Source organism: Gallinula chloropus (assembly GCF_964237585.1).
Source record: "Gallinula chloropus genome assembly, chromosome: 1".
Lineage (NCBI taxonomy): Eukaryota > Metazoa > Chordata > Aves > Gruiformes > Rallidae > Gallinula > Gallinula chloropus.
The window spans coordinates 20,936,122-21,006,708 of record NC_140085.1 but is presented as its reverse complement, the minus strand read 5'-3'; the positions used below and the strand labels follow the sequence as shown (position 1 = coordinate 21,006,708).

Genomic DNA, 70,587 nt, shown 5'->3' with positions numbered 1-70,587 from the left:
ACACCCTGCTGTTGCTGCAGTTTGTACAGGCAAAGCACCAGCACAGAGCAGCATGAGAGTAACCCTTTCAGAGGGGACTACTATAGGTGCATCCTCCAAAGAGGTGGGGTTTTCCCTTGCAGGAGCTCTCTGCACAGGAACACAGCTACAGATGGTCGAGTTCCACTTCTGGTACTGGCAGTAATTGAAAGCCCAGATTCCACGGTGTGTTTAAGGAGGGAAAGCTTTCTGGAGCCATTAAGTTACTAACGTCCATGTACGCAGACCTGAAAGAAAGGTGCCAAATTGATGGATGTACTTGTCATATTTATGGTTTGTAGCAGAGTGATGAATGTGCTTTGTGGTTTATAATGCGATGCTCATTTAACTCTCCTTCTTAACATCAGGTTGATTTATAGAAGCCAGCATTACTATTGCGTATCAGTGGGGTGACACGGATAATAACAGCTCAGAGGTTTGTTAATTAGTCTTGTATGACAAAGCCAGGTTCCAAACAGGGGTCTCTGGGTGGGAAGATTTAACCCTGGCAAAAATGGATTCCTTATAAATACATCTCTGGTGCTGGACTGGCACACTGATTTCGTGGGAGCCCTAATTTGAGGGGCTAAAACTTCAGTAGCCTCAGTGAGTCAAACCACAAAGGTATGCTCCAGCAAACAGTGCATCTCCAGCTGCTGCCCACCGGTGTAGCAGGTGTCAGGCACCAAGACCTAGCTGTAAGGTCAACTTTTCCAATTATGGTTAATGGTTTGAAGTACATTTGCCTTTATTATCTATGGAGAAGCACTTGGTTTTCTGAAGTCAGGGTTCAGCATGCACCAGAAAGGGAGGGATACAAAACCTCTAATCATGTAAATCAGATGAGAACTCTGATTTCCCAGACCTAGGACACATCAGCATCTGTTATTTCGAACTCTGCTTAGCCATGGACCCTCTTCTGACATTTTTAGTAAGTTTCCTCCTCCATCAGCTCCATCTTTCCCCTCTTTTTAAAGCTAACAGAGTACGTATCTTACACAAGTAATTAGCAATTGCACAGCACTGTAAAACCACCAGGAATGTATGTCTTTTAAGCTTTTTCACGCCAGTAGGGAAAATGCCAGAAAAAGAAGCCTACCTGTAGCCCAGAATAACATCATGATATTCCTGATAGGATCTTCTATATTTGTTTCACTCAAAATGCTTTGCAAGGTTACTTTAGTTACTTATCAAACCAAATATCACAAAACATCAGAGGTGAGGGCAAGAAATTTGGAAAAGTGAAAGTGCATGCAGACAGAGAAGCCCCGATGGCCCATTTCAATCAGCTGATACACCTAGTTACCTTTCGTTGGCTTTCTCAGGCTCTTTGGACTATGTTTACTACTGTCACTTTTACAATGACTGCCCCTTGGGACTCCATTACACACTCGATTTAGTCCCCGGGACAGAGATTTTTAGTGGCTGGGCAGCATGAGAAACAAAAAGCCGGGTGCACAGCTGCCTGGTACTGGACAGGTGCCCGGAGCTCAGGCTGCAGGAGAGCACAGTGGGAGGGCAGGGAGCAGAGCTGCCCAGAGATGCTGTCAGGCATGGGGGTGGAGAGGCACCCACCGATGGAGGGGCCCCAGAGGCACAGCTGGTATGGGACTGGTGGCATAAAGATGAGGTCGGTTGGGGGGAAACCTCATGTGTTGGCTTAAACAAAACCAAACCCTCATTATTTGGGATGTTTTTGAAGGTTGGTGAGAACACTTTGAGACAGACCCAGAAAAATGCCTCCCTATTAGCTGAAAATGCTCACAATAAACCATCTGTTAGCAGTGATGTGGCAGTCAGGCTCTGTCACAAGAAAGGCCACAGACAGCCTATATATTGCTCTGATGTGGGTCTCCTGCTGGTTAGTTCTCACTGCTATTTTTAGGCCAAGGCACTTTATACCTTCAACTTTCCCCTTTTCCAATTTTTTTTCCCCACCATCAAATGTCCATGAACTCTCTCGCAGTAGGCAGGAATTTGTATCCTTCAGCAGTAATAGATCCATCAAGAACAGGCTGAGGTAACTGAATGCAGAAATGCATATTTGAGATGCTGTTCATTTTAATAAACTACACTGCATGAATGGAATAGATATTGAATTTAACACATACTGGCACAAAATAATTCTTACTAAGTGGTGTCTGGAGTCAGTTTTCAATCAAATTTCCTCTTTGTAGATTTTGTTATAAATAGATTTTATAAAGATCAGCAAATTAATTTTTTTTAGCATATAGCGGGTTTTCCCTTTGATGAAGAGGACAAGTCTGGTTAAGCATCCACCCGAACACTTAAGGGACTGAGATTGTTTGCTGGCCCCAGTAAGCTGAAACTCATCTGAATGCACCTCACCAGAGGATAAAAATTTAATTTTTCAGAGGTCCGGCAGGCTTTTGGAAAGCTAAGGCTTGTGTCAAGGTTAATTAGGAGATAGCTTTGGAACAGCACCAAGGTAGCTGGCCTGACAAGGAATACAGAGCCATCAGGCTGGCCCTCACCCAGCCCTGCTGAGGGAGGCTCAGCAGCAGGGAGGCTCCTTCACAGGCCCCAAGGCGAGCTGATGGCAGGGGCGGCTTGGCTTAGGTTTAAAGGCAGCTCTCGCCAGCAACCCCTCACAACGCTTCTGCCCTTTTTCCCCACTGCACTCTTCAAAATGAGGCTCCAGGAGGAAGGTAAGAGCCTCACACAGACGTGTCATATTTCTCTAGATATAAATCTTCTTGTCTTCTTATTCTTCTTCAAGCCTTGAGGTTTACACAAAGCCAAGAGAAACACTGCGATTATCCAGCTTGCCTGTGTCAGGCAGTGAGAACAGAGGTGGTGTTCCTCCTTATCACCAGCCTTTGGAGGGGACAGGAGAGATGCTGCCCTCAGGGACGCAGCCTGTGTGCAGAACAGATGAACATGTTTGGTGGATATTTCCTATTAAAACACCTGAAAAACTCAATCCAGACAAATATTACACTTTAGCCTGTACCCAAACCCAAAAAATTCAGGTTGGGATTGACAGAGGAGAGAGCCAAGCACACTCCAGCTCTGCTCACTTTGCAGATACCTCCACCTGACTCTTCCAATGAAGAATATGGACTCTTTGGGCTGAATCCATGGGTCACGGAACTTGAAACACACTTAACCTTTTAGTCAAGGCATGTGTGGAAAAAGGACTCTCCACTGCTCCACATTCTTGCTTCTCTGAAGCAACCACATATCTGTGGTGAGTAGCAGAGACCAAGCTGCAGGCATGTTATCAAATAACTGCTGGACACACTGTTTACTGTCCACTCGATGCCAGTCCTTGTCAGCATCAATATCCCAATTTCTCTTGCTACAAACAAAGGTTAAGTGAGTCCAATTACTCTAGGAAGGTAATATCAATAATGCTACTAATTACAGCAATTGCATTATGGATCATTAGTTAGCGATTATGACTTTGTCGAGTGCTTGGCAATTTTATGCAAGAATCACTCACAATGTGTCACAGGAAAGAAATATCATTTTGGCATTGCTAGTTTCCAGGCTGTATAAACGATCTTAAAAGTTCGGGTGAAGACTACCAGAAGCTTCTTAGGAAAAAGAGATGTCTGCCTCCTATTTGCAGTTCTACAACAGAAAAGAGCAAGAGGCTGATGACAAGAGATGCGTGGAGGGCTCCTACCGTCTGCAAATAAAAATTCATTATTTTGAATACTGAAGAGCTTAAGAAAACAGGATCCCATACAAATAAAATGTCCCCGGTTTGTGGGAGGTATTGACATGTTTTTCTAATAAGAGGCATTATTATCCTTACAGCCTCCCTGGAGAGTCTTGGCATGTCTTATTTTATTTGAATAAATAATTAATTAAATTTAATTAAGATCATCCAACAGCCTAGAGACAGGTTTTACTAATTCAAGATTCACAGGGGTGTCTAAGTCTGTAGATGATAACCACAGAGACCGATTTTTTTCCTTAAATTAAATTGGAGGTGGTTGAAACCTCTCTTTGTCCTGTAAATTTTCCTCTGCCCATAGCTCTGCTGTCAGAGCAGTGGTGACCAAAGACAGTACAATCCAAAAGAAAAGTGGTAGAGACCCTCCCTGTGACCTCTTCTTTTCTCACAAACAAGTGAGTCTAGGTTACATTGAGGAGTATTTTGCTGATTTCACAGATTTTTCAGGGCTTTTCCCAAGACACTCTCTACCTGGTCATAACCCACATTTTCAATCCCCGAGCTTAGGTGAGTACTAAAATCATTCCAACCCAATTTTCACAAAAAATAAAAAGAAAATTGAATTTAAAGCCAGAGAAGAGGCCATTAAGATCCACTAATCTCACTCACGCACATGATAGGCCATAAATTTCACCCTCCATTTCTTGCATCAATATGCAGTAGGATTAAAATCCTCTTCTAGAAAAGGTCCTTGTCTGGAAGATGATGAGCTTCCTCAGCTCATCATCCCATTAACAACTTCAAGGACTCTTTAGCATTTTGAAGGATCATACAAAGATCTGGAAACTTTACAAAGCTAGAGCAAACAGCTGGAAACTGGATTTGTTCACAGACAGCCCTGGGGTGCTGGAATATCCCTGGAACATGTAAGCATCTTGTCTACAAAAGCTTTGACCTCTATGTTATGCTCTTCACTGGTCTTTTGGACCTGCTGTAGGAGCCAAACTGGAAAATAACCAAGGTGGAAGCCCAACACACAAGAATGCTATAACCTACTGTCACTCATCATATTTTCAGAAAAAGGGCACAAACCCTTCTTGACACTTCCAGCCTTAACAGTGAAATTCATGGCTGAATCTTTGCCAAGCTGCGTGTCTGGGCAAGCGATGCAAAACACAAGTAAAATCAAAGGACCTCAAATAGCATGAGTTGGTAAATCTGAGATGAACCTTACTGTAGAAAAGTGGTACCCAGAAAAAATGACTTCCCAGGCCTATTTCTGTAACCTTCTCCCAAAACAATTCTCAATAGGCACCAGCACACTTTTGACCATAAAGCTGTAATACAAGCATTTATATATTTCCACTGCTTCTGTCAGGGTTAGAGCAAGCCAAAGCAGTAGGAGGGAAATCCAGCTCCTCACACATTGTATATACCACAATGAAAACTGAGAAGTCAAGGGCTTGACTTCATGTGCTGCCACATCACCCCTCAGACTTAGGATGATGGCTCAGGCAGAGCTGAAAGCAACATTTAGTCCACAGTTATGTGATGTATTTAGCAGATGCTTAGTAAGAGACCGAAACCAGGACAGATTTTAAATTACTCATTGGAGGAAACCTTAAGCAAGAGACAACATATACACAAGCACGTTAAACAGGACAGCATCATGTTTTTTCCTATTCCTTTTTTAATGTACAAGTGAGCAACCAAAGAAAAATAAAATCCTTAAACCACTGTAATAATGCAGTTCCTGTCCACATCATAGGAATACGGGCTGGAAAAAGACAGATAATCCACCTCCATTTTCATTTGACAAGATCAGATTAATTGTGATGGTGTGCAGCTTTGGGTCACGAGAGTAAAATCTGCACTGTTTGTTCTCTGCGGTCAGCATTGATTTACCCTCACTTGAACTGAGAGGTTATTTAAGCAGTAATTTCAGCTTCCTGCAACTCCGAAGCAATAAATGGATTCTCTCGTGCATTTGTGATATTTTTACGAAGCACATTCATGGGAGACAACTGTTGATTATACTCCAAAGGCATCTGAAATAATAATTACGATAACAAAATGTCACAAGGAAAGTGTGCCTTCTAATGGCTTTCTAGCATGCCTGCTACTTGTTTCTCTTTTATCTCCCTGACACACTCATAAATATCCACCTTCCTCCTCTTCCTTCTTAGTGCTTCAGGAAGAGAGGTGGCAGGTGGGAAAGGAGTAAGAAACTGGCAGCAAGGCCACTTTGTGACATCCCGGTGACTGGGGCAACCAGCCCTTGTCATTCATTAGTATGTTGGGCAGCTTCATGGCAATGGGAAGTGCTGTTGTAGAAAAGCATTGGGAATTCATTCCTTTGTCCCCATGGGACCATTTTCCCTGTTCTGAAGACCGTGTCCAGTAGTACATTGCTTGGTTATGCTTCAAGTGGCCCAAGAAGCCCAGTCCAGATAGGTACATTCCCAGTCCAAGGGTACAGCAGGGACTACATCCTAGTCCTATGTGTCAAGGTGCCCAAGTCCATGATGGGTGCCTGGAGACCACCCTGTCAGTTGCTTTGTCATTCATGCAAGCTGATTTCTGCCAGTCCCATTGCCAGGGGACATGGGAGGGTTCATCTATATGGCCCACAAGAGCACACCAAGGAGACACCGGCACTGACAATTCCCATCCAAGCAACAGTGATGTGTTTTGGCTTAGTAGTCTTAAGGTAATAGCTGGACTCAATCATTTTAAGGATCTTTTCCAACCTAAGTGATTCTATAATTCAGCCCAAGGTACAAGGAGCAGCCTTTATGCAGGCAGACATAGACCCTTGCTAGCTGGGCTGCACCACTTCCACAACCTAAGCCCCTGGAGACACTTTGTGCTAGGTGGATGTCAAACAAACGCTGGGTCTGATAGAAGAGACTCTTCACTAACACCTGTATGTACACCCCATTACCACTGTCAGGGTGTCTCAGCACTGCACAAGTATAGAATCCCCTTCCACCTGCTCCCCATAGTCCAAAAATTATGTCCTTCATCAGGAAAGTCAAAATGAGCCACGTAGCTGAGATAGGGCTGTGAAAGGTTGCAGAGTTGCCACCTTGTCCTCCGCATTGGGACTATGCACCACACCACTAAAGGAGGAGACGCAGCTGTCTGATTCCTGCTTTCTCAGTGCATCCATCCCAGAGCAAGGCTTCCCTTGCTAATACCATGCTAGGACTAGTTCCCTTGTAGAATAAAACACTGCAGGCTGCAGGGCTGTCATTTTGGCACCGCTCACCAACACTACATTCAATTCTGAAAAGGGAAAAACAAAAGGGAAGAACATATCTGTTGGTTCTTGGCATTAATCAGTGAAAATTGCTTCACTTCAGTGACACCAAATGAGTGTAAAGGTAATTGAAATGCAATGGCCAGCAGGCTGGCCACCTCAAACTCAGTAGCAGTATAGCCTTTGTGCCAAGTCAAGAATTATTTGGATTTTTCTCAGGGGTTTTTCATATGCATAATTACATTTGCATATAGGACCCCCACAATATGCCAAGCTGCCAGCCCTAAAGACCGCAGTCCTCTTTTTTGTACAAAACAGACTCAGTCCAGGGAACAGATGCTGCCCTCTCAGGGAGGCTCATCCTGTCCATCAGAGATGCAGCTCTGCTACACTGCTGTATAGTTACTGACCAGCACTGGTACCAGTGCTAGAGTAGTTCAAGCAAAGATATTCTTCCCCATATCTACATTGTACCACCTCTGACCTTTAATCAGGAACAACCTGCTTGTGGGTGGCAGCCTCTGGGGATTGGAACCCTCACAGCTCACCAGCTCGCGCAAAGCCAGACTGGGCCGCGTCATCTCTCCTCTGAACAGAGCTGGGTGTAGCACGAGTGCTGCGTGTAAAATCAGGATTCAAGAACCCAAACAAAGGCTGACCAGCATGACTACCAAGGCAACAGTACTGTTACATAAAAACTTTCTGAGTGCCACTGGCACTCGGTCACCTCCCGTCACCTCTGAATCTGAGCCATGAGAGTGTTTTGTTTTTCATTCTTAATTCCCCAAATCCAGCCTAACTTGCAGTGACTCTGTTTTTGAGATTTCTTGCTTAGCAGAATGAGAAAACTGACTTGTTAAAATGTCCAGGTAGGGAGAGCTAACTGCACTGAGCATCTCCTGTACCTGTAATGTAGGCACAGAACAAGGGGGTGCAACCACAGGGCACACAGAGCATGCTGATTATTCTGTCAGGAACAACTTAAACTGGCAGATTTTAAGCTCTCACTTCTGATCATGAAATACCTGCAAACACATCAAGATTTTAGCACCTGCACTCATTATTCAGAATTATTTGATGAGCGTTTTGTGCAAACATGTTTAACCGCATGTGGATCAGCCACAAATCATTTGGTGTGACCTTCATTCAAGAGTTCGACATTCACAGGCTGCCAAGAGACCTGTCAACCACACTGCTCTTTTCAGCCTTGATTTCTCCAGGCTGAAAGGGGAACCGTTCCCAGGAAGAAGGATCAGAGGAGAAGACAAGCGTAAAAGATCACGGGACATTTTGCTTTTCCAAAACATAAAGTATGCCCTCAGACTTTAAAGGCGGGGTTCAAATTTAGAAATATATTCATCCCTTCCTGACTAAAGGATCAAGAAGGGCATCAATCTGATCGAAGGGCTCTTTGGAAAACTTTGCCTGCCATTTTCTCCTTATGGTCTCAAAAAGTAATTGCACTTGGGTAAGAGAGTCATCCTCTGCAGTCTAATGTCTTTCTCCTTGCCTTTCACAGCAATTAATTGCTTTACCACTGGGGCTCTGACCAGAGCAATTTAAAGGCCGTCAGCGTTGTGCAGCCTCCTTTGTAACACAGCCCCCACAGATGCACCCATGCTCCTCTTCTCTATTTGCCTGTTTCAATTTTGCTCTTTTTCTCCTGAAGCCAAAAAAGGAGGGAAGGGGAAAGAAACACCTGTGACAGACACCAGTGATATTGCTTGATAAAAGGTACTCCTACACCACAGTGATGGGTGAGAGGAACCTAGAGAAAATCAAATTTGACTGACAGCATCAGTGCTGGATCTCTCACCTGGGGTACTGGCGTTATAGTGCTAAAGGTCCCATCTCTAACACAATAATGTTTCGCATACCTGCCAAGCACGCTGATCTGAATGTATTCATCTCCCACTTTCTGTCACCACCTATCATGGCTCATCACAGTCACTGTTGCATTATTAATATCCTTCCTCTGTGTGTATGCGTATGTTTGTAGCCCAGATGGAAAAGAGCTCCACTTGATCAACAGCAATCTCAGTGGTGGGCACTCTCTGGGGATTCGGGAAAAATTCATAAGAAGTCTGCCCTGCTATGTCACTCTGAGGAACAGTCCATCACTAGTTAAAATATCCTCTCCAGCTGGCCTAGGATGAAGTGACAGATAAAAGAATAAGGGTTTACACATTTAAATGGCACTTACCAGGAAGCTATCCTGGTAAGATCAGTATGTGAAGACTGTGCAGCTGAATGGGGATTTTGCCCATAAACTCTGCAGAAAACCAGACAGGTAACAGCTTTGCCCTGCCAAAGTGGTCATCATGCAGCCCTTTAGTGAGCTGACAGCATTGTCAGTAGGATGATATTATCCCATGATTTCTGATTGGTGAGATGGGAAAACTTAGGTCCAGTGGCAGAGTAGAGTGGTAAAGAATCTCATATATTAGTCACAGCTGCTGGGGGGAAAAAAAAGGACTAGCCAGAAAACCATTGGTGTGAAAAGAAATGTATGGGGCACTGACACGTAATCCCTGCTTCAGAAAATGCTGCAAAAGAGCATTAAGAGCCCTGTGTTTCCCTTAACACTGGAAACGGCTGATGACTTTCTAGGACACTGGGATGTGACCACCGACATTTCCAGTGAAGACTCCAGTGCTAATAAATTTCTCTAATCTGAGTGTTGCTGGAGGAGATGCTCTCTTTCAATCACACATGTCCCATCACCATCTTCTTTTCAAGACAGAATTGCAAACAAAACTGAATCCCAGCCCCCAAAAGTGCCCCCCCAGTCCGCATTTTACTCTGCATGAGGTATCTGCAGCACACTAGAAGGCTGTAATTTTATCTTTAGGGCCCAGCTGTCAAAGTGGTGAGTTCTTCATCCTTGGCAGAATCACCCTGGGACTCACGTCACAGCAGATTTGCAGCTTTACCTGTCCTTTGTTCACAATTTTCCAAAGCAGATGGAGTTTCATGGCCCATGAATAATGAAACTCTCTCTTTCCAAAGAACAAAACATGATGGTTTCTACCTTGCTTAAGAAAAGACAAGGCCAAGATAAATGTGAGAGCTGAGTCCACGCTTCAGCTCTGAGCCCGGATCCCATTTACTCTGGAGAGCACTCAAGAGCCATGTGCTGGGCTTGGCATGTATTTATATCTTTGAAAGTGAGCTCATCTTGTCTGTCTGACAATAACAAGCACTTCACAAGCCAGCAGGTACATCATTAACATCCCTCCCATCCCTGTCTTGCAGTATTCCTATCCTATGCCCACCCTTCTAATTGACCAACTCCTTGGCTGCAGAAATGCTGCTCCAATGCCTCTGCAGCCATCCTCCACTCCAGCAGCACACTGCAGCATGAGGTTGGCAGTGGTGAAACTAAGTGCTGGTGTGTGACCCCCAGTGTCACTGCAATACCTTGTTCCTACTGTATCAGAAAGGCAAGAGAAGAGTTGATGGATAACTAATAGTGTCCAAGCTAACTAGGGACTCTGACAAATAAGGTCTGTGTAGTGGAGTTGTATCAGGTTAAAAGGGCTGTCTCTTGCAGCCCCCTGCACCCTTGTTCTGGAACTGACAACCCCGAGACACAGGGCACGCCAGTTCATGGCTTAGGGCAGCTGTGAAGGTGAGTTTTTGCTAAGATCCCATCACAGCGGTGAAAGAAGCTGAGTTCAGGCTCATGTTGCCTTCTAATCACTTCCACAGCAATGCAGAAACTCCTGGCAGAAGATTGGAGCACCGGGGTGGGCATGTTTGAATTCACTCCAGCCACCCGCCGTGCTCTGACAAGATTCCCATCCTGTCTCAGGTGCAGGATTTCTGAGGTTTTGCCCCAAACCGTGTGACCCAACACCTGGCCTTTTTGCCTTGCCTCAGGTAGCCACAAATGCTGAAAAAGAGGTTGTGAAAGTAGCCTGGCCTCCTTAAAACTCGATCACAGCCTGGGGGAGAGGGATGATAAATTCCACAGATAAACTACATGCAGCATTTTTAAAAGTTAAAAGATTTCTTTTTATCAGGTCTAAAACTGCTGCCCTTTAATTTCAGTGAGTGACCCCTTGTTCCCATGTTGCAGGACAGAGGGGTTTTTAAAAAAAAAAATAAGAAAGGAAGGAGCAATCAATTTCACTTTCCATCTTTAATCATTGTGAATGTCTTAGACAAGTCTCCCTCTAACTAGTCATCATTTCTGGCTAAAGAGTCACTCTGATCTCTCATAATCTATAAATTCAATGACACTTCTATCTTCATTGACCTTCTCTGGACCTTTCAATATCTCCTACATTTTTCTTCACCTGACAAACAACAGTTTCTGAACCACTGTCAGCTCAATCCTTCCTGTCCTCTGGAAGGGACTCTACTGCATTATTCAGCCAGTCCCTGACTATTGTTTCTTTTCTGCTTATTTATAAGTAGACACTGGACTCACTGTCTTCAAAGCAAAGACCTTTATTTTAGGTACATTGTCAGTGTGAGAACAAGTTGGTGAAATCTCTACATACACCCCAGAAGAAAGCCTGCAGACCTCATTACCCTCATTCCTACTACTTGCATACACACAGTGCTGGAACCTGATGCTGCTGTTGATGAGCCTGAAGAGAACAAGGGGAGCAGTTTTCATTGCTATGGCATTAACTTGCTTCGGAAGCTGCTCATAGTTTAGCTTTTTTTGAGCTTATTTGCCCTAAAAGGAGGCTGTAGGTTTTGTGCCAGGCACAATATGGGACATAGAAAACACAGTATCAGTTGCTAGCAGAGACTGAGTGCATTGCTCTGTGTTTTCTCATGCCTCATTGTCCCTCTCTATAAAACAGCCAATGATGCTTTTGATCTGTTTTGAAAAAACATCGATGGCTGCTAATGGAGAGCTTTAGGAAAGAACTGGCTGTTATCACACTGGCTTTCCCTCAGCTTTGGACCAAGGGGCATATGGAAGAGGCACACCTCCAGGAACATTACATCTCCCCATCCACATGAGATATGAAAGCAAGAACATGTTCTCCCCCTGCCCTACCTCCTGCTGTCTTTTAGGATGGAGCCCAAGGCATTGCCCAAGCCACTGGTCTCTCAGAGAAGAGCACACAAACGTTTGTAACCCTAGTCTTCTCCCTCTTCTCCCCAGGCTTTCTTCAGCAGCACAACGTTACATGTTGAAGACACTGTGGAGATGGCACCTACTGAAGCAAATTGGCATCATTCTGATACCACAGCCACTTTTGCCGGCTGTGTGTAAACTTGCTCAGTGCTGTAACACTAGACTTGCTCTTTCTTTTGAAACTTGCTGCAGAGCTCTGGCAGCAAGGCATTTAATTTTTTCCATGAAACCTGAGATGCTGAAAAGCAGCTAGTTTCTGCCAATCCCCCCCTTTCATCTCCTCCCTAAGGTTTCCTGCTTTGCACAATACTACTGCATTCCCACCCAAACTACCCCAGCTTAACTAGTTTCTGCTGCCAGCCCTCCACAGGACAGGTCTCTCATGCTGCAGGGACAGGATGAAAAGAGAAAGTTTCTTTGCTATGCCTGACACTTGGAAAAGTGGCTGAAAGCGATCTTTATCAGGTGGTGTGCTAGCAAAGGCCAGGAAGAGTGACCTCCTTGAAATCCAGTGCCGCATCTTTTCCATGCTGTGAACCACTGACCTTGAGTAGAAAATAATCTGCTATTGAGCATTTTGATGGAGTGCGTGCAACATGGGCACCTCCGCTGGAATTTGCCTGTCTTTGTTTTACTATTTATATCTGTAATCGTCCTGGAGAGAGAAATTAATTACAGCCTGTCTCCCTATCCAGAGATTCTGTTCATATTACAAACCCCTGAAAGCGCAACTCAAGCAGTTTCTGATTATCAGTGAAAGCCTCAAACTGGAATACAAGCTTCTTAATTAATCTCTCCCTCTCTCCCTCTTTTCAAGTGATGATTTCATGATGTTTATGGGGAAAAAAAAGAGGAGAAGATGAAGAAAGCAGCAGTGAGAGATCGAGAGCAGAAAACAATTTTCTTCCATTTAAAAGATAATTGCGGGGGAGAAGCTGGAGGTAGATGCTGGCAGGAGATTTCAGGCATCATGTGTGGCATTTGTCCTTCTCTAGAACAATGGTAGAAGTTGGACAATAAAAACTAAGCATCCCATTTGCATGGTCCTTCATTTCCTCAAGGCTCTCAGGGCATTTTAGTCCATCTTCCACTTGCTGAAAAAACAGACATTTTGATCCAGACTTTCTAAGGAAACAGGATTCACACAGCTGTGCTCTTTGTGCCAAGGTGTTAATGCACATGTGTTTGTCCACTCAGCTGGCTGCCTTTCCTTCTCTCACTCCACTGAGCTCACTGTACACTTCTAGTTTAATTTCACCAGCATGACAGGCATAAATGAAAGCTTTTCATAAAATTTTAAAAAAAGGACAATGTCCAGATGTCCAGATGTAGAACAGAGTCCCTGTATTCCAAACAATGGAAAGTCTGCAGGCTGAACACACAGCTTATTAGACTCAAGACAGTCCACATGGATGAGAAGCCTTATAAAGGACCCAACCACAGCAAAAGTTTCAATTAGACTGACAATCGACCATGAGACAAAAATGAATTGAAACCAGGCCTCATTGGTTCCACTCATCATCGACTGTTCACTTTTTTCCTCCCGTGTCTGTTAGAGACTCCCAGCAGGTTTTCACCACCTCTTAGGCCATCAGCAGTGTTCTCTCTGTGCACGGACACCCCTCTCTTCTCTGCCCTTAACAGGGGATGGAGATGGGGAAGTAGAGAATTGCCCTTTCTGGCCCCTCCACATCCACTCGCTCCTCTAGCTGCTTAGGCAGAGCAGAGGCTCTGCTTTCCCTGTTTCTCTTGTACTGATATAAAAGGAGGAAAATATCCTGTGCTCCCACCTTCCTCTAAATTGCCCTTAAGGAAGAGGATAATTATTTTCTCTCTGACTACTACCTCACAGGTGACTTCCCTCTTAAAAGATTACTACTAATCTGCTAATCCACTGCCACCATTCACAAGGACAAGACCTTGTCAAGGCCCAAGGACAGCAATGGAGACTAACAAGGGCCATTTATGGACTGCACAGCCAGCATGGGGGCAGGGGAGTATCACCACCAAATCTCAAGCACAGGCAGCTGGACATGCTGGCAAAGGCAGCAGTCCTCGAACTCCACCTGACCAGCAAGGCTGTGGATGTGAGGTAACACAGCAAAGACAGAGACTCCCTGTGTCAAAGCAGTGCCAACAGCCAGAGGAACCTGCTAAAGGCTCCTGGGGTGGCTAAGGAGGGTGGTTTAAGCTGTAGCACTGTCTCTTGCTGCAGGGTTCACCACTTGACTGCTTACTTCAGAGGGTAAGCATGCAACGGAGTGCCTCCTAAGGGGTTCCTCTACAAAGCCCCTGCCCAGCACTCAGATAAGCAGCTTGTATCTGAATGCAGTGTTTATTTCTAAGTTAATTCTTCTCCCTTAGAGATTATGGAGGGATTTGAGCAGTTTATTCTTGGAAGAAAGCGAAAAGGATTCTCCTTCCACAGCAATACCATGTGGGAACCTTGAAGGAGGATGGGTGCTTACTATCATGCACCTGTCTGATCTTAACACCAGCCAGAGCTGTAGAGCTGCAGCTAAGGGAAGTTCATCTTTCAGTTTTTGGAAGGGAGGGACAAGCTCACTGTTAATTAAAGCGGGAAGTGTAATTGTTTCTGTTAAGATAGTGTAGATAGGACTTCACATGAGACCATGGCCTCGCTGCAAGGTGTATCAGGAGGAAAGCAAACAAGCATGTTGGGAAGATCACTTGGGAAGGGTAAATATTGCTTACTATAAGCATTTCCCAGCAGACTGTCTACAGAGTAGATCAAGAGACCCACAGGCATACCAGAAGAAACCAGATGCATCAGTATTATAAGCCATCTCCTTAGCTGGTGGAAAACTCATTGGATCTTTACTTGTTACATGGATCTCCCATGGAAACAAGGCTAATATAAAAGGCCAATAAAGCCATCGAGTTTCCATCCCTCTGCCTTCACATGAGTGACTTCTGAACAGACTGATTGTGATACCAGCCAGGTTGGACAAAGGGGGGTCAGAGACTATTGTGTCCCAATAAGTCAGTGAACAAAAGCTGTCTGAGTGGTAGAGAGAGAGTCTTGAATAGCACAGATGAAAAACAGCTTTCATGAATGAGCTCAGCTCTCACAGAGATAAGAGGATCCATAAGGAAGAGGTACCTGAGGACACCCCAACCATAAGACTCCGAGGTATAACTTACCACCCCACAAAACACAAACCCCAAAGACACTGTGCTGTGGTGGAGCTTGCACCTCCTGGAGCCTGTCCTGCCCTGTTCCTCCTGACCTGTCCCTTCTGTCCCCTGCCTCCTGGAGACCCCTCTTTTGCGAACAGAGACAAAGCCTCAGCATGTCTCCATCCCTGCCACCTTGCTGAATCAAGAGGGAAAACTGCATGAAATAAGGAGAAAGAAAGGAGGAGAGGAAGGGTAGGAGGCAGGTGCTTAGGAAAACTAGATAAGACCCAGAAGGCCCAGTCAGCAGCTATTGAAAAGGAACGAGCATCACATCCCACTTCACCGCAGTAAAACTGTACTCAGCCTTTCTCACAGGCATTTTTGACAGATGTGTTCAGTACTCCAGGTCTCCCCTCTCATCTGTTAGCAAGGGATTTTGATTCATGCAGGCACAAGCAGATGCACACCCTTTAGTGTCTGATGGTGTTTTTCACCCAGCCCTGAGGGTCTGAGGCTGGACAGAACTTTGAGAACAGGCATCAAAAGAAGGAGGCCATACCACAGCTTCTTAGCTGTTCAACCGATCTGAGCCATTCCAGGAACAATTGTCTCAACCTAAATGACACCAGGCAGGGAAGGCAAAGTTGGTTTCTATAAAAAGCAAATACTGTGATGAATGATCCTGCAGCAATGTTACTAGGTGAGACAACAAAGGCTGCCCAAGCATAGTGGGGAATGTCATGGGATTAAATCATTCATGTATCACTTCTCCTTGAGTTGACATGGAAGAACAATTCATCTTTCTTCTCTAATCCCACCTTCAGCTGGCAAATAGAAGGAAAGAAGCATCTTCTTTTATGGAGTGTGATCTGATAAGGATTAGAGCAGTGCAATAAACATGGAGCCACACAGTGAGCTTTTTAGAGCCTGCTTTTCAGAGCAGAAAGGCACTTGAAGGCAAACCTCATGAAGTTCCACAGACCTAACAACGCAGCTATTTGAATGCAACATATGATGCTGTCTGTACCTGCAGCAGCTGACTGGTTCGGTATGTGTTGCATTTGAATGCATTATATTGCACTGCTAATGCACTCTTAATTTCTCGCTGGTGGGTGCCCAAGCAAAGCAAAATCCAGTTTTATATATGATTGCTATCCAAAATGCTGTCATGAGCATTATGTTGGGTTGAAGTGGACACAAATCAGCCCTGTGATCAAAGCTTTTGGAGTTCAAAACTTTATGAAACCATGTTTCCTAGCAAGCTCTTCCTTTAACATTATGTTATAGTGAGGCCCTCAAGGAGCAGCAATTAGGCTTAAAATCATAGACAATGATTTTTTTTTTATTCTTGGTGCCTACTGTACACTGAGAAGTCTTCAACTTGTGTGCATGTTGTCCCTTTGCATTTCAACACTCGGTACTCCAGTGTCACTCCTCACCCCTGTATAGTCTTGCTTTTTGTTTCCCATAGCCAAGCTGGTCTCCTGTTTCACTGTGGCTCAGACCTGTCATCTCTTACCATACACAAGGAGAGAGATCTCCCTTCCTTCCCAACACACTGTTACACATGCCAGCATGGTCTGCATGACTGCATGGATTTGAAAAGACTGTCGTAGGGACTGCAGTACACAGAAGCTCAGAAAAATCTGCCTGTGCCCTCTCAGCTTGTTAGGACTTTTTAACCAATGTGCAAGATGGCAGACCCTCAAAGTTAGTAATCCTCTGATTAATAACTGATTAAATACTGCACTGAAGTGGGCAGTATTTAAGCAGTTAAAATCCAATAAGGAAAAGAAACATTATCCTTTTATGCTCCTATAAAGTTTTTTGTATGCTTACTCACGATGGGAGCTACCAGGCTCAGTCCTAGACTCTCCCCTACTATAAATCAATGCCCTGCTGGTTTGCACAACCAAAGACCTGCGCCAATGAATCAACAGCTTGTTTTTCTTAATCGGAGCTCTCAGTTAGAATGAGGAATCCACACAGACCCCTGCCTGCATCTTTTGTAAAGCTTTGAAATATTAAATCAAAAGTCCTTCTAAAGTCGACACTTCCCTTGTCTCCTGTTTTCCCTTTGGGCAGAGCAGGAACATAATACAGCACAGTCCCGCAGCAGGAAGAGTTTGTGGCTAGCAGCTGGATAAGCCTCCAGTATCAGCAATTTAAGGGGTCCAGGGCTTGAAGCAGAGAGAATTCGTTCGGCTTTTGAACACAGTTCAGCTTTGTTTTATCAACAACAATTCTTACTAAGATCACATTTGAAGCAGCGCAGGCATTGACAAAGTAGTGCAACCACCAGTTTGATCCTGAGCACTGACACAGGCAAAACCAGTGATGCTTATTGTAGATAACAGCCTGTGAGTTTACCCTCAGGACTGGCCTTTCCCACCATCCACATTGTGAGCCTTCAGGTGGGACTTGTGGGAATTTCATGTATGCCAGGCGAGTTACCATGCTGCAGGGAGAACATGCAAGCAGCAGTTTGTGGGGCCGAGGGTGCTGCCTGTCCTCCCCCAAGACACCCCTGCACAGCAGCATAGACCTCAGCAATGTCCACAGCTGTGGGAGATGGGGATGCGATGCCAACCTGCAGCTGCTCAGGTGAAAGTGGATTGGAGGCCTCCAGGTGGTGGAAAGCATGGGGAAACCTGGGGTGAGAAATATGGGCTGTCACTGGAGCCCTCACTGTTCTGAAGTGAAGGTCCATGAGGACAACCTCACCTATTAACCCTGGGCACACTGGGGGTCCCCCAGAGCCAGTGGGATTAGTGGGGTACAAACTATGGTAGGGGCTTCTTTTCACTCACGGCATTGTCGTGGGATGTGAGGTTCTGGCCCAGCAGTGTCTGGAGCCTGAAAGCTGGCAGGCAGGTATCATGCAAACTGCCATGCCTCTCTCCACCCAGAGTCTCCACTGTCAGATACACCAGACCTTGCTGTTTCTGTGTTACACTTCTTTTATGGCTCGATCCACAAAGTTCAGCTCTCAGTGACCTCATCCCGTTTTATTCCAACCTGGTGGGATCTGCTCAGCAGTGACAGTACTCCTAGTTTTGCTCTCCTCCCAGCTATTTTTATACTGGTCAGAGACTGCCACAAACTATTGCCAGTCCTTTCTTCTCTTTACTTTCCCCTGCAAAAAACAGGTTATGCTGCAACAGGAAAACATTCCACCTCAATTTGAAGATCAACATCTTGTCATAAAGAGAATAACTGTGGTCGCAAGGCAATCCTCGAGGCCCCGGTTCAGCAGTCTGTCTCTGATCAGAAAAGCATTTAAGCGCGTTTACCTGTAGGCTGATGATTATATCCCTTAGACTTTCTAGAGCCATGCTTTTCTGCCCCTGGTTTATGGATCCCTAGAGGCTCATGAAATACTTCTAAAGGGTCCTGAAAGGTACTTAAGAAGAGCAAGCTTCTCAACAAGAGGCTTGTTTGCAAAGGAGAAGGTCCAGACTCCTTCTCAGGGAATGAAGAGACTGAGGACCATTGTGGGAGAGTGGAACGGGTCTAACTGAGCTGGGCCATGTGCTTTAACAAACTGGGATGCAATCTCACCCAAAGGCCTGAGATCTCAACATCTTTAGGTATATCTTCATGGTATCTTGCAAACCATTGCTAACACGTTCCAGAGTCAATCTGACAGATTGCAATCAGTCCCAGACCCAACATGGAGCAGCGGTGGTGAGGACAGGGCTGGATCCAAGCTAAGACACCCTGATGAAGGATGCCCAGTCTGGGTCTTGCATCAGCTGTTTGGAGCAAAAGCAGAACACACTGATGTCTGCCTGCAAAATATCTTACAGGCACCTCCTCAGACTGAAAGCTGTGGAAAGTTTGGGGTTTTATCTTCATCATCTGGACAGAAATGACATGAACTGCTCATTTTTACCGGGACAGAGCTGTATCAGACCCTTCCTTGCAGTCCTGATTTCAGCCCTGAGGGAACTGTCCCCACTCTGGCTCTCACTTCATCCTCCTATGCAACCCCAGCAAAAGAAGCCTGCAAGTCATGAGCTAACCTGGACCCATCCAATCTTACTAAGTAAATGTCCCAGCTCTGCCCTTTATCGATCCACCTACAAATGTGCATATGGAAGTAGGTAATTTGTGCTGAGATTTACTAAAAATAAGTCTAACTCACCTTGTGTTTTAACTGGCCATTCAAATCACTTTCAGAAATCTATTATGTGCATTATCATTTTTATTTTTGGCACAAAGGGGAATTTTTTTTCCCAGCCAGTCAAGTTACTGTCTACTTTTATAGAATAAATTGCTATAAATTAAGTTAGCAACAGTATAAACGGAGGTAATAGATACCTGTCTCTGTAGTGGCAGCTGACTGCATTATGGAAATGTAGGATGTCTATTTCTGAGTTTATTCTGATGCTGATGAGTTTGCACTGATGTTTGTCTCTCATTTCTCATTTTATCACCTCTAATACAGTGATTTTCCCCCCGCAAGCTTCTCCTTCCTGAGGTTTGATTTAGTAAAATAAATCCTAAAGGCCACTTTAAAAATGAGCTATAAGAAAATGCTTCGAGTTGGCATAGTGGGTAGTGCTTACCCTTTTGTTTGAATAACAAAACTTTGTTTTGAAATAATAAAAGTTGCTGCAATTGAATGCATTCAGTCCAATAAAAGTATAATCCATTTTCCCCTTGAAATATGTTTATAATAAAAGAGAGCATGTATTTTTGCTTTAAGCCTATTTCAAATTTTCAACCACTGCTGGAGGACAGCATGGAGAAAGTTAAGTAGGAGGGAGAATGAGGAAAGGAAAGTTCACAGCCCTGTGTGAGCATGATGTGTATAAGCTATGCGAGATGCATACATCCTTTTCCACTTATTACCTTTTCACAACTCTGACCACATAAAGAGGGCTTCAAAACAGGTGGAATAGTACCAATTTGGGGGATTCATTCCACCACCAAATTGTAATAGGGACACTTGTGGGAATACAAATTAATCTTGTTAAAGTTTCCAGATGCACAAACCCCTGGTATCAATTAAAAAAAAAAAAAATCAGTAATTTCACAGATTACTATCCAGCCACATGTTTGACAACCCTGAGTGTAAAAGCCTCCATCTGCTTTTTCCTGACCACAGTAGCATTTTTTTTTTTTTATTTTGTGAGAGTTTGGTAAAGGTGGTGTGGTGGTTCAGCACCAAACAGTGGCTGAGCACCACACACTGCTCGCTCACTCCCAGAGGAGAAACAGGCAGAGCCTCCGTGGGTTGAAGTAAAGACAGTTTACTGACCAAATCTCCATGAAAGGGGAACAATAACAGCCCCCAGCAAATATCACCCAGTGATAACACAGAGTACCTTACTGACCCAATGATAACATAGAGTACTGCACCAAAACAAGGATTGACCTAGCGCTCTGACCACACTCAGACTACCCTAGAAACACCCCAGAACACCCCTCCCCAACCAGCCTCTTCTATGCAGAAGTGATGTCAGGTGGCATGGAAACAGCCCTGGCTAACTCAGCTCACCTGGGCTGGCTGCTTGGGGAGGTTAACTCTGGCCTGGCCAGAACCAGGATGGGGGTTTTGAAATCAATGGCAAGGGCTGTGCTCTTTCCAGTAGGTTTGAACACAGTTGTCTTGATCTATTTCCATATTGGAATGCATAGCTTGTTTTGGTTTTTTTCCTGTTAACAGAAGCAAGCCCAAAGAATCACAATAACCTTTCTCCCTTCCTTGGTTTGCCACTGAAGCAGGCAGGGAAGGATCTATTGGTCCCACAGAGACCAGACCCTGACTACCAGAGGTAATTTTCTCCTGGGTTGACACAGAAATCAGAATGGGTCCTGGAAACTGCTCAAGTTCTGTGAGGTTTCCTGGGAAAGCAGGTAAAACCCAGCACTGATGCAGCTGACCAGGCTGCTTTCCTGTCTGCAATGGAGGCTCAGTGTTTAATGGTTGTAGCTGGGAAACTGGGAATTATTCCTATTCATGAGAAATTTCAGACTTGGGAAACTTGAGGATTGTTCCAGACCAAAATTATTCTAAATTTTCTAATCCTTAGGGATATTTCTCTCCTCTTGACATTTTGCTTTTAGCATTTTATTGAGTAAAAACAACCGCAACAGTGGAACAACAGCAAACAACAGTTTTCATCCTTGAGCCAGGTTCCAGAGACAGGCTGTGCTCTTAGCCAAAACCAAGTTAGTTACCTTGTGTTATTTTGGCAGCATATAACACACCGTAAGAACGCAGCCATTAGTGTGCATGTATATACCAGTGTCTGAAACTGGGGCAATCCTGGAGAAAAACAAGGAATAATCCCTTAAAACACAGCCTTTGTGAAGGCAATAAATGGAAAACATAAATCTCTTGCAGAGGTAGAGGCAAGCGCTCTCCCAGTAGTTACAGGTGCCTTTGCAGACCCCGCAAAGCTGCAGAAGCAGCAGCTGTGACCACAGCTCAGGACAAGAGGAGACCACAAACGGCTCTGCTGCCATCTGGTGATTTTAAGGAAAGACGCTGTAAACTCCGGCAGGCAGCACGGGCTTAGCAGCACAGACTGACACAGACCTCAACTGTGAATTTAGCCGTGCTGAAGACTGGAGTACAGTGAAAAATTCAGTGCCGGGTCTCTTCGAAACTTAATGAACGTACCGTGGTGTAGATCCACGCTCAGCCCAAAAGATGCCGCTAAGACTTTATTGTTGGCAATGGCTGGAGCAGGAACATTTAAGAAATGCTGCAGCTGACATTTATGTGATCATTTGTCTCCCAGGAGCGTTTCTTGACAAGTTCTCAATATCCAAATTTGACTTGTGCTTTCCAGAATGGCAGTGTTTAAATAAAAATGCATTTGCAACCACAGCAATTATACTGGAGTTAAAAGAGAAATTTCCACCACTGTGTACAACTGTGTACCTGGACTCCAAGAAACATGAAATCAGGGATTTCCACTTCCTCCTTTCGTCAGATGGAAGAAAGCTTCCTTTTTCTACTTCTCTAGTGGAAAGTCTTTCTACTCTCCACTAAACTCTCTTTTCTTCTTGTTTCATAAAAAACAGTGATTAGCGGTCATTTCTTCTCCTGCACTGTACATTTCCCACCCCTCCTCTCCATCTATTCCAGAATATATCAGCCTTTCTTTATATGCAAGATTTTTCCATGCACAGACTCATCCTGGTGGTCTGGCTCAACTGTCCTTTCCTTCTCCTCCTTCAGAGGTCACCTAAACCAAACTGAAATCTCCTGCTGAAGGCATTGCATCGATTTGTGTAACAGCACTTCAATGCCCCACATCCCATCCTCAGTGCATTTTGCTTCTCTTTAACCACTAATTTTGTCCATCCACAGAAACTATTAATTTGCTGAATGTGCTGAAAATATTCACACACACTTATTAGAAAAGGAAGACACGTCTGTTGCTTTTCTCCTTGCTTGATCTCAGGCGCCATCCTCATCCTCCCACCTATCAGAGCTGATAATTTACCCGTGCTATTTCCAGGAAAAATGTATCTAAAGAGTCTTAAATTTCAGCTTGGTAATAGGATTGCTCAATCCAAATATAGAATGATCAAAATAAATACATAAAGGTTTTAGCCCAGCCTCACTCATTTCACTAGAACACTGCTGTGGGAGTGTTTTGAGCTGTGCTAATTTGCAAATTTCTTGGTAATAATCATCTTTTCTCCAGGTTCCTTCAACTGGAAACTAATGCATTTCAAGGAGGAAAAGGCAAAGAAAACAGCAACAACTGAAATAGACTCAGTGGGGGAGGTTTTTGGATTTGCTTTTTATTTGGCCATTTCTTCAGAAAAAGCAAGCAGCTCAACTAAATAAAAAAGAAAACTCCCTGCTTATGAAATCTAGCAGACAATACAATGGTCTCTCAAGTGATGTGGTAAAAGCTTCCATTACCTGAGACATTTAACCGTGAATTGAATTTAGGACCATAAAACATCCCATTCTTTCTGTGCTCCAAGTGCAGCACCGATACTCAGCCGCCTTACCAGGCTGGTACTGTTAAAAAGAGAAATGAGTTATGACTGGGATGTACACTGATACAATCTCTCTACTTCCCTCTGTGTAAGTACACGAAGTGTTGCATCCTTCACAAAAATGAACAACAGTGGGTTTTTTTTCTTGTTTAGACTGGGTGAGTCCTAAAACCCTAATTAAAAAACATTAAATTCTTCCCCAGGTTTCTTACCAAAAGAAATGTGGGGCACACAGACCTGTGAGCCTTATTTGGGATCACCACTCCTTGGGAGAATGATTTATCCTCCCTTGTATACTGCACAACTTATCAGTACATAGCCATGGCACATGGCAAGGACCTGAGGATCACTAGGAGGCTGGGCAAAATTGCTTCTCAGACTGTCACAGCTTCAGCACTCACAGACAATGTCAAAGATGCTCAACTTCTATCTATACAGTAATTAAAGGAAGAAAAGAAGAAATTTTGAAATACTTTTGCATGGCTGCAGTAAGCTATAAGCTGAAGGAGCTTCCAATCTGTTTGGAATATCTCAGCTTCTTCTGTAGGTTTCTGATGAGGCTTCTACAGAAAATGTTCTCATTTCAAGTTTACCCCATGTTTTTACTTAGGCTTCATGCCAGTATTTTCACACAGAACATTTAAACTCAGCTTTAGCACTCCTTTGTCTGCTTGGTAGTAAGTACAGTTAAAAGTCATTTTACCAAGGCCTTCCACTCCTACATGTTTCCCAGCTCAGCCATGTACCAGACTGCAGATTTCCCAGTTAGATAGCTCTCTTATGCCATGTTGCAATGCCACAGGTCCTTATTTTTTGGTTCGCCTGTAACCCAGCAAAGTGATCTTGAATTAGTAGTTATTTCAGCCTGTAGCACAGTGACAGGTGAGGCTTCTTTAGGCAAGTTTATTAACAAACACTGGTGCAACCACTTCAGAAATAAAATGATAGTGTATTCTTGACCAACTATATTTATCCTAAGGCTAAGGACTAGCTGCTTTTAGGTAGCTCAAGATAGGTGTGTTGATGGTTAAATGTAGTACAGTTACTTTTTCATTTTAGTAGTGATTCTCAGAAAGTCTCAGCACTCCAAGGTCTCTGCACAAACACCTGTGCCCTGCACACATAAGCCAAATGACCAGGATAAATACCCTCTCTGTAATAAATGCTATGACCATTGTCCTTGTTCTTACTTCTGTAATTTCATCCTGTATTCCATTTGCAAACACAAAAAGTCTTGTGATATGTCTGGCATGACAGAGCAGTCAGTCAATTTTTATTTAAGACAGTTTAGAATAGTACCCACCTAATTATACATGCACTATCATCTCAGACAGACATGGGTGAAGCAGACAGATGTCCAGTGGATGAACAGTAGTTAAAAGAGTATCTACAGTTAAGCAGCAAAGGGTCATAGTTGCAAGTTCATCACCCACCTGGGTGCTTGCTCCGGCACAGAGGTGCTCGAGAGAATGCACAGTGCCACACAGAGTACACAGACCATCAGACTTCATAAGGCATGTCTGAGACAGGAGAGTTTTGAGGTATTTGAGAGGAGACAGAGCAAGGACTGCAAAGGTAATGGTGAAGACATCAGAGGTAGCAGAGGCGCAGAACCAGACCTGAGATGTGAAACTAAGTCATGCTGTTACCACAGCTCCCCTTACTTTCACTAGTCCACCTTCATCACAAATAACCCAAGCTGGACTCCAAGCAAGAACATGATAATGAAGGGTGTGATTTTTGGTTTTAGCAGAATTACTGGAGTAATTGCTTTATACCCAAAAGGGGACAGGAGATTGTACTGTACTGTTCCTTAGAGAAAACGAGCCAGAAGGAAAAAAAGGAAAGCTTTAGAGGTGATTCCTTACCAGTGAATACATGTGCATGCCTGACTGAAACCGTGACTATTAGAAGAAAAAGTGGTGCAGGGAGGAAAAGAGAAAGAAGAAAAGGAAGATGTTACAGCCTTTCAATAACTACAGCATATTGGAGAAACAAAGCAAGAGGAAGCTCAGCTCCAGACCGCATGTGATCAGCACCCCAAAGTCTCCAGTATGATGGTGGTGGCCACACTGCAGCATGGTATCAGAGAGACCTACCCACCTGAGACAACAGTCCCTCCTCCACATCACACATGCTGCAGTCCCAGGGTAAACCTAGAGCAGCAGGCTACAGCCTGGTCCCCAAAAGGCAAGGAATAAGCAGTTTCTGTTCCTTGTTTGCTGTATTCCCTGGTGAGGACAGGGTAAAGTATAATGCAGACTGACTCTTGCTGTTAACTGAACATATTACGCCTTACAGGCAATCAAACCCACACAACTGTTTTCAACACTGCCATCTATGCTCATTTTATCTCTTAATATATTAATGCCATTGTCAAATTCATTAACCTGTGAGGATAGGGTGTGAAGGGAAAGGCGGGATCAGGAAGTTGTATTCAAAGGTTTCAGGGAAGTACTCAACTCTTTTATCTTCATAAAAAAGGTATTTCCTCTAGAGAGAGCGAAGAATTAGAGTCTCTGTATAAGACCTTGGTGAGACCTCTGAGCAAACTGTGCCTGTTACCAGTCATCCAGCTTCAGGGAAGAATGCAATGTGAGCAAGCAGAGAGCAAGGCTGCCGGCACGGGTAGAGGAAGGAGGAGGCGACCAGCCAGGAGGGAACTAGGAGAGCATGACTTGTTCAGCCTAGCAAAATGAGGAGAACTGAGAGGAGGTATGACTGCTCTCTATAAATACATCAGAACAAAAACAGTAACAAGAGACAATAATTATATTGGCTAAAAGAAAATGTTGGCACAGGAACAAATGGGTGCACACTAACCATGAACACGTTCAGGCTGGTAAACAGGAGACGGCTTCTAACCATCAGATGAAAAAGACTCTGAAACAGCCTCCCAGTGAGGCTTAAGGGGGAGATGGGATTTGATTGCTTTTATCACAGAATCTTAGGGGTTGGAAGGGACCTCCAGAGATCATCGGGTCCAACCCCCCTGCCAGAGCAGCTCCCCAGCTCATATTGCACAGGGAGGCGTCCAGACGGGTCTTGAATATCTCCAGAGAAGGAGACTCCACCACCTCCCTGGGCAGCCTGTCCCAGGGCTCTGTCACCCTCACTGTCTAAAAGTTCTTCCGCATGTTGGTGCAGAACTTCCTGTGCTCCAACTTGCAGCCATTGCTCCTTGTCCTGTCTCCACAGACCACTGAAAAGAGGCTGGCCATTTCCCCCTGCATCCCATACTTAAGATATTTATAAACATTAATAAGGTCCCCCCTTAGTTTTCTTTTCTCAAGGCTGAACAGTCCCAGCTCACTCAGCCTTTCATATATACACGTGCTCAGATGTTCTGTACTGGCAAGACCAGGTCACAATATGTATCTCACTGCCAAGAAGACACCTGAGGGAACATACCATGTACTCTTTTACAGTTTCTCTCCCTGGCATGTGGGAGAAAAAAAACAAACAAGATGCTCTTAACAAAGGAATAAGCAATATTCTCACAACAGTCTGACTGTCTGAGGATGCACTTCAGGTCTTAAAACTATAAGGACTGTTCAATTTTCTGAATCCCTCACTACAACTTCTTGCATTCAGAAGTACAAAGAAACAATTCTGTCAGTTGTTAAGGATTTGAAAGGGTTGTGACTCTCTTAAATTTGCTATCAGCATCCTGACATTTTCTCCACCTGACCCGTATAATCTAGGTATACACTCTACAGGGATCCCTGGATTTTCTAAAAAAGAGAAAGGCTAAGTTTGTTGAAAGCACCCAGTAAATGCCAGTGGTTTGTGCTGGCTGGTTCCCTTTATTAGCTCTGAAGAATGGGAACAATTGAAAAGTTTCTCTGAACGCTTCTGCGCCGATAAAAAATGCAGTAGGTGGGACAACATGTTGTTGTTATTATTCCAATTACTATTATTATTACTACTGCAATTGTTCTGTGGGAGGAGAGGAGCATGGATAGATCTCACCAGGGGAAGTCTGAGTGATTGGTGCTTCAGTGGCTTTATGTGCAAGTATCCTGCTATATGCTCATTTTTACAAATTCACCTGCAAATTCATTCACCCTCCTCCACACACAATCACTGACACAATCTAATATCTGTGAACGATCCACCACTAAAAACATTAAACTGCAGGGGAGCTAGAAGCCTTTCTCATTCTAGGGTGCAGAATATTAAACATACCATTCCTACCCATTTACCAGCTATCATTATCAAATGCCTGCCATCATCAAATACCAAGCTAATTTAGACTTCCAATTTTCAAAGCAATCTGTATCCCTGTTCCTTCAGGCTAGGCTGTACATAGCCTCTCCCAAACATGCTAATGGCTTATTTTCACTTGCTCCTGGTTCTGCCTTCACCACACCCATAGGCAAAACGTTCCCAGGAGTTAACTGATGTTTCCATATGGTCAGTAACACCAGCAAGGAAGCTGCCAGCTGTAAAACCCTGGTGATACAAGCCATGTTTTGTTGTACTGTGCATTGCTGGATGGGGTATGGATCCATCACTGGGACCCCTACGAATACCATCACAAATCAGAGGAAAAGAGCAGGTCTCGGTGAATTCAACTCTGGCAAGGTCCTGGTCAAAAATAGGCAGAGATGTTTGTCCACCTGGGTAGCTCCTCCCTGGGTCATTGGTTAGAGAGCAAGGAGTGATTTTAGACAGTTTTACCAACAGCAGGCACACATGTGTACATGCACAAGAACATGTTCATAGGCCTTGTGTTGAGTCTAAGGGCCAGTGGGTTTTACTCTGATGCATTACTGGTGCTGCACTTGCAGACATTAATCTGTGCATAGGGGCTGTACTCCCCACTTTGGATCGAATGATGCAGTCACACAGTATAAGAGACACAGGGCTCTAACCTCTTCTAATTCCTCTAGGCACTGCTGTACCACAAGCAATCATCATCATTATACACTCATAAAGATACAGAAGTATCATCAGGACCAGAAGGTGGATCTTTAAGCCCCAGGGAATCAGCACACCTGTGATGGGTCAGCTTTAACCTCAGGCACAGCTGGGAAATGTAGTCTGTTGGTAGCATATAACCCCAGACAGCCTCTGACAGGGTCATGTGAGTGCCCACTGACATCTAAATAGAGATTCACGCATCAGTGAAGATAATGCGATTTAAGGACAGAGTTAAATGAAGTTTGTTGAACAGGGACTTCCTGAGCTGCCAGTGAAAAAAAAAAAGACTAACCTAGTAGGACAGCAACTGTTTTGACCAGGCTGTTTCTTGAGGTTTTTTACCTATCTTGCAACCTGTACGGTAATGAGTGAGGTCTTTAGAAGATGCTAGGGGTATTTTGCCATTCTCTGGCCTGCTACCTTTATGCAGTAGATTAGAAAGGGTGTGAGGGCTGGATAATGATCTACCAGGAGGAGCTCCAAGCATGCTGTTGAGATGCTGATTTTGTCTCCGGCTGGTCCCAACTCTCCACCTGTGGCAGAACCTCCACTCAACTCCTCCATCAGGCAGGTTACCAGAGATGAGCCCGTTCACGCGCATGCGTGACTAACCTCATGGAAGTGCTGGCCCTGTCACTGCTTAATGACGGGATTCAGAATAATTGAAGGCAGTAGTTTGGAAAGGGCCTTTAAAGGTCACCTAGTCCAACCCCCCTACAGTAAGCAGGGACACCTTTAACTGGAAAAAGTTGCTCGGACCTCCATCAAGCCTGACCCTGAATGCTTCCAGAAGTGGGCTCCCCAGCACCCCTCTAGGCAACCTGCTCCAGCATCTCGCCACCCTCACAGCAAAGAGACATTTCACCCTTTACTACTGATCCACCGCGGCTGGCACAAGCGGCCACCGACTGACCGCCCTCCGAGTCCCGCCAGCCCGGAGCAGCGAAGCCACACGGCCGCAGCACACGCCCAGGAGGCTGTGCCCAGGGCGGGGGCCAGACGGGCACACGCTCCGCACGGGGCGGTCGGGGCAGAGCTGTGGCCGCACGCAGACACCCGCTCGCGGCTCCAGCGCTTCCGAGGGAGCCCACGGGACCCCGGGAGCCACGCTGGGCTGGTGGAGGGCACGGTGGGCGGCCCAGCCCCCAGTGCGGGCAGCAGGACGCCACAGACCCGCTCTGTGGCGCACCTGCGGGGCATCGCCCGGGAGAGGAGATCCCGGGGCTCCCCCAGGTCTCTGGACGGGACCGGCGCAAGGGAGGAGCGACGGGTCTGGGCGGGGAAGGCCCCAAGACCGCACCGCCCGGCCCCTCTCACACCCGAGGACCAGCGCGCCCCGCCCAGGCATCGATGCACTCGGCAATCCCAAACGGCGCTATCTTCCCTGCCTCGCGGGTGCCACACTGGAGGTGCTCGGCGCTCGGCTGGTTGCCTCTGGCCCCGGTGCCGGGCGGATGTCCCTTGTCTCCCTCTCCAATATGACGGCCTCGTGTGACGGCGGGACGGCGGGAAGCGGCCGCGCGGAGTGAGGCGGGCGCGGCGCCCCCGCTCTGCCGCTCAACACCGGCAGCCCTCGTCACCGCTGGGTGGCCCCGGCGCACGCCCGGGCCCGCTGCAGGGGTGGAGCCGCGATCTGGAGCGAGGCCGGAACCCGCCCGGGTGAGAGGACGCGCAGGCGGGAGTGGAGCGGCCAAGCCCGCTTCAAACCGAGGCGGCGGGAGGGGCGCGGGCGGCGGCGGGGTCCTGAGGGCCTTGGCGCGCATGCGCCGGACTGGGGCTCAAGAAGGGTCCGGTCCGCGTCCGCGTCCGTGTCTGTGTCCGCGGTGGGCGCTGCCGTTCGCCCCTTCCGCTGCCCTAAGAATTCACCGAAGTGTGGGGGCCGGGGGGCTGCAGAATAGCAGCGCTGGGCCTGATGCCGCGGCCGTGTTGTGCCGCGGAACGGGAGACGCGAGGTGCCGTGCTGAGCCTGAGCCGTCACTTCTGTAGCCGAAGAATTTTGCCACAGGGAAGCCTGGCCGGGATTTATAGGGCGAGATGAGTTAGGGATGTAATTTGTGTTTGCTGGGGTAGAGGTCTAGGCAATAAGCTCCTTCGGGCGCTACCTCCCAGCCTTTATACCTGTCAGCAGCTGAGATAATTTTTAAGAGACTGAAAGGTATGCGTGCAGCTGTAAAGAAGTCTCTTTCTCCAAGTCATCCGGTCATGAATGATTGTCTTCAGCTTTGCTTTGCTGAGCAGTGTCTGGATTAGGCCCTTGTCCTCTGGCATACACTGCTTTAGTATCGTGTGTGCTGCCCCCGAAGTCTTCATGGCAGCTGGACAGCCTGAACTGTTCCCAAGATCTGGTTGAAGATGATGAGCCCACAAGTGGCAAGGTGCTCTTTTTCGTTGCAAAGTGCACTCCTGGTCGGTCTGCATGTGCAACGCTCTTGTGTATACATAAATTCTGCCTACAAACTGTGCTTGCTACCAACGATGTGTAGTGGTCAGAACACTGACATAAAGCATTTTGTGGCAGATGTTTTCCCAAAACCCGAAGAAATAACACATACTCCTGTCAGTTTAGATAGAAACATCATCTGTGTAACTGCAGGCTTAAGTGGAACTTTGTTGTTTCACTGAAGTAACCACTGTAGGGTACGTTGTACATTCTCAGCCAATTATTAAATTGAGGTGTGTGCAGGGATGTACAAGCACAAGTTCCCCGCTCTCAAGATATTCAAACCTGACTTGAGCATGGCAATGTTACTGTGACAGCTAGAAGGATCAAGCTGCACGGTATTTGTGGCTGAGTGCTTACATGTGTGCACATACACACCAACATGCAACATCAGTTAGGTGCATCAATTGGTTTAATCGCTTAGGAGCAGGCCAGTCTTTTCATGTTAATCGGAAAAGACTTTGAAGAACAAAAGCTGTTTACTCTGTGAGAACCAGAGTGCTGCTATTCCATGAAAGCCCTGCCCTGATGTGTGCCAGCAGCCGCAGATCTCAGAGGGGACCTGAAAACTGGGTGCTGATAGGTGCTGGGGTGCTGCAGAAGCCCAGGTGAAAGGAGTGATTTCTTGGGTTCCCTGTCCCATGCTAGCATTCAGAACGGCTGCAGTGGTAGTGATGGGAAACACAGGAGAAGGATGCACACCTTCACTGCAAATGTGCTGTCCTGTAGTTAAAAAGATTTGAAAGAATTATTTTGTGGTACAGTGATTCCCACCTGGTTCCCTTTTCACCTTTGCTTCATCCGAGATTCGAGGGTTTGGAATCTCTCTTTAAACATCCCACTCTTTGCTACAGAGGGTCCTGACAAAAAATGGTTTTGACAGGAGTTTGGGTGCAGTCTTGTGTGTCATGAAAATCAGACTCGGCTGTTTCCTCACCCTCTTTTTATTTTGTAAACAAATTACTGCAGTATTTTGTAGACTTTACAAGGAAGAGGCGGTCGTTTAGATGTTTAAAATAATAGAACAACAACCTTCAGTTTAATTAAAAAAACCCCAATCTGTCAAGCTTAAGGGGTGAGCATGAACCAACCAGAAAGTCCTTTCCCTTCCTTTCCCACTGTCTTCCAAAGACTCTTCACTTGGTTCAGAGGAAGTTTCCGATTTTACATCATGATTTTTCTTTATGGGAGAGTTATTGTCATTCTCTGTTTCTCAGACCTTTTCCTGTAGATGGGAGCGGGGGAAGGAGCCCAGACGTGGCAACACATTCTCAGGCTCTGGAAGCACCACCATGGCTTATGATGACTCCAAGAACAAAGAAGGTATGACTGCTTCCTAATCTCAGAGGGAGTTGCCAAAATAAAAAGAAAGAAAGAAAAAAAAAGGGTACTCTCTCCAGGCCATGAAGTCAAGAGTGGGAAAGGAAGCTAGTATGCAGTGGAGCCCCTAAATTTAAGATGGCCAAGTTGCTGGAGGGTCCCTTGACTTCCAGGTTAAAGTACTGGGATTAGAAATTGAGAGGAATGGTTGGTATACTCTGCCATTGCAGCCTTTCTTCTCTCTGCCAGGCCAGTGGAACGGGAGACCAGGGATAAGGATGTGTTTAGTCATGATAACATTTCTAGGTGCAGTTGCCTTTAGGAAGAAATTTACAAGGATTAGAAATGAAATCTTGAGTGACTGTGTTACAGCATTAGAGCACTGAGTCTCGTGCCTGTGGCCAGAGAGTACAGACTACTGTCTTCGAGGCCCCCATGCTTGCTGGGTTTTGTGCATCACTCTGTGCCCATGTTCACTGTTTTCTTATTTTGTACATAGTCCACATGTCTGTCACTCCTTTAATGGGGTGTTTATTTTTTTTTCCTTTTTTCCCATTTCATGTAAATTATAGAGTTCCTAGAGACCGACCGAAGTGTTGAAGGCCTGGGGCTGGCAAGTGGCAGATCACACCGAGAGAAAAAGTCTTCTTACAAGGACCTGCTGCAAGAGGAAGACCAGATAGCAACTCAGGTCAGGAAGCCCTCAGGGAGAAGGTTGAAGGTCTAAGGATATGTGTAAAGACAGCAATGGAACGGGTTGGATGGGTTTCTTCTTTTTTTATGTAGAAATGCATGTAGAAGACAGACAAGAGCTGTCCTGTATTGCTCAGTAACTTTCCTGGGGAAAAGGAGGGGATCAATCCCAATTACAATTGGCCTCAGAACATCTGTTCTAGTTTTGATGTACAACCTTGTGAGTCAGAGGACAGTTAGTATGAATAACATTTTACACAAAAAAAAAAAAATATGGCTGTATAAATAGCCATCAAAGGATGAAGATAATTAACTGATGCACTGTTGTCTTCCTGATTCTGCAGACAACCTGAAACGATAGCTCTTGTGAGGTATGAACTTGCCCTATTCACCTCTTTGGGGCCTTAACTCTGAAATCATGTAGTGACAACTTAAGTTTCTTCAAAACTTTCCTCTTTGAGCTAAAATTTCTCCTGTTAGCTCAAAGGTGACTATCTTGTGATTGGTTTTAATTTGTTTTGCTGTTCTGTATGTTTGTTGTTTTTTTTAATCTGAAAAATCAGTTCTAGTTTAAAATTAAAATCTTCTTTACTATGTGGGTGGAATTATGTAGAGGAGTTTCATTTCCTGACCATCAGTTGGTCAAGAGACAAATAATTAATTGGGTGACATGACATATTACGGTCGATTTTTGGCCCATCATTTTAATTGTCACCTTTCTGTACCTCCTTTCACTTCTCTTATCTTCTTCAGCATATTAAAGATGAACTGCTCACATTGATTTTCAAGGCTTGACAGCCTATGCATGCTTAGTTATTTCTTAGCTTTATTAAGAGGTAGATGTCTCTCTTATCAGCTTATCAGCTGATGTCCAAGTGCTGGCTTTCACTGCCCATTCCTTAACACTTTAAAGTGTGCTTTTTCAAGTTTTCTTGTATACTGCTCCTCTCATTTGTGGACAGCTCCCTATAGAGATCTGTCTTTCAGTTTCCTTGTAGCCCTGTTGTGCCACAGTGCCTACAGAAAGCTTGATGCCTGTTAGGTTGCTGATGTGCTGAAACCAATCCCAACTAACACCTTTTTTGTATTCTCCCACCTATTTGAACCATGCTTTTTGCCTCTTACCTGGGCTCTTGAGGACAGAGTATGTTTCCTTTGCTTGTTTCAGCATCTAGAATAATGATCTTGGTTCATACCTAGGGCTCCTTGATGTCACAGTAGGGCAAATAACTCTTGATACCTCCTACAAAGTATTATCCATGTCAGTAGTTCACATGAACCTCATATTATTTACCTCTCGTTTGTCAGCAACATTTTTCTTCTTATTCTAGGACAGTGAGCTTTTTCCAGGGACAGAATCTCACAAAAAGAAGAGAAAGCACTCCTCCGATGAGTTCTGCCACAGAGGTAAGATACTAATGAGGCAGGGAAGGGGGCTGACAGATCATGACTTTTAGGAAAGGATGCTGTTAAACCATTGTCATTGAGCTTTGTGGTTAGCACGTTAGAGGGGGGACATATATCAACCTATCTTAGGACAAGTAATCAGAAACCTGATGATAAGCACCAGACAACACAAGGTTAGGGAAAGATATTTTCAGAGTCTGGCTTCACAAGTTGCCATTCTCGGGGGTAGAGATTTTTCCACCCTCCTTTAAAGTAAGTAGTTGTAATTTTCTATCACATGCCTTCTCTTTTGGGGTTTGCATTTCTTTTTTTCCCTATTGTAATTTTTACTTAGTATTACTTTCTCTGAATTTATAAAAATGGAATGCATCAGAGTGAAAAATAAATGCCTATTGGTTCAGATTAAATGCAGAAACATTATTCTCACAATTAATAAGCTGGCCAGAAAATGAAAATGTTGTTCATAAAAGCTTAACAAGTTTAAGATTTATTTTTAGCCCAATGAAAAAAAAAAAAGCCAAGCTGAAATGTCATCAAAATCTGTCTTCAGAATGAAAAATCTTGTATTTTCAATTCATTTGTCTTAGCTAAAATGGCACAATAACTTTGCACTTGAGATGTAATTTCAGGCTCAATAAGATATATTTCCATACAAATCTTTTTTTTTTTTTTTTCCTTCACAGTGGAATACACAGTTTGGCAAAACTTTCAAGAACTTTTCTACTCTGTCTTCCTGCCTAAAATTATTTGACCATCTCAGGCATTACAGCTCCTGAATTGTACCACTAAGGCCATGCAGAGATTGTTTAAACCAGGATGTAAATCACTTAGCTATACTCCTCAATCTTGCAGGATTCCCACTTCATTTCTTTGGGCTACCATAATGCTGTCTTTAGGGAAATCGATGTACCCTTGGTGCTATCTCTGGGCACATCAAGGATAAGAGGGTTGTTAGGAGCAGTCAACATGGTTTTACCAAGGTGAAGTCATGTTTCACTAATCTAATAGCCTTTTATGAGGATCTAACCAGGTGGATAGATGATGGCAGGGCAGTAGATGTGGTCTACCTTGACCTCAGTAAAGCATCTGACACTGTCTCCCACAGCATCCTTGTGGTTAAACTGAGGAAGTGTGGTCTGGAAGGTCGAGTAGTGAGGTGGATTGAGAGCTGGTGGAAGGGTAGAAGCCATCAAGTTTTGATGAGTGGGACAGAGTCTAGCTGGAGTCTAGCTGGAGGCCTGTATCTAATGGAGTCCCTCAGGGGTCAGTACTGGGACCTGTACTATTCCGTATATTTATTGATGGCCTGGATGAGTGAATAGAGTGTACAGTCAGCAAGCTTGCTGACTACACAAAACTGGGAGGAGTGGCTGACACACCAGAGGGTTGTGCTGCCATTCAGCAAGATTTAGACAGGCTGGAGAGCTGGGCAGGGCGAAGTTTAATGAGATTTAACAAGGGCAAGTGTAGGGTCTTGCATCTGGGGAGGAACAACCCCAGGTACCAGTATAGGTTGGGGACTGGCCTGTTGGAGAGCAGTGCAGGTGAGAGGGACCTGGCGGTCCTGGTGGACAGCAGGATGACCACGAGCCAGCAATGTGCCCTCGGGGGTAAGGAGGCAAATGGCATCCTGGGGTGTATTAGAAGGGGTGTGAGTGAGACCACACCTGGAATATTGCATCCAGTTCTGGGCCCCTCAGTTCAAGAAGGACATAGAACTCCTTGGAAGACTCCAGCGCAGGGCCACCAAGATGATGAAGGGAGTGGAACACCTTCCTTATGAGGACAGGCTGAGGGATTTGGGCCGGTTTAGCCTGGAGAAAATGAGACTGAGGGGTGACCTTATTAATGTTTACAAATATGTAAAGGGAAAGAGTCAGAAGGATGGAGCCAGGCTCTTCTCAGTTATGGCCAGTGATAGGACAAGGGGCAACGGGTGCAAGCTGGAGCATAGGAAGTTCCATGTGAGCACAGGGAAAAACTTTTTCACTGTGAGGGTGACGGAGCACTGGAACAGGCTGCCCAGAGAGGTTGTGGTCTCCTCCTCTGGAGACATTCAAAACCCAACTGGGTGTGTTCCTGTGCAATTTAGTCCAGGTGATCCTGCTCTGGCAGGGGAGTTGGACTAAATGATCTTTCAAGGTCCCTTCCAACTCCTCATGTTCTGTCATTCTGTGATCTAGATGTACATTTCTCTTAATCCTTCTCAGGTGTTTCAACTTTGGATTTACCATCAAAGAAGAAGAAGAAAGCAGTTTCTAGCCCATCCTCAGCTGATACAACCATGGATTTACTCAAGTCTGTCTCGTCACCTTTGGCCACAAGCTCTAAGTCTTCAAAGAAGACCTCTGAAAAATCATCTTACTCTTCCTCTGGCCATTCCGAAAGCAAAAAGGAGCACCACAAGAAGAAGCTGAGTGGGAGCAGTGGGGAGCATTCTGTGGATGATGCCACCTTCCACAAATCTAAAAAAATGAAGCCTCTGTATGTGAACACAGAGACACTTACTCTTCGTGAACCTGATGGCTTGAAAATGAAGCTCATTCTTTCACCAAAAGAGAAAAGTAGTGCAGCAGATGATGATTCTTTCTCCTACTCTTCAGCACCAGCAGCTGCAAAGAAATCTTCAAAAAAATCGTCTCGCGATGAGCAAGGCTCATTCCATCTGGGTCATGACCTGCAGAGCCTCCTGAAGTCATCCCGGAAGAAGCACAAACCACCTCCAGATTCTCATCCACCTTCAGAGAGTTTTGGTGCTGACACCTCCCACTATTCAGAGGGCCATGGGAGCGAGTGTGAGATTTCAGGTGTGGAGGCACCACCAGAATCTGGTTCCTCTTCTGGTGGAGAGTTGGAGGCCGGAGAGCTAGTGATAGATGACTCCTACCGAGAAATCAAGAAGAAGAAGAAGTCCAAAAAAAGTAAGAAAAAAAAAGACAAGGAGAGACACAGGGAGAAGAAGCACTCTAAGTCTAAAAAGAGTTCTGGGCACAGTCCTGCGGCAGAAGTAACAGTGTCACCACCACCTCCTCCCAGCACCCCCTATGTTGTTCCTCCTCCTGCTGTTTTTCACTCAGATGGTCAAGTTGAGAAGAGGAGGAAAAAGGAAGACAAGGAGAAGGACAAAGCTGAGAAATGGGAAAAGGAAAGAGAAAAGGACAAAGAAAGAGAAAAGGACAAAGAAAGAGAAAAGGACAAAGAAAGAGAAAAGGAAAGAGAAAAAGAAAAGGAAAGAGAAAAGGAAAGAGAAAAAGAAAAGGAAAGAGAAAAGGACAAGGAAAGAGAAAAGGACAAAGAAAGAGAAAAGGACAAGGAAAGAGAAAAAGAAAGAGAAAAGGAAAAAGAAAGAGAAAAAGAAAAGGAAAGAGAAAAGGAAAGAGAAAGAGAAAAGGTAAAAAAATGGAGGGAAAATAGAAATTGAGTGCTGCTTAATGACAAATCAGGCACTCCATTATAAAGGCATGCTGAATTGAAACAGATAACTAATACCAGGATTGATGTTTTCACTGAAGCATGTTTGAAAGAACGTGTTAGCAACTGTGGTTTCTGTTTGTAGCAAGAGGAATATTTATCATTCTCATTTTGTGGCACAGGCAGACTTTAGCAAATAGACATTCTTTGAAAAGTTTATATTTGATTTGCTTGGTACAGGTTAAGTACCAGACCTGCATAATTTTTTAGGTAACAGGTTCTACCTGTTTCCAGATCCACTTTTGGAACTAGTCCATTGTCACAGTTTCTGTAAAAAGGAATTGAGCTTTAACCTGAAAAGTGAAGATATTTACCCATTTACTCCTGTACTCAATTCTAATTCTTACAGTCTATAACATTCCCAGTTTTGCCCTGTACCCAGTTTTCCATGGTTAGTGTATCAAAATATGAGTAGGAGAAATGGTAGCGAGCATTTGAATGAGTTTACAGGTGATATAACTGTAAGTGTATAAATAGGGAAAAGCAGCTTCTGTATCTTCATAGAGACAAAAGTTGCTTTGTGTCAGGAAATGGGCAGATGTAGCCCCAATTTGTTCAGCCATGATTCTCTTCTATTTGCTATGTTTTCTCTGATCATAGCTCAGCAACCGCTTATGCCTCTGCTGTCAGTGTACTTAGACTGACTGTTTTCCTGCCAGTGTGAAGTGTTTTGTAAGGATGTGAGGAACGGAACAAAACATCATGATGAGGACTGAGTTGTTTTGACAGGTCTGTGATAGGTACTGTGAATAGTCTGACAGATAAATTTTTATCATTATTTCAAGTTTTAAAACTGAGATATATTAACAGAATTCTATGTTGATCCTGGATTTAGAATAGCAGGTTGTTGTAACTTATGAATGAAATGCATTGATATAGTTGTTGTGAGATAAGCTTTGTAACTAAGACTGGTTCAGGCTGGTTCCTGTGCCTTCATAAAGAGTAATTTCAGCTGGAACAGGTAAAGCACTGCATTTTTTAGGCTCCTGATCTAAGCACCTCATCTTTCTTTAAGTCTTCAATAAATGCTAGATTCTTACTTATTTTGAGTATCTCTCATTATAATTAGAAATCTTTGTTTCTTTGTTTCCTTTTCTTCTGACTAGCCAAAGAAGAAAAACATGTCTGCCTATCAAGTGTTCTGTAAGGAATATCGTACAACTATTGTGTCTGAGCACCCTGGAATAGGTGAGTGAATAATCTAACCTCCTCTTCTCTTGATTACATACCAGCTGGATTAATTAGCAGAACATACCATCTCTGTTTCATACCAATCTCTTAATTTTGACAGAATGCAAAGAATCTGCCAATTTTCTTTGAGTAAGAGGTGGCAAAGGGGACAGGAGTGGGTTTCATGATTTGATTACACTAAGTTTTACCAAGCTGTGAATCTGGACAAAGGAATTTCTAGCTCTCTCTGCTTAAAGAGTAACCTTCAGTGTGTCACTTTGCTGTATATACATGTGTGACCCCATATTCCCAGTAACAGCTTTTTTTAAAATTTTAAACAGTAGTGGGAACACGCGGTCATTTTCAGGACAGTGTGGAGAGTTCCAGTTGTGGAATGGGATGCGTCCTAAAGGTCTATGCATGAAGCAATTTCCTGTGTTCTCTCTGTGATTTTGTGATTTCATTTGTTTTAAATTTTTGTTTTAAACATTTTTGTTATTTCCTTCTGCCAGATTTCGGAGAGCTAAGTAAAAAACTGGCAGAAGTGTGGAAGCAGCTGCCTGAGAAGGATAAACTGGTGAGTGTGTGTGACATGTTTTTGTAAAATTATTCCTGTAAATTAGGTGCTTGGGTCAGAACATGCTTGAAGCATTGCTACCATACCTTGAAAAATGCTATAGATGTCCTCAGTGTATGTGAAGATGGCAAGAATGCAAACCTTGCCCTTGTGATTATAAAAGCGTCCATTTTCTTCTCATGGTAATGCTTCACCAGTTAGCTATTTAGCATCATTCTGCCTCCAGGTCCTGGCACCAGGTAACAGAATTACCTAATGTTATGAATCTCTCTTTTCATACCATGGTAACTGCAGATCTGGAAACAGAAAGCTCAGTATCTCCAACACAAGCAGAATAAAGCAGAGGCCACCACTGTGAAGAGAAAGGCATCATCTTCAGATGGTGCACCAAAAATAAAAGGTAATTGCTGCAATTTATTTGATGTGATCTTCTTTCTTGGACAGGGAAGATAGTGTTGTCTGTGGAATAAGGAAAAAATGTCCTTTGATGATTGACAGCCCTACTTGCTTTCTTACAAGTCTTTGACATTTAACTCTTATTACTCAAAAACAATGTTTCTGTGAGAGTGAGAATGATGTCAGCAATATAAAAAGAAACCCTTGTTTAATTTGTAGAATGTTTTTAGAAGTTTAGGGATTGAAATGTAAACCAAAAGAGGCAATAGGAAAGTTCTAGTGGGATTAGCTTGCTGCAAGAGGAAAAAAGGGTTGTTCTTAGCTTGGTATCTCTGGTTACTAAATATCCCAAACCAAATCTCCCAGTTTGCATTCAGCTGAGGTAGATCCTTTGCACACCTAGAAGGAAAGTTTTGACTTCAAAGACCACAGGACCAGATCCACAGAACTATTTTAACTGTTTCTTGCCTTTGAGATTTGAACTTTACTAAGTAGTCCTGTAAGTAAAATGAATAAGAGAGGAAAATATGGAATTAATTTGAGTGTTTCCAGCTTCTCCAACAGGAGTAACTTCCCCTCATAAAAAATCTCCAACCAGCACCGTGGCGGTGCCTTCCTCACCAGCCAAAGTCCCTGACACAGATCCTATTGATGTAGCTGCACACTTACAGTTGCTGGGTGAATCCCTGAGCCTCATTGGACACAGGCTGCAGGAAACAGAGGTGAGTCTCTAGCCAGTAATGTCACAGTGATGTCATGTAATCTATACACAGGATTTGGGGACATTGGCATTTTACTTTACTTAAAAGTTTAGCCAGTGCTTTTCTGTTAGGAGAAGTTAGAGATGGTGTTGTATTTCTGTGATGCATTTGTTTGTTTTCAATGAACTAGAAAGCCTTGTTCTTAGTAAACAGGAGGTATCAAAGACAGGCAACTCTAGGTCCATGAAGGCAGTTCTTAGTTCAGTAAACTCTTCGGTCTTCTCTATGCTCACCTTCGATCAGGTACTTCCTTGCTGTCTTTGGCAGTCTCGTTCCAGTTTCTGTTACGTTCTGACTTCTTACTTTCCCTACTTTTTTTCCTACATCACTATGTTGCCTACTGAATTCTTGAATTTTTTGAGCCCATAGTCTCTGTGAAGTGCATGGCTTAGTTTTGTTACTGTGTAAATAGTGGAAGTGGACTAGAGGAGCTCAAGAGTGAAGGTACTGTACCTGCATGAGAAGCAATACAGTTGTGAACAAACCCTAATTTCCACTAGTCATCCCTATCCATTTTTTTCTTTCGTTATTTCTAGGGAATGGTGGCTGTTTCAGGAAGTTTATCAGTACTTCTGGATTCAATCATCTGTGCTTTGGGCCCATTAACGTGTCTCACCACACAGCTACCAGAGTTGAATGGTTGCCCTAAGCACATTCTGGTGAGTTACTTGTAGTTATTTCCACTGTTCATTTCAGTGGGGTCGAGCTGGAGTTTTTTGATTAATTGGTTTTATGATGTGATTATAATTCCGGTGCAATAAGAAATCTGTCTTAGTCATACACTTTTATAGAGGAATATTTTTTGAAATTCTTAGAGATGTTTCTTTTGTATGGCATTATGCAACTTTTATTCTTCCAACGGGAACTGACCTCATATTTGTACCGTTGATTGCAGCGCACGTAGGTCCTGGTTCAGTGGCTGAATCAATCTGTTTGAATCACATAAAAGCACCTTTACACGTACCAGTACTTTTGATAGTGCTGATTTTCCATAAAAAAATAAAAGCACCTGGTAGCTGCTTCACACAATCAATTTTTGATTTAGTAGCATAAGAAATAACTTGCGATCCCAGGATTCCCAGTGTGATTTACGTGGGGTTGTAAACTTCTCTGAAGAAAGAAAAATAGTTTCTGTTTTAAGGAATAATGCAACTACAGGTTCTTTTCCACTTCAACCTACATTTTCTACTGAGCCCTGATTTAGCAACAGCTTGTGGCATATCTGTACCGTGAGGTGGACATAGATTAAGATGGCAGCAGCATAAAAGGAATGGGAGCCATACCTCCAGCGAGAAGCATGAGAAGTAGAGGAATGAAAATTGATATACTGCCTGCAAAAGTTAAGAGATTAAAAACTAATCTAGCAGGCAGACCAACAAAAATGGGATATGAATTGGCATGTTGTAATGAAGCAGCCCAAACGTTGATTCATTCTGAATTGCTGTTAACAGCAACAACAAAGTTGACAGCTTAGGCTGTGAGCTCCCACAAATGGGCTGTCTACACAAAAGCTGAGTCAGCTGGGTGTTCCCATCCTAAGCCGTGGAAAAACATCCTATACTTTTTTTCCTTCCTGCTTGCCAAGTGCATTCAGAGCACCAACACCACACAACTAATGGGGCGTATATTGGAAAGTTAAACAACTTATTATTAGGAGCAGTGGAGCTTTAGGTGGATTAAGGCACTTGCCCTTCACCCCTGAGAACCAGTATTCCGACGTGCTAATAAATTACTCTGGCTTTTACTATCAGATGCACAAGGGCAGTGGTGTTTTAAAACACGCATAAAGTTGTCGTTGCTCGTGTAGCATGTAGGATGCAATTCATGATTTCAGTCAGGAGGTGGCACTGTTTAATGCGAGAATGGCAGTTGGTACAGACCTAGTTCCTCTGTCTTCAGCAGTTAAAAGGTGGTTTTCCTGAGGTGCCCTTCAGCCATCCAGGCACAGGCTGGAGCTTACTGAAATACTGGATTTGGAGAGCATACAGATAATATGCTGCTGGGTCTTGTTTTCTGATGTGCGTGAGAAGGATTCTTTCTCAGAATTCCAGTACAATGCACAAAGGAAATGAGGGAACTTCTTTTTCCCACCTGACACCCTATTAGTGAGTGTGTTTGAGGGGGGGGGGTGTTCTCTTCTAAACTATGGTATTTCAGAAAGGCCACGTGAGTGTAAAGTCAAGTATTTTTTTTATATGCTACAACTTTGATGGCTTTGCTCAAGTCTTTCATCACTGATCTTTCCTGTGGTTGATGTGATATGGCTAATATGGCTTCTTGGTTCAAATGCCAAGATGGGGTTCACTTGAGGAGAGCCTCAAGAATTGTCATTTTTTTAACAGGTGCTTACTAATACTAAGGCTACCTTTATATTTAGTTAACTTACTAAGCCTAGCAGTGGTGTTGATGACTACTACCTTATAGGTTATCACATGATGACATGTTGATAACTTGTCATCATGTGATTGTCTCATTATGTGATAACTTACAAGACAAGTGAACATATTTAGTACCCTCATCTCTTGTTATTTTTAAGGATTTTGAGTCATTACCTGACACTAAAAAATACTGATTTTCCTTTCCCAGTCAAACACACTAGACAACATCGCCTACATCATGCCTGGACTTTGATGGAAAAGGATCATGGGATGTACTCGACCTCTGCATAACTGACTTGGGTACATATGTGCTATGCTGGCACTCCCAAAGAGCTCCATGTGTAGGGTTTTAAAGTTTTTTATTTGTATAGTATATACATAGGATTGTAACTATTTGACTTCTACTTCATGAAATATTGTGAAGTTAAGCTGAGACAAAAACCCTTTTGGGTTGGTGGGTGAAATGTCCTCCAATCTGAAAGTATTTTGTGTGAAGAATAGAAAGCTTTTGTGATACTCGCCTTAAACTCATATCTTCTAGTGGGGGCAGCAGCCAGAGAATGGGCTTCTCAGTATGAAAACATCACCATGAGAGGGGTCATGGAAACGGGTGGCCCAGAGAGGTTTTTGACTCTCCGTCCTTGATGATACTCAAAACCTGAGAAAACAGTCTGTTCTAGTGGGACTTTAGGCAGGGGGATGGACCGGGTGACCTCCTGATAGCCCTTCTGACCTAAAGTATTCTGATATTCCATGGACAAGTAGAAATGATATTTTGGACCAAGGGAAAGAACTGAACTTTTCACCAGCCCTATTTCTGTTTTGTGGTTTCAAATCTGCTTGAGGGGAAAGCAGATTTGAAGTCTCTGCCTCTCCGTCACTTTTTTCAACCCACCCTCTTCAGTCTGCATCAGCTGGCTGGTCTGGTAGTTGGTGATTGAAGTCAGGTGGATTGTGACAATGAATTTAATCTTTTCTTGCGGACTTGCGCCCAAATCGTCATTGGCATCATGTATCAACCAACTGCATTGAGAGAATGGACCTCCTGCTGATTTTTCCAGGTCAGCCTGCTTTGATGGAGAGAAGCGTGGAAGCAGATAGGAAAAACCTGGATTGCTTCTGCTCATCTTGCATCTGTTTTGAGAACAGACAGCTTTGATTTCTGAGGTTGCTGATCCCCCATCCCTTTCACCAGCAGTATTGAAAGAGCCATGGTGCTGCTGTGAGGCAGTGACTAATGACCAGTTGGAAGCAGTTACAGCTGAGGAAGACATGTGTGGGTTGATGGGACTGATTCCTCTACCTTCTAGCCACATAACTGGTGTTTGGTTTTCTGCTTCTCTAGAAGACAAAGCCACAGGAGAGCACTTGATTCTCACATAGGCTTTTATGTGGCTGTATGGATGCATATGTGGTGTTCACATCATATGTATTTAATGTTTACCAGTATCTGTAACAGATTTTAATTTATCCTGTATATTTCTCTCTCTCTGTGTATATATATATACATAACTTAAAAGCAAAATATCCCTTCCTCCAGCAACAGTGTATGGAAAGTATGAATCAAGTTTGCCTCACCCAGCTTCCTGCAGTAACCTGCTGGATGTGCCGTAGTGAGCATTGGCATTGTACAGGGAAACACGAAGGTTCTAAGTGTTTGTAGAAACAGGAGATCTTGTGAAGATAGGCAGAACAGCTGAAATATATAATCTGACTCTGCCTTTCCAGCCTTGTAATACAACAGTTTTAAAATAACAGAAGTGCACTTTTTTACTTCTGTTTTTCAGGGCAGCTGAAAGTGAGCTGTCCCTTGTTGTGGCTGAGCTCCAAATCGTGTTTAAATTACATCCTCACGTGCGCAGGAGGGTTTTTCTCCCCGTTTCCCTTTACCATGTAGTCCACAGCTGTGCCTGTGCAAGGCACTCTGTCTTACAGAGCTTTTCTCAGTGCAGTGTTTGTTTTTCCCAGTTAACAGAGGGGGCAGAAGGTTCTCAGACCACCATAGCACTTCACAATGCAAGCCTCAGAACATACATGTTTTAACAATCTACGACGCATCCCTCTGAGCCTGGAATTGAAATGAAAGAATAAAGTTAAGTGAAAGCATGAAATGAAAAGGGCCCAGGAGGGAGGCAGCCGATCCTGGCCTGTACTAAAGCAGTGCAGCATCACCGTCTCTTTCCAGCCCTTTGCATTAGGCTGAGGGAGCTGGGCTTGTTCAGCCTGGAGAAGAGAAGGCTGTAGGAGGGGGGGACCTCATTGCAGCCTTCCAGTACCTGAAGGGAGCTTATAAGCAGGAGGGGATTCAACTTTTTAAAAGAGCAGATAATGGCAGGACAAGGGGGAATGGACTAAAGCTAAAGGAGGGAAGGTTTAGATTAGATATTAGGGGGAAGTTTTTTACATAAAGAGTGGTGAGGCGCTGGAACAGGCTGCCCAGAGAAGTAGTGGATGCCCCGTCCCTGGGGGATGGGGGCCAGGTTGGATGGGGCCCTGGGCAGGCCTGGAGGTTGGTGGCCCTGCCTGTGGCAGGGGGGTTGGAGCTCTATGATCCTTGGGGTCCCTTCCAACCCAGACCATTCTATGACTCTATGATTCTATGAATAGCATCGTGGCAAAGGGGTAGATCTGCTTTTGAAGAACAGAAGGGGGTCAGCTTTAGCCTTGTACAGTGGAAAACTCTCAACAAGTTTGAAAAACACACAGAACCCTGGTGTATTTTATTTTTGTTGGAAATTTGTACACTTTGTATAACCTGTATCTCGTGGCGTTTGGTACGAGGGGGAAACTTTGGCGACACTGAGGAGTGTTTTTGTATTTTTGTTATTTCCGTGCTGTTTGATGCAGGTTGCGTTGCCGCTGTGTGCAGAAACTCTTTTGTACCGTACTCAGAATACAGTGTTTTGTCAACGCTTGGCCTTCTGTGCTTCCCCTCCGGCGGCGCCGTGTGCTCTGCGCCTGCGGCTGCTACCGGCAGCTCGCCTTGGCCTGACCTCGGTGGCGTCCCTGCCGCCCTCCCTCCCTCCCGCCCTCCGCCTGCGTTTCCCGTGCCTCAGAGGCAGCTGGCGGCCCGGGGAGGTTCCTTTCCCCTCGCCCCAATTCCCGCTCGTGGCGTTACGGTGCGGGGCTCGAGGCGCCAGGCGTGGCGGCGTTAGGGCGGGACCCGCGCGGGTTGTTGACACCTCTCCGCGCTCGGGCTCTGAGCGCGTTGGCCGATCGCTGCCGGCGAGCGGCGGTGTGGGGCCGGCCGGGACTCACGGCGGCGCCTGGCCGGGCCAGGCGGGCTCCAGCGCCCCTCCCGGGCGGCGGCCGCTTGCGTCACCGCGCGGCACGGGCGGGGCCGGCCCCGGCCTCGCGGGCGGGTCACGTGAGCGGCGGCAGCGGCGTCAGCTGATCGCGGCGCGGCAGCGATGGACTTTCTCCTGGGGAACCCCTTCAGCTCTCCCGTGGGGCAGCGCATCGGTGAGTCCCGCGCCCCCCACGGCCCCCTCTGCCTGCCTGCTCACCCTTCCCCCGCGCCCCGGGGGCGCTCCCCCGCCGGCCGGACCCCTTCCTCAGGGAAGCGGCGGCCCCCGCCTTCGCGGCGGGACGGGTAGGGCGTGGGCCAATGGGAGGAGAGCTGCGCTCTGACTGACGGGTGCTGTTGACCAGTAGCGGGCGCGTAGCTCGAGGCGGCTCCATCGGCGGCCCCGCCAGCCAATCCCGGCGCGAGGGGGTCTTGAGGTGGCGAGGCGAAGTTTCCCCGCTTAAAGGGGCCGCAGACTGGCGGTCCTGGCCCCGCCCCCCGGTAGAGCCGAGGCCCGTGATTGGCTTGGGGCCATTCCCGCCCGCACCTTTGTGGGGGCTGTGCGGGACGAGCAGGGTCCTACCGAGGGCTACATCGGCGATTGCTGATCGGCTGGGCTGCAGCCCCGGCGGCCTGTTGCAGTCTGGGCGGGAAGGGGCCCCCATCTCCCTGAGGTGTCGAGGTGGCTGGGGGCGGCCGCAGGAGGTCTGGGCTCGCCGGCGCCCTGGGCTGTTGTGGCTCATCTTGTCGGGTCAGTGCTCCCCACCTGAAGGACGGGGACCCTGTGCACCTGTCTGCCCGGAACCTCCTGCTGCAAAGGTCCGGGACGAGCAGGGCTGTGACCTGGCCCTGGGGAGAGCACCTGCCCTGCACCACACACCTTCTCACGGGGCTGAGCACCAGCTCCGGCAGGGAAATCAGCATCTGCTCTGACCTGGCAGGCTCAGGGACGTACAGTGCCTGTTAGTCCCAGTGCTCAGGTCAGCTAGGTAAACACAGAAGGACACAGCCTGGAAAGTGGAGCAAAGAGACAGTCCAGTTAGAAAGAAAAGACTGCCAGCAGCCACACTAGTCTCCGAACACAGATGCAGTTCTTAAAATACTTAGAATGAAAATTCTTTTTGTTTTCCCATGTTGCACTGTCTCAGTGCCTTCTGGTTGTGCTTGGGGTTGATGTCTCACAGATTCACAGAACTGTAGGGGTTGAAAGGGGCCTCAAGAGGTCATCAAGTCCAACCCCCCTGACAAAGCAGGTTCCCTAGGACAGATGGTGCCCATTTAAACTCTCCAGCTCATACAAGGGGCAAGGGATGTTTGGGAGTGTATGCACTTGCTCAGTCTTGCATTTTGTCATAGAATCATAGAATCATAGAATCATAGAATGGTCTGGGTTGGAAGGGACCCCAAGGATCATAGAGCTCCAACCCCCCTGCCACAGGCAGGGCCACCAACCTCCAGGCCTGGATCTACACAAGGCTGCTCAGGGCCCCATCCAACCTGGCCTTGAACACCTCCAGGGACGGGGCATCCACTACCTCTCTGGGCAGCCTGTTCCAGGAGTCACCTGTGCAGAGCTTTGTTCTTCATTGAGGACACACAGTCCCTTATTCAGTACGTTTTGGTGTGCTCGCATGGGTGAACAGGCTGCTGTGGCTGAGGTGGAAAGCAGCAAATAGATGCTTTTATATGTGCTGCTTGTTTTAGAAGCTGCCCAAAGCACTGTCCAAATTATGTGAGTTGGAGCACTGCGATGTGCCGCTCTAGTGTTGGGGGAGTTGCACTACAGCAAGGTGGGGAAAGGATCACCAGGGAAGGTGATCTGTAACAAAAACTCCAGATGATCTTTGACATTCCCCAGATGAGTATCACATGTTTCATCACAATTCCCAGGAGAAGCCACCTCCTACCCTTTCCAGAATGAATGCTCTTTGATTCCCTCAGTGAGTACATCAGATATGGTTTTGTGTTTGGTTAGAAGTTATCTTTAGATGTCACAGATCATTTCTTGCCCTCTGGATTTTCTGCTCAGTATAGTAGCCAGATTGCAAGTGGGTTCCCTCTGGGCTTTGCTTTGATTAAAGAAGGGATGTTCAAGCAACAAACCAACAGCAAAGAAGAGGAAAAAAAGTATTTCAAGAGTGTTATTAAACAGGAAGTTAGAGTCCTTAGCGCCAGAGGTGTGACAGTAGAAAGAGCTTAATCAGTGGGGTTGATTTGGGTTATGGGAGTCCAAAGGAGTGGAGGAATTGCAGCATGTAAGAAAGGAATTCAGTGTGGACAACTTGAAAGGGCTGGCGGCTGAAGACATGAATGTCTTCTCCTTTTGAACCTGGCCTATCAACATCCCGGGGACATAGATAAATGCTATCTTCCTTGTTTAATTTGAGACGCGAACGCGATTTATCCAAACTTGTTCAGTAGGTGTCTGTGGCAGCTGCACATTGAACCCTTGAGCCTGATCACCAACCCTGCCTGGTGCCGCTGCTTCGGGCTATCTGCAGAAGGCTAATGCTGCGTCCTTGTAAATTACTTGAGCAAAGTCACGTATGCCTGATACAGCTTATAAAGTCTAAAATAGCTTTAGGTGAAGGCCATGGAATGGAAAAAAAATCCTCTGTGGCACACTGCAGCCATGTTCTCAAATTCCTTAATTAATTTTAATCTAGTAAATCCCATTTATTTTGCTGACAAGGAAACTGATGCTCAGATAATCTCCATGATCTGTCACGGAATGAGTCAGTTGTAGAGTCAGTTTTCTAGCTTCTCACTCCCAGTCCTGAGATTCAGTCACAAATTTGCTTCTGCCCTGCTTTTGGACTGTGTTGTCTCTTCCCAAGTAAGATGAATACAGACTTGTTTGATTGGGGGTTTTGGTGGTTTGGTTTTGTCATGGGTTTTTTGGTGGTTTTGTGGGGCTTTTTTAAACTTATTACTTCTGACCAGTGGGAACTTTTTAGAAAAGTGCTGAAGCATCATAGTTTAGTTCCCCCCCTCAAAAGGGAAATCCTCTGCACCACCTTCTAGGAGCTAAGAGAAACTTCAGAATGGAAAATCTAATTTCAAGGCGGTGCTCTGAGTAAGGGAATGGAGAGGAAACCACCAATGCTTTCTCCTGACCCTGGAAATCTGGAATAACTAGTAATTATAGCAATACTAAAAAGGACAGAGACGGGTTATTTCAGTGAGTGAGAGCAGGCAGAGGAGAGGAGTAACGGTGTAGTAGAGATGAAGAGAGCTTTTTTATGGTTGGTCTTTTTTATGAGAACCAGGAAAAGTTGAGGCTGTAAAGAGGGAGCAGGTAAGAAAGACCTGTGGGTGAGGAAGAGGAGCAGATACAACAGAATACACCAGGAAAATCCCCATTGCCATTCAGATCCCATCTTGCAGGTGTCCCTGCACCCCTCTGTGGGTTGGGAGCTTGGGAGCTGGTGGGCAGCAGATATCAGCCGTTGTCAGTGATGTTCTCCTGTTGGAGCCAGATGGGTCTGTGCAGGTAGTGCTTCTCAAAAAGGAATTGCCTTGTCTTCTGTGCCCACTCAGGAGAAGGGACAAAGGCAGCCGTTGAAGAGATGTTTGATCCCTAAGAGTTTGAGCTGATCCATAGGCAGGGAGCAGGAGACCCAAACACTCACAGCACTGTGCCAGCGCAGGTCTCTGTCCATCACCGTACTTGAATTAGGTTTGGAGCCGAATCTCTGTTCTCTCTAAAAAGTGAGTGGTCACCAGCAATAGAGCTGAATGGTGGAATCCAGCCTGAGGTGGTGCTGAAGTTTCCTCACAGGAAGCAACAGCCTGAGGCTTAGCAAGGAGACTGTGCCGGGTGCTGATTTGTGTCAGGGACGTTAAGGATTGAAGGGAGGTTGGGAGAAACTTCAGACTGTTGCATTGCTTTCTGCTGAAGCTACACTGTCTCATGCAGCAAACTGCTGGTGCCCTCAAACACCTTCTGAAATGCGTGAGAAGGTGCTTGGTGCTTTGCTGAGGAGTTTAAAGCCAGCAAGACTGAGGGAATGCTGGTTAAGGGCTTGACTTGAAGGAGGGGTGCAGAGTCTGTGAGGAGCTGTAGCAAAGCATGTCACAGGTGAAGGGTTTCTGGACAGCACCTGGTTGGTAATGAGTGCTTCAGATCTGTGACTGTGAGCAAAGGGGACAGGAGCCTGTGCAGTGTCTTCTATCCCCTGCTCCTGTACCTCCCCATGCTGGGTCAGTGTGGGGGTTTGGGAAGGGGGGTTTGTTGCCCTTCACAGCCTTTTGCTCTGAAAAACCAAGAGTGGCGAAAGTTACAGTATTGTTTTTCATTGTGGGGAGATTCAGAACTGTGAGTTTTGAGATGGAGGTTCCGGTGCAGAGGGAGATGCTTTCCCCTAATTGTTTTAGTAGAACTTAAAATTAGATGGAGGTTTTGTTTGCTGGTTACTTTAGTGATGACATGAGCTGCAGGTTTTCCTCTCCAAAACAGCAGGGTGTAGGTCTGGCAGTGTGCTGCTGGCAGGGATGTCTGGGTGGGATCGCCAGCCCCGCCATGGGCTCTCCCCTGCCAGGAGGGCAGAGACGATAAGCTCGAAAAGACGCAGAGCCACAAACATCACTCCTGACACGAAGCAGCGCCCAGCTCCGTTGTGTCGGTTCTAACACAACGCTCAGAACTGTTCCTTATCTGATGCTTCCAGATAACTTTTATAACCTAGTTACAGGCAGCGGGAGCATATCAACTGGCAAGCAGGGAAAGAGCCAATGTTCTGGTTCAACCCATTCCATAGTCCTCAGCGGTTCTGGGTCAATCGGAGCAATTTGTGAGGCAGCAGACTGGAATCAAACCCCGGTGCTGACACACCCGGGGAGCTGGACCGGCTGCCAAAACAATGTGGCTTTGAAGCAGCCCTGTGAAGGGCCTCCGGTACGTTCAACAGCCAGCTGGTTTCGGGCTTGGAGGGAGACAGCATTCATAGGCTTGCTGATAACCTCTGCTGGGAGTGGGGGGGGGGGGGGGGGGGCATTTTCTCTGCAGCAGGTCAGGCTCAGCTCGTTTGCATGCAGAAGTAGAAGCTTCCTGATGAGTACTGCACAGGCAGCTGTGCCCTGCCTCCTGTGCTCCGTGTTTTTAGGGACTTATGGATGTCCCCAGCCATCCTGGGCTCAGATTTCATGAGGGGCAGACAGCTCATGTGCTAATTACGGCTCATGAAACTGGGCCAGCCACCCTGATCCTTCATGTGACTAGTGAACAGACTTTGTTTTCTTCTCTGCAAGCTTTAGTAGAAGGGTAAAGTTCACGATTTCAGAAAAAGAAAACCTCCAACATATCTTACTAGGCTTGGACAGTCCCTTAGTGCTTGGAAGCAAGCTAGGAGGATTAAAAGGGCATTAGCTCCAGCTCTCCCAAGGCCAGCTAGGCCAGGTCTTAATCTGCATTGGGTAAATTCAAGCGCTTTGTCCTTGTACATGCCTCATGGTCACGTTCCTGTTTGTCATATGCCCTGCTACTGCTCTTCCAGATTTGTTTTCTTTGAGACTTTGTTGCAGTTATGACAGGTTTGCTGCTTTCCTGCTGATCTGCTTTGACCAGCGTGTGAACAGGGGTGCCGGTAGCAGGGTGACCACAGTGTTGTGGGATAGCAGCAGGGTGGTGTCTGTCACTTCGTAGGGGAGCTCCATGTTCTGACTGGGCAGCCAGGTGAAGGAGCAAGCATGGTTTGTTTGCATTCCTGTCTGAAAAGCAAACCTGCTGCCCGACCTCAGCAGGACTGCTGTGTTTGGAGAGAAAAGGGTGGTGGTAAGGACCAAGTTAAAGAGTGGCACCAAGCATCAGCAAGTGCGGGACAGGTTATGTACAGTGACTATTAGGGTGAGTAGAGCTGGGGAGACTTGAACAGCAAGGGCTTGATGGCTAAAGGCAGGGTTTGTTTCAACCTTGATTTATTCTGTAGCTCAGGGCTTCCCAGTAGGCTCAGTCCTGTGCCTGAGTTGTGGGTTTTTTCCTTCCATGTGCTGTGTTTTTCTTCAGGGATGAGGAGAGTGGATGTGGAACTTCCTTTCAGTAGAGCAACCTGTGTGTGACTGAATTGAGTGCTTCACTGCCAGAGGCAGCAAACAGTACTGAGAAACTTCTGGCTAGGCTGGGGTTCAAAGCAAAGTGAGTCATGAGAAGAGAGTGCTGGAGGAGAGCACAAGTGAAGGGTGGCTTTGTGACCACGTGTGACAAATACAAATCCATCAGACAAACCTAAGTTTTGATCTGCCTGCCAGCAAGGCTGGCTGTGTGGTATCCCAGAGCAGGAGGGAACCGAGTCCCGATCCCTAAGGAGCACTTACAGAAAACATTTCCCCCTGTGTATTACCACAGCTTCACCCATTTATTGGTATATACTTTGGTGCACCAAACATGCTCACCTTTACTCCACTGCCGTGGATATATTCTCCATTATATCGCCTAGAGTGATGCTACCTTCCACTGAGGAAGCTTAGGTCTGCAACAGACCAGGATTTCTCTACAGAAGTAATACTGAAAGTGACAAAAGTTGACCTGAATCAAGGGACCTTCAGGATATTACAATAGTAGCCAGACCGTCGGAAAGGTTGAAGAGCATCATGAACCTTCCGCTGCTCTCCTTCCCTTGTTTACCCTCTTCCATCTGGCTGCGGCCACAATGTAATCAGCATAATCACAGTGTAATCAATACATTCCACAGTCAACAGAGAAGGTGGTGGCTGGATTGCAGTAAGATGCGGGTAGGTAGCTTCACGCTGTGGTGTGTAATCTGTGGGAGGGACACATGTGTACGAGGCTGCATTGCAGAATGCTGCCAACAGCTCTGCCGGATGCTTGAAAACAGGACGTCTCGAAACATGATAGATGTGCTTACCCAGGCAGGAGTTAAAAACCCTTCTATTTCCTGTGTTATGGCCTTACCCCATTACGGCTTTGTGAATGAGCATTTCACCACTTCATGAATGGTCATTTCATTTCACTCCCACAGAGGCATGGGTAGCTGCGGGGTAAAAAGCAGGAAAAGGCATCTCGTCACGAGGCAGCCCTCTGCAAAGGGGTGGAGGACCCACAGCAGCAAGGACCAGCTCCAGATTTCACAGGGACAAGAGAGTTGAAAATGCAGGCACTACCTTGTTGGGCCTGAGCTCTCCTGAAGAACAGCACCTTGTAGGTGCTCAACCGGTCTGGCTAGTTTTAATTCTCTTGCCCCAGCACTAAGTCAGGCGTTTTAGAGGATGGGATAGCTGAGAAGGATGGTTCTGTCCCTCCACTTGCCATCTGCTGTGTCTCTGTGTTTTAGCAGTCTGGGGAGTGCCCATGTCCTGCGTGCCCCACTGGCAGTTCTCTTCCCCCAGCCACTGGTGTGTCCCCAGAGGCTTTGCAGGGACCCAGACATGGCTGATTATAGGGTGGGGACACTGGTGCTCTCAGTAATAGCTGCTCATTTCCCAAAGCTCTGCCTTGAATAACATCAAGACTGACTGAGGAATTCGTAATTAAAGGGAACACAGTCAAAGCTGAAACAATATTCCTTCAACCTCAGCCTGCAGTCCACTTCTGTCCATACTGCCCAGAGGCCAGAAGTTCAGGGTAGAAGTATAAACATTAAACAAGAGAGAGACCTGCTTTGGCTGTTTATATTTGCCTGTTTGGTTTTGTATGACCCAAGCAAAAAGAGGAGGATCAATTCTTTTGTCTTGTAGTCCTGGTTCTGGCTCCAAGTTGGGGGGCTCGAAGGTTGGGGTAGTGATAGAACATGGGACTCTTAAGCCTATGGTCATGGGTTTAAGCCCTGAGTTGAGCACTGAAAAGAGAACTGTTGTTATCCAAGAGCTGCACCAAATCACCTCACTCCAACAAGCCCCTTTTATGGGGGAGTGATGTCAGGTGGCGTGGAAAACAGCCCGGGCTAACTCAGCTCACCTGTGCTGACTGCTTGGGGAGGTTAATTCTGGCCTGGCCAGAACCAAGGACACTCCTTAATTTGGTGCAAATTGTGCTAGTGCCATTGACATTAGATCCTTGTCCTTGCAAGCAGACCAGTCAGCAAAGCAAACAAGCCCCCCTTTCTCACGCTGAGCCCCCTCCCACGCTGATGTATAGGTCACTAGAGGTGACTCAGCATGTATTTATGTGTTGGTAGCATAAGTGGGCAAAGTTGAGCAACGTCCCATCGCCAGCCATGTGCTTGGCAGTGGTGACACCTAGTGGGGAGCACTTGCTGACCCGAACTTTGCAGATGGATTTGCCTCCTTGTACGTTGGGGTGGAAGCCAGGGAGAAGGTGGCTGGGGTCTGAAGTGGCCTGACTTGTGTCTTGGTTTCTGTTTTCCAGAGAGAGCTACCGATGGGTCCCTACGGAGCGAGGACTGGGCTCTCAACATGGAGATCTGTGACATCATTAACGAGACTGAAGAAGGGTAAGGGAGTTTGCAAGGGTACACATCCAATGGCAGGTCCCAGCATGTCCTGTAATTCTGCATCCCCAGACTGCAGTGGTAGCATGCACCAGTGGAAGTAATAAGCTGGGCTTCCCAAAAGTCCCTTAGACAAGACTCTGCTGGGAGACCTAGAGACACAGCAAAGCTGTCAGAGCATCTGTTAGATGCTGCTCCGTAATCTTTGTGTGCACTGGGAGCCATTCTAACAGGGCTTCAAGGTCCCCAGAGAAACCTCAATTCAAGCCAGGCTGCCTCCCATCTCCCACAGGCATATCTGTAATTCTTCCATTTTGGTTTATTCCTTTTTCTCTCCTCTGGGAATGTAAAAATCTGCAGGCTGGTGACAGAGGAAAGAGGAGAATTGCAGGCTGCTCTTCAGTCCTCTGACTGTGCAAGTCCTGCTGGGGTTCACTTCTCAGGTATTTTCATGTGCGGTCACTCGGACATGCGCCACGTAGGTGGGGGAGCCCTTGTCTCCCTCTCCCTGTGGGGACATGTTCAGAAATCTTCCAGACTTGTTAACTTTGGACCTGGGGATTTGCCAGTGAATCCAAGGGACTGCTTCTTCTCACAATGGAGATGTCAAAAGCAGCATGTGAAAAAGAAGGTGCTATGTGGAATAAAAACGTAGGTTTCACTCCTGCTGTCCCACCCCACAGTGATGTTGGCAGAGGACTAGCAAGCCCAGTTTTTAGCTTCACAGTTGTATGAAAACGAAGTCAAACATCTCTGCTGACAGATCTGTCACCACTTCCCTTCCATGCTATCCCCACGATGCAAATACACCTGTCTCTGCCCACAGTTCTCAGTCCTGAGCTGTGGCCACTTGGTGTTTCAGTTGTGGGCACCTAGACACAGCAGGGTCTCCCACTGCCCTGCTAATGCCCATCCGTGCTGCCCCATGGGCTGATCCACTCTTGCCTCATCATTGTCTCAGTGTCTCCACCTCACTGTTCTCCTCCAGTACTGCTGCTCTTCCAGCCCAGCCTCTCTCCCTGTGTTCTGACAAAGCATGTTCGTTCATTTGTGCCTTCTCACCAGACCACAGTGGGCTGAGACTGCAGTGCTTCTCCCCTCTGAGGATGGTTAAGGAGAACCTGCTGTGCTGCTGCTCTTTTGTTCACCTGTAATATAGGCAGGATTTCATGACTGCATTTCCCCTGCTGCTTTTTAGCCTCCCTTCCTCCAGAGAAATGTTGTTAACGCAGCGGTTGCTGCAGCTCACTCTCTCCTTTCTGTCTGTAACCTATGCCAAGCTTTTTTTCTGATCTCCTTTTCCGTTTCTCTGCCGTGGGGTTTTGCTCTACCACCGAGTAGTGCATTTCTGGCATTGCTTTAACTTTGTTGTGTCCTGTACACCTTGGGTTGTTGCAGACATTAGCACAAAGGCCTCCAGTTTCAGTAACAGCGCTTGTTAGCAGGACCCTGTTCCTCTTGCAGAACCACCAACAAAAGCTGCTTTACCAGTCGTCACTTCAAGCAGCCCTGAAAACGTGGTGGGAAAGGTCATCTGCCGAGTATGAGGCATCCAGAGGCAGTGGCTGTTTTGCTTTGCCTCTCTGTAGGTAGGTCTCAACCTTCTGATGATCTTCCTTTTCCTGATTTCTTCTGCAGGCCCAAAGATGCCTTCCGAGCCATTAAGAAGAGAATTGTAGGGAATAAGAACTTCCATGAAGTTATGCTGGCGTTGACGGTGAGTAGGCAGGGCTCAGCTCTGTGATATTGTGCTATAAAGCTGAATCCTTGGCTGAAAAGCCAAATTCAAGCCATCAAGGCAAACACACCTAGACAGAGAAGGCCGTAGCTAATGCTTCATTGCCTTTGAAGGTCCTGGAGACATGCGTCAAAAACTGTGGCCATCGCTTCCATGTCCTTGTGTCCAGCCAGGACTTCGTAGAAGGTGTCCTGGTGAGAACAATCCTGCCGAAGAACAATCCGCCTGCCATAGTGCATGACAAGGTGCTGACCCTCATCCAGGTGAGCCAAGAAGCGTGAGCATCTGCACCAGTTCAGAGAGCGTTTGTCTTTCTTTAGTACAGCAGGCTGCTGTCGGTGCTAACGCCCTGTGCTCTCCTCCTCCCCAGTCCTGGGCAGACGCCTTCCGCAGCTCACCGGACTTGACTGGTGTTGTCGCAGTCTATGAAGACCTGAGACGGAAGGGCCTGGAGTTCCCCATGACTGATCTGGACATGCTTTCACCCATCCACACACCACAGAGGGTATGGGAGCACTGGCAGCTGCCATTCTGGACCTATGAGGGGACAATGGGAACTCTGTCTTGCATTTAGAGGATTTTTGGAGAGTGAGAAGCTCCAAGACAGCCTCTTTGCTGAAAGAGCTATTGAAAGCAGACGGGGAGTTGCCATCAACATTCCTCTCCTAATGGCACTGCCCTGTCAGCTGTGAGTGTCTAACATCTCCTTCCCTCTGTCACTTTTCCCACCTCTGTAGACTGTGTATGGCTCCAACTCCCAGTCCGGACAGAACTCGCCTGTGGTCAACTCCCCTCAGCAGATGGAATCCATCCTTCATCCTGTCACCCTGCCCACTGGGAGAGGCATGTCCAGTGACACACCCATCACACCCACACCAGAGCAGGTGAGCTGGACATGGGCCCACCATGGTGCTGCTGACTGTCCCTGTGTTTGGGGGTGGATTCACAAACACTAGTGTGTGACTGCTGTCCTGGCTCTTCCCCAGCCTCTGTCCTCATGGAGTCATTCCTCTCAAGCATAATCCCTCCAGAGCTCCACAGAGCTTCACTGTGATCACAGTGATGAGCTGGGATACCACAGACATGGTTGTGTTTTCCTAAGACAGGGCTGTTGGGCCGGTAGAGGGAATATCCCCCGGCTATAGGGAAGTGGAGAACTGAGGCACAGAAGTTTTGAGTGAGGTCTTTATAGTGCAGTACAGCAAAAGCTTGTTCAGCAGATGCCTCCGTGTCATCTTGCCTCACTGCTGACTATATGAATCAACGCCATCTGGCAATGTGGTTTCCAAAGTCCAGGGCTTTCTCACTTGTTTCCCCATCCTCTTTTCTCCTTCCTCAACTTCCTATGACACCATGTTCAGCACCAAACCTCCAGTAGGCTGCATCCCCTTACAGAACAGAAGGTAGAAACTGTTCTCAAGACACTCATAAGCAGCTAGTGAAACCAGTGGGATAAAGCTTGAACTGCACACTTAGCCAAGGCCTTTTGAGTAGGAATTCTTTTTTCTCCCTCTTACACCACTTTGGAAATTAAATTATTTGAACGGCTGCCACACAGGAGCTGCTAGGAGTGGAGAGATTGGAATCATAACAGCAGTCTGTGGCTGGCTATTAAAATGAAGGCTAGACTAGTGGCCAAAGATCCCAGGTGAGGGCGTGGCATCTGTTACCAGCAAATGAACCTGATTTCAAGTAATGACACTTCCTTCTGCTGGGAGCTCCTGAGAGCTAAACTGAGTGGTGACAAATGAGCTCCCCAGTGGCTGTTCCCTCTGTCTCTGTGAATGTGCACACCTATGCAGTCCACTGCCATTCACAGGTACCTCAGCTATCTCCCCAGTCTTCCCAGGCAGAGCTGTCACTTCGCCTCCCTTTTGCAGATTGGGAAGCTGCGAAGTGAGCTGGAAGTGGTGAATGGCAACATGAAGGTCATGTCAGAGATGTTGACAGAGCTGGTGCCGTCCCAGGCTGAGCCTTCTGACCTGGAGCTGCTGCAAGTAAGGAACGCTGGTGGGGTGGAGGGCTGGCACAGCAGGTTGATTTAGCAGTAACTTGGTGCACTGAGGCATGATGCATGCCAGGTGTGGGAAACAATTGCACTGCACAGTTTAGTGTGGGACTTATCAGGGAGTAATGGGGTAAGGAAGACACAGGGAAGGTGGAGTTTCAATGGCCAAGACAAGTTGTACTATTGAGGAATCATTTCACATGGGGACCTTTCTTCCTGGATGATGTGTTAGACAAGAGATGTACAATTACTGTCTGTAAAGCTCACACTCAGCTTAGCTCTACTACCAATTTTCGTTGCCCATCAACCCTTGCTGATAGACCCCAGTAGCCCCTGCAGTCTGTCTGTCCCAGTCAGACTTCCAAATCTGCAAGTGCTCAGCCTTAGCCTGGCCTCTGTGGTAACTTCCCCTTGCTGTGAGCAGGAGCTGAATCGGACGTGCAGAGCCATGCAGCAGCGTGTGCTGGAGCTGATTCCCCGTGTTCTCCATGAACAACTCACCGAGGAGCTTCTTCTCATCAATGACAACCTCAACAATGTGTTTCTGCGCCATGAAAGGTACCTCTCTCCTCCCTTCTCTGCCCTTCTCCTCCACAAGAGTGGAAAAGGTGGCTCCCCTTGGAGGCCTTCTCTCCCACCCGTTTAATCCGCCCATGAGTATAATGCTCAAGATATATCAGCCTGTATTGCCCATCTTTGAGAACAAAGACAGTTCTCAGCTTTTGCTGATTTATTTCTGTCTCTTCAAAGCTGCTGTGTAAGTTATTGCTGGAGTATAAAGATGTCTCTGATGCATAACCCAGAAGAAGGAGGAAACTGCATGGAAAGAGATGGTTTTCTAGCTCTGAGGCAGACAGGGACAGAAGGGACTTGCCCCGTGTGGGGTCAACATCCCCTTTTTTTTCTTCCATTTCATCAAACACATCCCTTAAACTAGGATGAAGTCTGGATAATTGAGTCCCAGTGTGTGTTTGGAGAGCTATGTTTGAACAGTTTGGATAGAAGTAGCTCTGGAGAATCCTCACACCACCTCTCAGGAGACATCAAATCCGTGGGCCTTGTTGTGGTGTCTTTGGTCTTGAGGGGTAATCAGGCCCTGAGCCACAATTTCCTTTCCCTGGTGTGTAGCAAAGGGCAGACTGTGACAGGCCTTCTAAGAAATCTCTTGGGCTGTGGGTGAATAAGCACATAACTACTGAAATGCATCTGTGCAACCTGTCCCAGGGAACCTGCTTTGGCAGGGGGGTTGGACTCAATGATCTCTGGAGGTCCCTTCCAACCCCTACAATTCTGTGAATCTGTCATCCTTCTTGCAGGTTTGAGCGTCTTCGGACAGGACAGCCTGTTAAGGTAACTTGGAGCCACTGCCTCTCTGTGCAGCTCAGTTTGCATCCTGCAGGCCTGCAGTGTCCTGCAGAGTTGGAGAGAGGTTCAGACAGACCCACTTACAAGCTGTGGGCTTTGCTCTCCTGGCCCAGCTACACCAGGCCATGCTGGAGTGTAGGACACTCTAGTTCCCACTGCTAGCCTCTCCCTCCCTGCTAGCAAGAGCCTTCCTCTCCTCTCACACAAAGAGCAAGAGCAGAGAGACCAGCAGCAGCTACAGTTTTCTGGTATTTAAAGCTGAGAGGACCAATTCCTATATGAGCCTCCCTTTGTCCTCTGAGCACTACCTTGTCCTCTGAAGTGGCACCTACCCTGCTTACTGGTGTCCAGCAGAGCCAGTGGGCTGGCTACCAGGGCATATTCTGCTCTGGCACACTATTCCCAGCCAGTTCCCTATCACTGTCCCACTTCTCACAAGGAGAAGCTTCACAGTTGGTATCTTTCAATGGGTACAGAAGGGCTTCCTTCTCCGGTGTTAATGAGCTGGGATTGCGGGGATCAGGGTGTCCAAGCTTCAGAAACTCTCTACCATCTTTTCTTTTTTTCCCCAAAGGCACCAACTGCGGCAGAAAACAGCTTGATTGACCTGGGATCCAGTACTCCCTCTACTGTGAGAGACCCTGAAGTCACCAACAACCTCTCTTCTCAGCTGGCTGGAATGAGTATGCTGCCATACAGTGTTCCCCTCAGTCCTTCTCCTGTGCTGCTCAGGGAATCCTTTTGTGTCCTTGAATTGCCTCCCAAAATTTTTTAGCCACATTCTTAAAGTAACCTAGAAAAATAGGGTGTCTTGTCAGCTGATAAACTCATGAAGAAACCCGCCCCAGGCTGCACAAGCATATGTCTCCACATCCACACCTCACACTGTACAGGAGATAGACACAACTTAAGAAGGGCCTCAGCATTAGGCTGTGGCTAAAGACTAGGCCTGCCAGCAGAGCAGGACAGAAAGTGCCTGCCTTTCTGATGCCCAGCAGCAGCGTAGCTGCCCCTCTTGCAGTGCAGTGTCAGGCTGACCACTGAGGTCTGCAAGAAGAAAAGCTGTTGAACTGTGCTTCAAAAGCAGCCATGAGCATCTTGGGCTCAGGACCCAGGATTTAACAAGCTGTCTACTCAGAAAGCCTGAGAGATCCTGAGGGGTCTTCAGGACAGAACAACAGCCTGTGTAGCACTGCCCGAAGCTCTTCCTTGCTGTGAGTATATTCAGTACAGCTTGGATGCATCTACAGAAAATTGGAAAGATTGTTTTAACAGGCAAGCTAGTTGAGATATTTTTTAAGTCAGGTTTTCTCAGATGATGCCTGAGTCATGAAAATCCACTTGTCTGTCTCAGAGGTGCTTGCCCAGAAGCATGGGTTATCCTCTTCCACAGGTTCAGTTCCCTCTGAGTTGTCCTAAGTGGTTAGGAACATCTAGCCTTCAGCATCAGTGCAGTAAATTGCTGCTGTTGCTTCCTGAGACTGAGCTAAAAATACCTGCTGGGCAGGCAAAGAAATTGCTGCTGTCACTTCACCCACAGCATGGAACACACACATAGACTACAGCTGAGGGGCAGGACAGATGAGTGGGCCTAGAGCAGTTCAGCCTGTTCTGATGCTACCTACCACTGCAAAGCCCACGGCCCTCCATTTACTGCTCTCTGCTGCCTGCTCACCCTGCTCTCTCTTCCACAGATCTGGGCTCGAGCAGCGTGAGCGCAGGGCTACGTTCCCTCGACACCTCTGGCAAGCTGGAAGAAGAGTTTGACATGTTTGCCCTGACCCGTGGCAGCTCGCTGGCTGAGCAGCGCAGAGAGTGAGTGTAGCAGCCCACTCTGTCCTCTCCTGCTGTCCTGCAAAGGGAGAGCTCAGGGCAGTTGGGGTTGTGACCCCAACCAGCAGCAGTTCGTGGGAGACGCTAGGATGCAACAGAAACACACTCTTCTGATGCACAGTGCTTTTAGGATGATCTCTGTGTTCCCAGTCCCTCCGCCTACTGCTGTTTTCTCTGCTTCACAGTGTCCTCCTGGGCATGGGGAGAAGGAAGTGGGCTGTGAGCATGGGACTGCGGTGCTGCATGTGCTGGGAAGACTGGGTGCTGAGAGGTGAAGGTGTGGAGTGGGACTGGCTGAGTTTTCTTGTCTGTCTCTGTGCCCTGACTGGGATGACGAATATCAGTGCTCCAGTGCAGGCTAATGGGCAGAGTGTGGAAATGGAGTGCAGGAAATAGTCAGCTATGGCTTGCAAGGCAGGGCAGTGCCCTGTGCCTCAGTTTTCCTGTTGATAAGTGGGACTGATGTTTCTTCCTCTGTAGTGTGTTTGAGACTTGATGCAAAGCACTAGGAGTTAGGTCTCCATATACTGACTGAACTGAAGAGATTGTTGTTGCAAAGAGTGGATTCCTGGGTCCTTGTTTTGGGAGGAGCCAACATGAGTTGTGCTGACTGGATGCCTTTGCTTGAGAACTGCAGCTGATCTCACACTGTTTTGCCTGTCAGAGTCATCCACTGCTCTCCATCGGTTACCAGTCAGTAGAGCCACCGGCATGTAGCTGTCTCCAGCCCTCAAGGACCCATGCAGCTAGGCAGTAGCACCTCAAGGTCTCTTAAGGATGTCTCCATTCATTCCTCTGCCTCAGACTGCTTCTGGTGAAAGTGGTGGGAAAACACACAGGCTACACACAACTTTATGTGTTTTGCCCATGGGTTTTCCTACCACTTTTAATCTGAGGTGCACTGCCTGAGGACAGAAGCAGTCCAGGACAAAAACAGTGGTTCCATAGCACCCAGTCTGTGCCTGAAATCCAAGCCACTGGTATGTGCTCAGTGCTGGAGGCTGAGGGAGATCTGGGCAGGGCTGGAATCGTATCCTATCCGCAGATATTAACAGGCTGAGGCTTGTGATCTCTGCATAAATAACGAGATATCTTCTATTTATTCCTCACCGCCCTCCGTCTGCACTTGCACTCCTGCCAGGTGGCCTCTGCTCTCACTGGCTCAGGCTTCACATTTCACTCACCAGCATCAGCTCTCAGTGTCTCCCTCTGTCTGAACAGTCCCCTTGCCCTGCTGCTGACAGACGGGACGTGGTGGCAGGGGACCCAGGCAGGGCCACGGGGGTTTGCTCCTGACCCCCTCACCCCCGTGCTTCATGTGTGTCTCGGCGAAGCAGTGCTTGAAACACCTCAAGCCGTTCCTGCCGTTCTTCCTCATCAGCGGAATGATAGCAGCGCTGTACTTCATCCTGGATGCCATTGTCCACAGCGGCCCCTTCACTGATGAGCACTTCTTCGAGAAGTTTGAGCGCCGGTGGCCCAAGCCCCTGGACCCCAACAGAAACAGCTCTACTTGATGGGCTGCTGGATCTGCAAAAGGTGCCTGGGAACAACTGGAGAGAAGACTTGCAGGGAGTTTCTGGGAGAGGCTTCATTCTCCCAGCACAGATGGACTGTTTTCCCCACTCTGCATGGATCAAATGGTGATGTGTGGCATTAGCATGTGTGGTGGCAACCTAGAAGGGACACAGGAATGGGATGAGAGAGATTATGGGTTGGACTTGTCTGTATGTGGAAAGAGGTTGCTGTGATGGTGCATTTGTAGACCTTGAAGCAACACTAGGCTCTTCTGATCCTCCAGTCTTGCTGGTTTAGTGGTTGGACTTGGCAGTGCTAAGTTAACAAGTAGACTTGATGATCTTAAAGGTCTTTTCCAACCAAACCGATTCTATGGTTGTATTATACAGATTAGTGAGTCTCTGCCTCCATCAGATCCTGAGTGGTGTCAGTTAAAGAGATGGTTTTTCTCTGTGTTTGTGTCTCTGAAGGTGGGTGAGTGTATTTGGGCTTGCTGCTGGAATGCTTTCTAAAGTAGTTGTAGCCTTCTGGTCAGTCCATGTCTCTTCTGTAGTCAGCCCCAGAGAAGATGAGTGTCGTGGTTGATGCACCTAGCTCTGTCAGTATGTGGTTTAGTCTCTTGGATGGTTGTTTCTGTATGATACCTTTTCATCCTCCTGTCATGTGCTAGGGCTGTCCTGTGGTATTCCACAGTGATGTTGCAGTGAGTAGATTAATCTGTTTGTGGTAGGCTACACCTTTGGTAGGGGTTTTGCACACCTTTCTAGAAGGTCTTAGGAGCAGAATGATGAGAGATGAAAAGTTATGCAGTCAGAAGCCTTGAATATATGTTCCTGGTCTTTGCTATCAGTCATCTCATCAGCCTGTGTGTTACCTAATTTCATGCTTTCAGGGTAAAGTATGAGGATCCCCAGGCCTCCAAAGGACTTGCTGGTGCCCTGGACGCCCGGCAGCAGAACACAGGAACGGTAAGTGGCCATAGAGCTTTGATAGTCCATCACCAGGAGTAAGAGTATCATCCTTGCTCACCAAAGCAATGTGTCCTGTCTGTCAGAAGTCAAGTATTTAACATGACTGATGATAACTCCCAGTCTCTACCAACCCACATTTCTGTCCTGGGCTCTGTTCCTCATTCTTTAGACCCCAGTCTGGGGGTGGCTCAGTCAGTACCAGGATGGACTCCTTATATCTGCAGGGAAATTTCCACCTGGAAATGTATCTTTTATTCCTCTTCCCCAGGTTCCCAAGTCCAGCTGCCTTCTCTCTGCAATCAGAGAAGTAGGCCACCAATACTAGTGTGTCCCTTCCCCCACCCTAAACCCACCAGCTCCCTTCTCCCTCACCCTCTGCGGTAGCAGCTTTAAGTGCAGGCTCTCTCTCAACCAGGGGGAGTCTGGTGCCTCCAGTGATGGAGCCCAACTGACTAAGTGGATGATGCGGCAAGGAATGGTGAGATCATGGAGCAGCAGGAGGGAGGAAGGAAGCTGGGATTGCTGAACTATAGGTGGCACTGGCACAGCACGTGAGGATGCAAAGCAGACATCAGCAGAGACTGCAAACTGAAATGGAGCAACCCTGGTCTGACCAGAAGTGAACAGGGTTGGGAAGGAAGCTGGCAGAGCTTCAGTCCTTCTTCAAGTAAACAAGTCCACAGGAGAAAATCCTAGGAGCTCAGAGACGAAGGCAGCATGTGCCACTGCTTGACCTAGAGAATGGCCTGTTTTGGGGTGGGTGTCTGGCAGAAGCACTAGCTGGGGGCATGAGGAAGGCTGACACCCTTCATTCCCCTGCAGCCTCTCCTGCTCAGCATGAGCTGCCCCACTTGGAGGAAAATATTCCAGCTTTTAACCTCTTCAGGGCCTCAACCTCTAGCTAAAGTGTTTGAGTCTGATGAATTTGGGCTTTTGGCAGCAGGAATTCCTGCAGTTAGGTCCCCTCAGGCACACTGAGACTTTGACAGTGTCAGGTCTGAAGCTTGTTAGCCTGTCTTCCTGAAACAGGCACTGCCCACACTGATGTCTGCTCTAGGAGGTTTCTCTACATGCTGTCCAGTTGGCTTGAACACACTTCTAACCCAAAAAGTTCCTCTCTGGGTACACAAAGCCAGTTTGCTTTGAAACTGCATCCTCTTCCATCCCCATTCATCTACCTGCCAGCTGTAGTAACTATCTGCACTTGCTCCCTGGTTTGAGGGAATCTGCATGTCCTTGGTAAGAAGACATTGCTCTTTTTCTTGGTCGTGCTGTTTCCTGAGAGCAAGGGAGCTATACATAACAGGAGGCTAATCAACAAGTTCCTACAAATAATCTCTCCTGCTTCTGCTTGGGGAGCCTCTAGCAAGGGCTGTTCCTTGCTCAGGAGCTTGTGACTGCAGAAAAGGATCTGGGGTTTTGAATCAGACTTGGCTTCCTTCAAGGTTATCTCAGTCCACTAGGAAGGTATCTCTTTGCTGCTTAAATTGGACAGGGACATGAAGTATTCTGAACTATCCCTACTGGAAGGAAAATTTAATTGTAGAGGACTTTCTTTTTAATGTGTCTGGTTCTGTAGTTTGGTGTGATGTCAAATCATGCTGTGCTCCATGATCCTACCAGGGAGTAATCACTTCTTGGTAGGTGCCAAACCCAGCATGCCCAATATCTTCAGCATTGCAGACTTTGACATCAGGCTATCACTGGTTTATAGAAGGGAGGAGGCTTGGAGAAGCACGTCGTCTTGTTCTCTGGCTGCCTGACACAAACCTAGCAAGTCCTCGCCAAAATGGAAATCCTGGTCCAAGTCCCAGTACCACAAAGCCAAACACCAAACCCCAGATGCTTTTAATGGCAAGTGTCCTGGAAACTATGCGTGTCTGGGTGTGGGTGGGGCAGAGGAAGCAGGTGAATGGTGGCATTTGTGGCTGGGAGAGCTTTGCAGTAGCACTGTCTGGATTTGGAAGGTCTTGAGCCAACTGAACATCAGAGAAAGTTAGCTTTTGTGTTGGGCTTACTTCTTGCAGAGGGAGTTTCCTGGAACATCTTTCCTTTTCTTGACCTCACTGCTCTCTTTGCTTCTGTGCCAGGTGCCAGTTCCCCAAGCCAATTTCATGGAAGACATAGAAAAGTGGCTCTCCACTGACGTGGTAAGTGAGGGGCTGCTTTCCTGGAGCCAGCTGTCCTGCCAGACTTGCCTGCGGGGCTGGATTTAGGCAGTGTGCAACAGCACTGGCACTGCTGTGTGTATGGCAGCAGGCTGCCCAGAGGGAGCAGGGGAAAAAAAGCCAAGGACACAATGTTTGCCATACTTCACCAGTATGATTAGCTAATGGCATAGCTAATGAATTGAGGGGCAGGACCACTCCAACATGTTTGTTCTGCAGAAGTGGGGGTAGCACTATCCTGTCTCACTCCATGTAGATGAAGAATCACATCTGTGGAGATGCTTTTGTCTACTTTGCTTCTAACCATGCCCTTCTCCTTCCCCAGGGAGAGTCAGAGGATGCAAAAGGTGTCACCAGTGAAGGTAAGACTTGCCAGCCAACCCCTTTCTCCAGTTGTTCCTGGCAGCACCTTGGCTCTTCAACAAAACCTCCCTCCCTGCCAATCAATGTTCTGCTCTTCTCTCACCCCAGAGTTTGACAAGTTTCTGGAAGAGCGAGCAAAAGTTGCAGACCGGCTACCCAGTTTGTCCAGCTCCTCAGCAGCGACATCCATCTCCCCTCCGGCTGCCAGCCGTCACCAGAAGCAAGCAAAGGAAGACGACGCGATGTTTGCCTTGTGAATGCTGTATGAACTGGTGTGCTGTAGAGCAAGAGGCTGTGTGTGCTGTTTTGCTAGCCTCCGCCAGGGGCCAGCAGGGGAAGGACTCTGTCCCCTTCCTCCACTCTCTTCCCATTTCCCCTTTGAGTTATTTTTATTTTTAAGCTGCTTTCAGGTGTCAGATAATCTTTGTTGTGTTTAGGGATGTCATACAATAGACTTGTGAAGGGGGTTTTCAAAGCTGCTAGAGAACGTGGGAGTTCAGTGGGCTTTTTATTTTCTTGGTACAGTGTGGGCAAGGTAGAAGCTCCCCATCCTTCTCTCCAGTGAGGCAGTCAGAGGTATTGCCCAAGAAACAGGAGAGGCTGCAGTCTGCTGATGAAATCCTTCCTGCCTGCCTCTTTCCTTGCCCCATCCCTGGAATAGATCCCCGTCCCTCTGCCCACCGCTGTCAGACTGGAAAGCATGGGGATGCGAAGCATTACAGGTGGCAGAGGAGGAACACTAATGGTAGAGGGACCTTGTTGCTCTAGTCTCTCTTGCACAAGTGCTTGTGGTATGCAACACCTTCCCGCTCACAAACCCCTCTCTTCCTCTTCCTTTTTCCCCCCCTCCCCATCAGTTTATCCAGAATCCTGCCCACAGCCCGAATGTTTCCGTTGCACGACAGTTACCAAAGCCCTTGGCCGCACACAGGGCTCGACCCGCGGCCAGTACCCCAGGCTGAAGAGCCTGTCTGCTGCGGGGTAGGATGTGCCTTCAGCAAGCTCTTGGCAGTTAATTTAATTCTCCTGTTATTGTCCTTCTGTCCCTGCTTTCCTCAATGCGATCCCGCCTCTCTCACTTCCACCCATGCCTTCCACCACAGCGTGCCGCAGTGTGGGGAGTGTCTCTGAGCCTCCTCAGGGTAGCTGTGTGTGCTGGGGGTGAAGAGCTGCAATGCCTAAAGCAGGAGGCCCTTAGGTGGGCACTGCTCTACCAGCCAGAACATGCTGTTGCTGGGGTAGCTCGTTTAGCTGGTGAGCACAGAGATGCTCGTGTCACCCCATTCCAGCACATCAGCCCTGCAGCAGCCAGCAGCTCCTTTCTGCATGGGGGAAGAAACCTCTTCTGAGCAAACCGCACATGCTGCCCAGCTGCAAAAGGCAGCCCAGAGAGGAGGGGGCCGAGCCTGGGGCTCCTGCTCCTGGGATTTCTTGTTGAGTGTGGGAGAGTTGCCTTGCCTTTTTTTTATTGCACATTAAAGGAGCAAAATCTCGAGCCTCCCTTGAAGATACGTGTGCGCTGTCAGTGCTGGTGTGGGGAGGCGAGGACCCTGTGGGGGAGAAGGGGGGTGCAACCACACTTGCTCTCTGCGAAAAGTCAAGGGTGCTGTGGTGCTGAGATGAGGCTTAGTGTGGGGGCAGAGGGTGCTATGAGCTGAGGCAGGTGCTTGCTGCTTTTTAGCACAGTCTCCTGGGGAGGTGACCACATCCCATCTCAAAATAGCAAGAGGGTGAGCTACCTCCTCTCCTTTCCCTCTCTGGCTCATGGACAGATCCAAATACTCATCTCAGAGCCCATAAATCACTTAAAGACATGCAAGAAATGGAGTTGCTACGAAAGGGTCTCTGGTATCCACATGGCATTCTCAGATGTCCCCTTGCCACCTCCTGGTGTCCAGCTGAGTGGGAGCTGGGGGAAGGAGGCTGAATGATTTGAAAGTGTCCTCTGAGCCCTAGACCTGTAGGAAGGAATTAGCTTAGCTGAAGTTACCCCAACCCAGCACCTGCCTCTGGTGGCAGTGGGGCTGGAAAAAGCAGGGTGCTGGGTTTCCTCCTCTGTAAACACTTGTGGGATGGGAGGATGCTTTGTGCCTTCGTCAGCTTTCCAAGACAGACAGCACATACTATGCTTGGACAGTCTGTCCCTTGGAAAAATGAATAGCCATTTCCAATTCTGTTGCATTCCCAGTGCTTCTAGGAGGAACCAGGGGAGACCTTCCTCGTTCTGAACATTTAATACAACCCTCTTTGAGCAGCAGTCCTCTCAACCATGTGTGCATACTATCTGCTGGAGGTGGGATGAGCCCACGAGTGGCTCTGCTGGAGGTTGCCCAAAGCTAAATAGAACTTTGCCTCTGAGCTACTCCCACTCCTGCAGTCAGTTCTGCATCATGCCATGCCACAGGACCCCACACTCTCCTGCTAAGAAGGGCTTAGATGGAACAAAGTGTCCAAAGCATTTCATCTCTGAAGAGCGCAGCAGAAGAGCCACGGGTTTCTGCCTTAAAACTCTGTGAGGGCTTCCTGCAGCAAACACAGGTAAACACTGGGGAGTGCCACAGCTGCAGACCTCCACCACAAGTCCATTTTTAACACACTCACGGCTTCCTGAAATATCTATCTATCTGTCTATCTATCTATTTATTTAGCATCCTCGTCCCAGCAGATGCTAGAAGAGAAACCTGGGTGGAGAGGCTGGATTTGCCCATGCAGCGCTGGGTCTGGCCTCTGCTGTCACCCCTGCAGCAATCTCAGAGGCAAACTCAGCTCCATGGAGGGTACTGCTCCTCCACCCCAGCCAGGACATGCAGAGCTTCCACCAAAGGGTCTGTGCTGGGACTGTGGCCCACAGGAGGATGCTCGAAGTCAAGGGACCGTGAAAGTCCATAAGCTACAGGCCAGTGCCACATTCCCCAGTACTGCAGCCCTGCAAGGGCAGGTGCCTCCTGTGGGACTGGACTCTGAGCTGAAATGCGAGGATCTGAGAGCCCCTGCAGCCTCCCTCCTGCCAGTCTCAACAGAAAAACAGAACAAGGAGGAATGGCAAAAGGGCCAAATGCTGAGCTTCTCCTCCTGGAGTGCCTGCAGGAGAGGCAGCAAGAGCAGAGACACAAGGGAGCCCAGGCTGGCAGGCTTTGCATTTGTGGGGTTAGAAGGGCCTGTAGAGCAAGGGGCCCGATGCCCAAACCCTCCTGGCATGCCTGGACTCAGGCTGCCTGTCTCTGCCAGGAAAGAGCAGCTTCTGGTCCCCAGTCAGTATTTGCAAAGGACAGCAGCCTGTTCACACCAGTGATGTTTAGAACACTGGTGCCTCAGAAAGTGCTTAAAGCTCTTGGTACCTTCCACTCCCTTGGTGCATTGCCTGCAGCTTCCCCTGAAAAAGAAATTAAGCCATCCCTGAACATACACACCAAGCACAGGGAGTTCAAGCTCCTCTGGGATGCCCTGAGTCCACCTCAGGGTAAGGACCTCTTCCCCACCCTCACCTTGTTTCCCTCCTCCCTGGACAGCTGGAACAGGAGCTGGTAAAGCCGAGAGGGGACCGTCCTCGGGGATGACCTGAGCGCGGGGCAGTTGGCTCACTGCTATTTCCATCATGGGCCGAACAGGTGGGAAGGGCTGTTGGCGGTTGCCAAGTAGGGACAGTTTGAAGCAATGGCCAACAGGTGACAATTCAGAGTGCTGCTCATGGCCCTCTGGGTGAGCCTGTCTCCTCCCCACTATGCAGCCAGCTGTGGTCACAGCAGTCTTCACTGCAGCGCACCTGGAGCAGAGACTCGTCCTTCAGGGGTGATGTATCTTCTTTATGAGCAACTGAAAACATGAAGAACAGGGACAAGGGCAAGGAATCCTTCCATGCCCAAATTAGTACCGTTGTGTTTGTTATAGAATATACCAGTAATAGCTTGAATCATTTTTCAAGGCTTCTTTTGAGGAAGAACTTTGTAAAAATCACCCTGCCAGGTCCGCAAAGGATCATTTTAAGCAGAGGCCAGGCCTTCTGTGTTGGCAGAAACCACCCTGTGATTGCAAAAACATAAAGCAGCCACTACTCTACAGAATTAAACTCCTTTCCCTTTTTAAAAAAGTTTCCTAACATGGTTGTTTTAAAAAGATGTGATGCTGCCCATCTGGTGCTACTCCTTACCACCAGATGGCTGTGGTCCCTCACACGCTCAGACGGAGCTCCAACTGCAGAGGACAACTTCACCCTGTGCAGCCACCGCTCGTCAGGCTGTGCAACCACTGGAA

General features: G+C 46.9%; 2 protein-coding genes across 4 annotated transcripts; both read left to right on the top strand.

Annotated features, from left to right (window-relative positions):
• Positions 1-31,730: 31,730 nt before the first annotated feature.
• Positions 31,731-44,241, top strand: HMGXB4 (HMG-box containing 4). Its single transcript, XM_084268544.1, has 10 exons — positions 31,731-31,831; positions 32,401-32,519; positions 33,853-33,928; positions 36,139-37,319; positions 38,506-38,587; positions 39,082-39,146; positions 39,441-39,546; positions 40,095-40,264; positions 40,840-40,962; positions 42,890-44,241. Exons 1-10 carry the CDS (start codon positions 31,801-31,803, stop codon positions 42,932-42,934), a joined length of 1,998 nt encoding a protein of 665 aa, XP_084124670.1. The 5' UTR covers positions 31,731-31,800; the 3' UTR covers positions 42,935-44,241.
• A 1,814-nt stretch (positions 44,242-46,055) lies between these two features.
• Positions 46,056-67,843, top strand: TOM1 (target of myb1 membrane trafficking protein). Of its 3 annotated transcripts, none has more exons than XM_084276487.1 (15): positions 46,056-46,143; positions 54,291-54,375; positions 56,011-56,089; positions 56,224-56,373; positions 56,481-56,615; positions 56,848-56,994; positions 57,991-58,107; positions 58,543-58,676; positions 59,435-59,468; positions 60,058-60,166; positions 61,178-61,298; positions 63,727-63,802; positions 65,896-65,955; positions 66,299-66,335; positions 66,445-67,843. In XM_084276487.1, the coding sequence occupies exons 1-15, from the start codon at positions 46,092-46,094 to the stop codon at positions 66,591-66,593; spliced, it is 1,485 nt and encodes a 494-aa protein (XP_084132613.1). In that variant the 5' UTR covers positions 46,056-46,091; the 3' UTR covers positions 66,594-67,843. The 3 variants fall into 3 exon arrangements, with proteins under 3 accessions (XP_084132613.1, XP_084132615.1, XP_084132614.1); XM_084276488.1 differs by lacking the exon at positions 46,056-46,143 and adding an exon at positions 50,805-50,864; XM_084276489.1 differs by lacking the exon at positions 56,481-56,615.
• The last annotated feature ends 2,744 nt before the right edge of the window (positions 67,844-70,587 follow it).

Excerpts from the sequence above, each read along its gene's own strand:
- TOM1 (XM_084276487.1), top strand. The coding sequence starts at position 46,092 with ATGGACTTTCTCCTGGGGAACCCCTTCAGCTCTCCCGTGGGGCAGCGC. Across the intron at positions 56,090-56,223 it reads AAGTTATGCTGGCGTTGACG|GTCCTGGAGACATGCGTCAA; the intron begins GTGAGTAGGCAG and ends TTGCCTTTGAAG. Across the intron at positions 66,336-66,444 it reads AAAAGGTGTCACCAGTGAAG|AGTTTGACAAGTTTCTGGAA; the intron begins GTAAGACTTGCC and ends CTCTCACCCCAG.
- HMGXB4 (XM_084268544.1), top strand. The coding sequence starts at position 31,801 with ATGGCTTATGATGACTCCAAGAACAAAGAAG. Across the intron at positions 39,547-40,094 it reads TGGTGCACCAAAAATAAAAG|CTTCTCCAACAGGAGTAACT; the intron begins GTAATTGCTGCA and ends GAGTGTTTCCAG. Across the intron at positions 40,963-42,889 it reads GTTGCCCTAAGCACATTCTG|TCAAACACACTAGACAACAT; the intron begins GTGAGTTACTTG and ends TTCCTTTCCCAG.